We start from the raw sequence: 72,089 nt of genomic DNA, 5'->3' as shown, positions 1-72,089 counted from the left end.
TAGACTCACAGATATAGAAAACAAACTAGTGGTTACCAGTGGATAGAGGGAAGGAGATGGGGCAAGATAAGAGTATGGGATTAAGAGATATAAACTACTATGTATAAAATACATGAGCAACAATGTTATATTGTACAGTACAAGGAAATAAAGTCACTATTTTATAAAAACTTTAAATTGAGTATAATTATAAAAATAGTGAATCAATATATTGTACACCTGAAACTAATATAATATTGTAAATCAACTATACTTCAATAAAAAAAGCATAGAATACCTAATGCATGTGATAAATTCCATCTCAATTAGCAATTTATCAATCTATTACTTCTTGGAAAGAGAAAAATGTAACAAAGATTTACTGTATATTTTCTCAAGTGTGATTTGATTTAAGTGCATTTTTCTTCTTATTAAAGTTCACAGTGTGAAGGAAAATGTGAAATCTTATATATGTCAAAAAGGAATGGAGTTGGAATTGTATGATTCCAACAATATGACATACTGGAAAAGGCAACATTATGGAGACAGTAAAAAGATCAATGGCTGCCAGCCAGCTGGATAGAGAGAGAATGAATGGGCAAAGCAGGGAGAAATTTAAGGGCAGTTAAAATACTCTGTATGATATTGTAATGGTGGATATACTTCACTACACATTTGTCTAAAATCATAGAATGTACAAGACCAAGAGTAAACCCTAATGTAAATTATGAACTTTAGGCAATAATGATGTGTCAGTGTTGGTTCATCAATTGTAACAAATGTGTTACTTTTGTGTGATAAGGTAGGAGCTATTTGCATGTGTTGGGGAAGGGGTTTTATGGGAACTAAGTCTATGCTTTAGCCAGTAGAATAAGGTGGAAGTAATGCTGTGTCAGCTCTGACCCTAGACCTCAAAAGGCCTTATATATTTTTCCTTTCCTTCTTGTGCTTCTGACATTGTCACGGAAAAAAACAAAAAATGTCTAAGCTTGCCCACTAGTTCTAGAAGAAGGGTGAGAGCTACTTGGAGCAGAAAAAAATCACCCAAGTCAAAGCCAGCCTAGATCAGCAAACCATCATCCAACCACAGATCCATGAGAATAAATGTTTATTGTTTTAAGTTAAAAAATAACAAATCCTAGTAAAAAAAAAATAAGAAAGGAAGAGCATGAGCTAAGAGATGACTGTTTCAGTGTGAAATAAAGAATATGCTATTTTTAATTAACAGGCCTCTACAGAGATTTGCACACAAAGACCACACAGTAAAACTTGGTGCTAAGACCCCAGAAAAGTATGTCTCTACATCAGGGCAAATCCAGAAGTTTCAGAGTACAGCAGGCTCAGAGATAAATTTAAAAATCTCTATCCTAGTGTAAGTCGCTCATGGAGAAGCTTATTTTAGAGTGGAACTATTGGCTAACCAGTTTTATATTCAACAAACAGAATTCAGTTGGGCTATTTTAAGACACTGCATGTAAATCACCTTCTAGAACAACAAGAAGGAGAAGGAGAAAATAGAAGGGAACAAATATTAAAGAGTAAATGATTTATAGAAAATTCTTCAAGTAGAGTAGGTGTGAGGAAAAGAAGAAACCATGTGAGAATTGAATGAATTTTTAATGAATTTCAATTAAATTGAAATTGAGGCCACATACCCATGAAAGGATCTGATGACAGAATGGAGAATTTAGGGAGGATATCAACAAACATTTCCTACCTCACATATATTATTTTCCTGGTACCACCTTGGGCTGGTTAATTTTATGGTCAACTTGGCTGGGCTAAAAGATGTCCAGATAGCTGGTAGAACATTATTTCTCAGTGTATCTGTGAAGGTGTTTCTAGAAGAGATTATCATTTGAATCTGTAGACTCAGTAAAGAAGATCTCCGTCACTGACATGGGTGGGCATATCATCCAATCCCTTGAGGGCCTGATTATAACAAAAAAGTGGAGGAAGCGCAAACTTGCTCTGTGTGCTTGAGATGAGACATTCATCTTCTACCCTGGGACATGGGTGTTCCTGGTTCTTGGACATTTGGACTCAAACTGAATTACACCATGGGATTTCCAGGGTCTCCAGATTAAAGACATCAGATTACAGAACTTTTCAGCCTCCATGCTCCTGTGAGCATATAAATATTCATATTTATATCATTGGTCTGTTTCTCTGGAGAACCCTGACTAATACATTTATGTTAGTCACAAACATAATTCAATTACCATATAAAAGATAAGCTTTGAGAATAGGAAATTATGTTTTGCCCTAAATAATTTTAGGTAAATAAAACAGTCTTATCTGTTGAGAAAAAAATATTCTTCTTTTTTTTTCCTTTGGGACAGCAAATAGAACCCAATTTCAGTAGGTATTTCATGGGCTCCAAAATGTAATTCCTTAAATATAGTTATTAGTCCAATTGACAATTTTATACTTATGGTTGCTCGATTTAGATGTAAGAAAAGATAATTGCACTTTTAATTTTCTCATTTTCTACAAAATAAAATGTTGCTGACAATAATTTTTCTTCCTTTGAAATAAAATTACTATGATAGAAATCCCACTTTGAATATCATGAAATTTTAAGTAGAGTTTTAATATGTAAAACACAGATTATTTAATTATTGTAGTTGTTATTTCTAAACTTATGTGAAAACTGATTTGATAGCTTACAGAATAAAGAAAAAATGAAAATGGTTTAACTTAAATTAATTTAATGCTCTCATTTTCTATACATATAATGTAATTTTGGTTTTAGTTTCTGTGTTCCTCAGACACCTGTGACTGCACAAAATGAACAGTTCACATTAAAATCGCTCTTTTAGGTAAAGAGAATAATTTTTTTTCTCATCATTGTATGAATATCATTTTCTCAACACACACCTTCAAAGCAGAGCTTATAAATTCCTCTGAAGCTTGGTTGTTGATTGTCATGAATTACTTCTCCCAACAAATAACCACAAATCAGATCAGAGATTAATAAATAGCAGCCTGAAATGATGCTACCTTCCCATTTCCTTCTCTTAACCACCTTCAGAGGACTCATTGCAAAGGGGAGGCACGATGCATTGTTTATATGTATGTATCCCCACAGTGCCAAAATAACTGATTTAAAGTACAATTTTAATGTACTAAACTATTTTTTTCTGTCTGTAAGAAAACAGGTATTCAGTGTGTGTATCTGTGATGCACTTTCTCAACTGCATTTACTGTTTTTTGTTTATTTTTTATTATTCAGTTGCCTTTTTTTTTTTTTTTTTTTGTGGTACGCGGGCCTCTCACTGTTGTGGCCTCTCCCATTGCGGAACACAGGCTCTGGATGCGCAGGCTCAGCGGCCATGGCTCACGGGTCTAGCCGCTCCGCGGCATGTGGGATCTTCCCGGACCGGGGTACGAACCCGTGCCCCCTGCATCAGCAGGCGGGCTCTCCACCACTGCACCACCAGGGAAGCCCCCAGTTGCCTTTTTTAAATTAATTTTTATTGGAGTATAATTGCTTTACAATGTTGTGTTAGTTTCTACTGTACGGCAAGATGAATCAGCTATACATATGTATATACCCCTTCTTTTTTGGATTTAGTTCCACAGTACAGAGATATGAAATCCAAGCAGGGCATATGGCCTTGCTGAGCTAAAGATCAAGATAAGAGATTAAGACTAAAAATGTAGACGTAATTTGTGAAGTAGGGTGCATCAGGGGAAAAAGCTCAGCAGAAATGTGGCTTCAGAAGGGTTTCCTGCAAATTCCTAGGTAAGAGTAAGCTGAACAAGTGCAAGAAAAACTTCATGCCTCAGCAGAGAGCAGTTTCTGTGGGATGAGAGGTAAAAGAAGATAAAGGTTGTGTAGTACTAGGAGATTTTAAAGTTCTAGTGTAGCAAGAAAGGAAAGAACTCATTGAGTATCCATAGCATTCAGTCCATACTCCAGAAATGAAATGAATTGTCCTAAGAATGGAGCACACATTAGGACTAAAAATCAAAACTGAACAATATACTTCCTAACAAAACATAATACCAAGAATGAGAGAATCAGAAGGTTTTATAAGTGATATAATTGTTTGTCAAGACAAAATAAAATGAAAAGATAAAACTATAAAATATATCACCTTCATCGTCTATCATTCAATCAAAGATACTAGATTTGAGAAGCCAGAAAAAGCTATATATAGTCAATAAAATTGTAGTAGATATAGAGTCCAAGATGACAAAGATATTGGTATAATCAGTTTAGAACTTCAAAACATCTATTACAAATATTTTATTAGACTTGTCAAAATAGACATGAGTAATAAGTTGGGGAATTTCAGCACAGAAATATAAACCACAAACAAAACTAAATGAAAATTCTGTAACTGAAAAAATATATGTATGAAATTTTTTAAATTCCAAATATCAGTATATTGGACAGTACAGAAAAATTATAAATAAACTTCAACATGCATCAGTAAAAATGTCCAATCTGATGAATATAATACAAAGTTAGGGGAAAAAATACAAAGTCATAGTAACTTATAGGACAATACATATCACATTAACTTACATATAATAATCTACAAGTTATTTACGTATAATAAGCTACAAGTCCCAGAAGTACAGAAGAGAGAGGATGAGGCAAAATTATAATAATAATAATAATATGTTGGAAGGAATAACAAGTGAAATTTTTCCAATGTTTTTTGCAAACGTTGTATAGAACCAAAATTTTGGCAAACTCCAACAGGATAAATAAAAGGAAAATCAAACCAAGACATATCATTGTCAAGCTATGAAAAGCAATTATAAAGAAAAAATCTAAAAAATAAAGTACAAATAAAATAAACAGGACAAATTACATACAGGGCAACAGTGATACCAAGGACATTAATAAACATTTTTAAATGCTGAAAATAAGAAACCATCAGGTAGAATTTTGTACTCAGAAAGAAAATAGCATTTAGTAATGATTGTGAAGTAAAGATATTATCAGATAAATACTAAAGAAAATTACAGTCAGAAGAGCTATGTTACAAAATAGTGAAACAAGGTAATTAGAGTGAAGGAAAATAATATGAAATGTAAATTTAGATCTATAGGAAGCAATAAAGCATCCCCAGGAATTGTAAATATGTGTGTATATATTGATATTTTTCTCTTGATTTCTTTAAAAGACAACTATTTTTAAGGCAAAAACACTGTACTACAGTGTCTATAACATGTAGAAGTGAAATATGTGAGAATTATGCAATAGATGGTGTAGGGTAAATGTAAGTATACTTTTATAAGTTTCTTATATTTTACATTGAGTGGTACAATAAGATTAGGTAAATTGTAGTCATTTAAGTATATATATATATATATATATATATATATATATATATCCATTTCTAATGCAATCACTAAAAAATTACAAAAATGTTACAATAATAAAGCAGGTAGAGAAAATAAAATAGAATGCCAAAATGTTTGTTAAACCCAAATGAACGCATACAGGAAACAGGAACAAGAGAATAAGTGCTATTAATTCAGTCCATGTGCCATTAGAAAATATTCTCTCATAATTCTTAGATTTATCTCATAAGTACTTACCACATTTGGGAGTTACAATCAGGTGTAGAATTATGAGCAAAGGCTTTGGTATTAGAGAACAGTTCAAATACTAGATCTTTCTTTAATAGCTATACTACTAAAAACATATCTTTGATATATTAATCAGTATAGGCTAATTTATGTTGGGTCAGGAAACACTCCCCAGTCGTAAAATAAAAAATTTTTATTTTTTTACTCATGCTACATTTCCATTGAGATCTATCTAGGGAAATCAAATGTTAATTGAAACTCTGCTCATTCCAGTCACTCACTCATGTAAAAAGCAGGGTGTCAGCCAGAACTGAATATTCTCTGTAACTTTTGCAGAAGCCAAAGAGAGCTTTGGAAGATTATAAACTGGCAATTAACTTCTTGATCTTCAATGAGAACTCATTGACCACACTTAGTCACATGGTTCCAATAAGAATGATGGAGCCAGGAAGTCCCCCTAACTTGTGCTCAGGTGGAAGTGTTTCAAATATTTGAAGAAAAATTCTATTGACTACTATGTTTATATATCCTAGCACCTTAAAGAAAAGATAATCATAATCCCCAGACCATAGAGCTACTTCAAGGAGTTAATTAGATATTGAATGTCAAATTCTTATCACAATAGGATACACAATGTAAACTACTAAACTTAGCAATATTTTACAATAATAATTTTTATTTTTAATGATCTGGTAAGAAAAAAGAATGGCTTGCCATTTTTAGAACTGTCCTCTTTATCATTTTTCTTTAAAAACACAGAAACCAATAGTAATTTATTTTTTCCTATTGTGAAAAAAATTAAATATTCTCTTTTAGCAGGTTCATGATAACACATGTATTTCTTGCTTTTCTACACCCTTTATACCATATTCAAACAAATAACACAAATTTTAAAAATAAAATTCCAAATTAAGTTATTATCATATATTGGAAAATAATTGTATTGCAGGATTTCTAATCTTTTATTTCCAATTTTTTCAATGCAAGTTAAGTATTATTAACTTCAGTTTACAGATGAGAAATTTAGGTTCATAAATGGAAAGACATTGGCAGAATGCCACATAGGCAGAGTGAGGATATGAAGATAAGTCTGTCAGACCCAAAACTAAACTTTTAAAAGTTACAACATTTCCCTATTGTAACCAATTGCTTAGTGCCTTATGGTTTACAATTAATTTTTGTATATTTGTTTAATCTTTACAGTTACCATGTTAGGTAGGTATCATTTGCATGATACTAATTTTGAAGATAACCACATTGAAGTTCAAAGATATTTAAGTTACTGGCCAAGAATCAAAGTAATAGCTTTTGAGATAGTTGTGTTTTTGTTTGTTTGTTTGTTTGTTTAATCAATGTACTCTGACCCAAGAACTTGGGACTTTATTTTGTGAGAGTTTTGTGAGGTGTCAATAATTTTATGAAAAATAATGTGCAGAAGGCTCATGATCAAATAAGTTTGAGAAAGTCTTAATGCATGTTTTATTTTGGTTGTTTTTTGTTTTGTTTGTTTTTACTATAAGACTCCTCAGAGCTTCTAAATGTGCAATATGACCCTCAAAATGTGTGCATTTCCCCATTAAAAATGTCTTACAAGCAGCCATCAAGTATTTGATTAGATTTATCTATTCTCTGCATCCAATTAGAGTAATCCTTATTTCCTAAGGTCCTTCAGACTAGAGAGTTGAGTTGGTAGAGCTGTTTCTATTTTCTTTTTTAAGAGACAATAGAGGCACTATTCTGATTAAAAAGATCAAGATCTCAAATTACATACTTATGAAATTTTATTTTAATGTAATGGATGGAAAAATATGTTTTTTTCCAGAATAACAAAAAAATTTAATTAAAAGAAAACCATTTGAAGATTCTGACTTGATAAAAATAACAATTATGATTATTATACAGACTCCTATATTTTATTTCTAAACTACCATTTCAATTAGAGTCTGCTCCTTAGAAAACTGTTTATGGGTGTAAACACAATACTAATTTAACTCAGAACTAAAGGTATAAATTATATAGTCTATATTTCTCCTGAAGTCTCCAAAGATATTCATATTATTTGCAAACCATTTCTGGGACATTCTTAAGAAAGTTTTCCAGGAATAAGTTTACACCAAGTATTAATGTACATTAGTCACATAATATTTGAATACAGAGAAGTGAACTTTATTTCCCTTGTGATTTAAAACTAAAATTAGGGCAAATTGTAGAAGACCAGGAGGGGTAATCAGATAGCAATGTCACATCTTGATAGAAACTGAAGAAGTAATGGGAAAGAAAAGGAAAGGAAAGGTAGGGCTGTGTAAAGAAATGGACAAAGAAATTGAGAGACTGTAACAAAAATGTTTACATTTTACATTCAATAATGACAAGAATTGGAATTAAAAGTAACACATTTTGGAGCTCAATATATACTGATGAAATAAAGAAAGAGAATATTAAGCATACAGTGCAAGAGCCAAATGTCTGCAAATGGAGGAATTGCAACAGAACTCAGTATCTGTGTCTGCAAACTGGCATAAAGGGTCCTTGCTCTCTGTAAGCATGCATCCTAAGAAGGGTACTCTGGCTGCTACAATGAACCTGGCTGTAAATTACAAGGAAAGCACCTCTACTACCTAAATTGTATTACCTCATTTGTTTTTCTGCTCATAATTTGTACCCTTAGACCCTTAGACTAGAAAAATATTTTATAAATGAATAGAGGGCTCCAAGTGGGATGATTTGAATAATTTATTTTGGTGCAAATATCTCTAAGGCTAGGTGATCTTCTGTCGTGATTTTTCATTCAGCATGACAAGAATATTTACATAAATCATGTGGTCTCATTTATGTCATTACCAGTTTTGAAGCTAGTTAAACAATAAAAAGATATCTTACATCAAAAAACACGTTTGCATTCAATTTACATCAGCAATAACTGGCCTAAAAACACAAGTGAAAAAAAGCACAAGTTAGGATCTTTTATTTCTTTCAAGTTGATTTTATTCATTTAGCTTATTTTTTCATTTATATATTTAGCTTACTTACCTTTTGCTCTGAATAGGACAATCTGAAGAAAAGGTTTTCTGACTTCTTTAGAATCATGAAAGAACTTTATTTTGGAATTACCTGACAGATAAACAGAAAATATCTTCAACTCACCCAAATCCTTTATTAAACAACATTATAAGTGAAAATCTGTTTCCCCTGCTATTATCTGTGTACTTTGCTTAAAGAAAAAGATAAACACCCTGACAGTAGACTGACAGGAAATATGTTTTTGTTTCCTTTTTTATTCCAGCTTCATTATTTGCCATGGAGATGGGTCCTTGAAGTGACAGTTTGTGTTCATTTCAGTTCAGCTGTTCATTGACTTGTGCAACATCAAAATCCTTTCCAAAAATGAAGAAAAATAAGTAAATAAAAAGGATAACTACATATGATCCAGCACCAAGCAATTTACATGCTGGGCAAAAACCCTTGGTGTTTGAAGATAAAGGCATTTTGAAAGTCCACTGCAGAATCTCTAAAATTTTCATAATTCTGGTTTGGTGATATATCCTAGTAATCTGCCACCACTTATTAATGGCAGTCACAATTTGGAGTCCTCAAAGACAGGCAGCCTGTATCTCATTAAGGCATATCTTCCCATTCTTACTGCAAACATGACATTTAGAAGACCATTATATGACTTACATAGATAATTGCTACAAAGTTCTAAGCTGCCTTGATCCTGCTCTGGCTTAGAGCTTGTCAACCTACTGCCAGCATATTCAAGTAGAGCTCTTATTAGTTAAATATTTTTGACAGGACCTCACAAATAGTATGTTTTCCAAATTTGAAAAGCTTAAACAGCTTGACATTTTAAAGGTTATCACTTTCTTTCCCAGAATAACTATTGCCAGTGTCAATAATGTATTTTTTTTAATCTGTGTATTGGCAATAGAAATGTTAGGAGTTCATCTACAGATTTATTTGCGTCATTTTAAGAAATAATGTGCAATGTTATAAACAGTATGTGATTATGAGTCTGGCCTTAATTTGGATAATTTTTCTTCTGTTTATTCTTCTGAAACCATGTAATGCAAAACAAAGCTTAGGTAAAATAGTTTAAAGGTCTGAAAGTTGAGATAAAAACTAAATTCATGGCAAAATTTCAAGTCTTCATTTTTTTTTTTTAATGTTTGAACAGCCTAATTTAAGCCTTAAAGTTATGTTCAGAGTGAAGGTAAATCAGGTTGGGAAAACTCCTTGGGTTCCCACCCACCTTTGCATCCAGGCCTATTATTAGAAGACTAATAACATTTTTAAAAATCTCTTTAGTAAGTATAACAGAAGCATGGAAACAAATGCAAGGGACAATGCAGAAAGCATACATTTTGCTAAATGTGATTTTCAAACAAAAAAATGAGTCCAGGTAATAATTATCCAAACGGACTTTAATAATTTCTTAATCATATATATTGCAAAATTGAGCTAAAAGCCTTGCAGTAGACCTGCATATGGCAATATTTATTTCTCAAAGTATAAACAATGGACATTCAACTTGTTCTTGAACACTTATAATAAGGAGAGTGCCTTAAGGCAAACGAAATCCCAGTGTTGGGCAGAATTTTTTCATTGACAGTTCTTCTTATTGAACCAAAAGCTGTTTTTCTGAAACTCGTATTTGTAGTTGTGGCAGCAAAATGATCCTGCAAAAGTACCTACATTCTAAATCTTGGAACCTCTGAATATGCTGTGTCACATGCCAAAAAGGACTTTGCAGATGTGAATAAAGGCGAAGATATTGATATGGGTAGGTTACTGTGAATTATTAGGGTGGACCCACTCTATTAACCTGAGATTTTAAAAGCAGAGAATTGTCTCCAGTTGGAGGCAAGAGACATATGGCAGAAGTAAAGGTTAGAGAGACTTGAAGGACTCAGGCTGCCACTGTTGGCTTTGCAGATATAGAGGCCACAGGTGCAGGAGCCCTCTAGAAGCTGAGAAGAACACGCAGTTGAAAACTAGTAAGGAAACAAGGACTTCAGTCCTAAAATGTATGGGAGTGAATTCTGACAACAAACTGAAGAAGCCTGGAAGTGGATGGTCTTCCAGAGACTCCAGGTAAGAGTCCACCTATGCCTCGTGAGACCTAAAGCAATGAAAACAACCTTGCCTATCTTGATTTCTGAAATACAGAACAGTGATAAATTTATGCTAATAAACTTATAATAAATAATAATAACAACAATATAAAATAATGCTATATTCATTAGTTCTGTTCTCTGGCCCTGCATAGAAAACCTATAATTATCACTCCAATTCCCTGGAATTGTTTCAAGTTTTCAAATGTAATTTGATGTCTTCTATTAGTCTTCTCTTTTCCAAGCTATAACCATCAATTCTTTGAACAATTCTTGCCCTCCTCAAAGGCATTAATCAATCTCTCTGCACATGCCCTGTTTTGTCAATGTCAACCATAAGACATCATGTTCCGTGTTAAATACAGTGATTCAGAAGTGAACTGACTGAAAAAAGCATGGAATTATCTGGTCCTTTAGGTGGAAAGTTATAAAAATGCAAGGCTTTTTTTGGACAAAATTTTTATACTGTTGGCTACTAAGTTGTGACCAATATATATCTTTGGATATTTTTCAGGTAAACTGCCCTAAACAAATTGTGTCTCATTCTAAAAATGATCAGTCGATTTTTAAAAGCCACATCTGTACAAACACCCCTATACACAAACACCTACACCACATACACACATACAATTGATAGCATATCTGGAAATTCTCTTCTTGTTGATTTTTGTTCCCAAACCAATAAGTCAAGATTATTTAAAGTATCATATTTCCTGATTCAAGGAAATGATCAATATATTTTAATAACAGAAAATGGTGAAAAAATAAATCTGATTGAATTAACTGTACACATCCATCAGAAGACATATTTAAATTTAGAAATACTAAGATGTGAAATAAATTTTTATTGGGAAAGTTTTATATATATATATATATATATATATATATATATATACACACACTAAGTATGTGTGCATACATATAGCTATATACATATATATTTATTTATATATATATTTCCAAAAAATCATATACATTTGCAAGCATTATCTGATGTAGTGAATGTGACCTTATTTGGAAATAGGATCTTTGTAGATATAATTAAGTTAAGGATTTCAAGATGAAATCAACCTGGATGTAAGGTGGGCTCTAAATCCAATGACAAGTGTTCTTATAAGAGAAAAGAGAACATTTGAGGCAAAGAGGCACACAGAAGGAGACAGAGATTTGAGTGATGCTTGTACAAGCCAAGGCACACCAAGGATGGGAGAGGCATAAAATGGATTTTTGCCTTAAAGCCTTCAGGAAGAACCAACCCTGCCAACAATTTCAATTGTCTATTGAAATTAGACAATATAGAGAGGCTAGAGGAGTTTTGAGGAATGTAATAGAAAAAGTTTAGATTTCTTTGAAGACACTATTGGTGGAAATAAGGATCTTAAGAGTGATTTTGGTAAGGTCTGAGTATGAAATTTACCTATCCACAAATGGAAAGGAATTTTGCTCCAGGATGAAATACACCCAGAATCTCAAATCCCTGATTTAGATGATGGCATTTGGGAATTCTTGAGTTGAAGATATTCAGATAAAATTTTGAAATTCAGGTTGATGCTGGAATGGAAAAGACTCATAGGGATGTTGGGTTGGGTGAATTTATTTTACATATAGGATGAACATTAATTATTGTGAGACAGAGGGTAGATTGTAGTTGGATGATTAGTGTTACCCGAAAAGATATATATGTCCAATTCCTAATCCCTAGTACTTATAAATGTGACCTTATTTAGACATAAAATCTTTGCATATATAATTAAGTTAAGGATCTTGAGATAAGATCACCTTGGATTTAAGGTGCACCATAAGTCCAATTCCCTAACCATATAAGAGAAAAGGGAGGGTAATTTGAGATATAGAGGCATGCAAGACAGTCATATAAAGATGGAGGCAGGTATTGGAGTGATAGAGTGTACAAGCCAAGGAATGCCAATGATTGCTGGCAGCCACCAGAAACGAGGAGAGAGGCATGGAACATGTTCTTTCTTAGAACCTCTAGAAAACTATTCCTACTGACACCTTGATTTTGGACTTCTGGCCCCAAGAACTGTGAAAGGATAAATTTCTGTTGTCTTAAGCCACCCAGTTTATAGTAACTTGTTATAACAGCTCTAGAAAACTAACACATATGACAACACTATAATTAAGTACTTATAAATTACTTTTGGATCACTTCCTTTATCTTTCATTTATCTCTAATTCATTAAAAATATTTATTAAGCATCTTTTCTGTGCCAGAAAACATAGTCCATTCTAGAGATACCCAATTTTGAGCAAAAACAATCATGTATCCTAATATAATGAAATGTATGGTATTAATGAAACATCACAAAAACAAATGTGAAACTGCAGCAGTGATAAATACTTTAAGAGAAACTATATCTCTGAAAGTATAAAAGAGGGGTCTTTAATTAACTCAGGAGATCTTTGCTTTGAGTTAGTGATGACTGAGATTGGCTCTGAAGGGTCAATTAAGTTATCTGAATATAGAATAGGAAGGTAAGGTACCCAGAGAATGGAGATTTTAAATTGTAAAGTGTGGCAATAAGGGACATAGAATGTGAAAGGGACTAGGAGATATTGACAGAGGGTGGAAAGGAGAAATCATTGTTGTATAATTAGAGGAAGAGGAGGATAATTCACTGGGGACTTTTCAATTTTTCTTGTCAAACAATCTCAACACTCTCCCAAAGTTCAAATTTTCATATACTCACTTCTCCTATTCTCTGAAAGCTAGAGTACAAGTAGGTTAGGCTATACCAGTCCGTGTTCATCGCTGGTAGTTAGAAACAAGCCAGAGCAGGAAAAATTAGTAACCTCACAGACTCCTTTCCAATTGAAAAGTGGTGGGAACAGCAGCAACTATATTCAGTTTTCAGGGGCAGTTTGGGAACCAGTGTCTCATGATCAGTGTCAATGATACCCTTTGTCAAGAGGCAAGGTCTTTATGCTCAGTATCAGCAGCAAAATTATCTTCACAGAACCCATTCTGTGGTGTGATTTTGGTCACCGTTGCTGGTTGTATAGCATCTTAATAGTTCTCTGTCTTTCCAGAAAATTGTGAGTTATCCAAGATATTTTAATACTTTCTTTTGTCTAGAGTGTTTTCTGTTTCTTAGAAATAAGAGGCCAGACTATCCTGGGTTGCACAGACTACTTTAAAGTAGAACAACTTTATTCTATTGTTATTCATTAAAAATATTGACACTGAGATGTGAAATGGTTACATCTGAATTTTTAAAGGTCACTCTGGCTTGAGTGCTAAAAGTAATGTGACCAGCCCAACTGGAAGTTGATTTCAATTGTCAAGGCAAGAGACAAAGATAGTTTGTTAAGAACAGTGGTGTTGGACATGGAAAGAATTATTTACAATTGAAGCATATTTGATGGAAAATAACTGATCTTATAAATGAAAAACAAACTGGGTGATAAGCAAGATACATCATCACTGATGACTTTACACTTTTTTGATTGTAGAGCTGATGTTTATTTAAACAGTACATATTGGAAAATGATCCATTTTAGGGGATAAGAAGATAGGATATCTCTGAATTTAGTTTGGGCAGGTTAGATTTGCCTTTGAGACACTCAAACTGAAATTCTCAAATAGAAAATTGAATCAACAGATCACAAAGTCAAAGGAGATAGTTGGGCTGAAACTGTTAAGTATTGGAGTCATCTGCATATAGATAGCAATTGAAGCCATTGATGTGAAAAAAATGCCCAAGAAGAATATATAAAGAGAAGAACCTAAGGAATAGATTTGAATCTTGAGGAGTCTATAAAGGAACAGCCAGAGACACAGATGGAAGAAACCAAAAGAAGGAAGTGATCCAAAATGAGGTTTTTTTAATTGATTTTCAGTTGACGTCTAGGCATATAATTTTCCTTTCTTTTCCATTTTTTTCTCTCCCCTTTCCTTCCTCCCTTCCTCCCTTCTTCCCTTGCTTCCTTCCCTCCTTCCTTCTTTCCTCCTCCCTCACTCCATATCTCCCTTCTTCCTTTCTTCCTTCCTTCTTTCTTTTCTTACTTCTTCTCTCCTGTCACCTTTTTTTTTTCCTTTTTTTTATCTAATCATTTTTTTTACAGAAAGGAATGAGCTCTTTCAAACAGATATTGAACTGAACTTACATTACTCCAAACTAAAATATCTAGAAGAAAAGTTAGAGCAAATCAATTAGTCTACTCCTGTCTGATAGATTTGTTTCTGTCTTTTAGAAGCATAAATAGAATGTTTTTAATATAGATGTGTTCTTCTTCAAGTTATATAGTGAAATAGATTGGAGTGCTTCTTAATATATAAATCAGATTAGAATAATTACTTCACTGTATACTTAATAATAGCTGATAGTAAATGAACACCACTTTGAACACTTTACATGAATTATCTTATTTAATGCTCAAAATATACCTATTTGTAGTGAATTATTATTTAAATTTTATAAAGGAAAGAACTAAGGCACAGGAATTGTTCCTTGAATCCAGTTCTAACTGATTTCAAAACTCATACTCTTACGTGCTAAACTATTCTGTCTCACAATTAACCACTTTTGCAACAATTATAAACTATCCCTGTGTACAGGGTAAATTAGGACCAAAATATTTAAAATATTAAATGTAAATAATCTTAAGTTCTCAGTCCCTTGAAGACAATATTACTAGAGACCTTGATTATCTGACAGTTACTTGAGAGCACATGCTAAAGAAATGAGGATAGGGCTTCCCTGGTGGCGCAGTGGTTGAGAATCTGCCTGCCGATGAAGGGGACACGGGTTCGTGCCCGGTCCGGGAAGATCCCACATGCCCCCGAGTGACTGGGCCCGTGAGCCATGCCCGCTGGGCCTGCGCGTCCAGAGCCTGCGCGTCCGGAGCCTGTGCTCCGCAATGGGAGAGGCCACAACAGTGAGAGGCCCGCGTACAGCAAAAAAAAAAAAAAAAAAATTGTCTCCTGGACACTACATCTACCCTTGCTGTTACTACTTCAATTTAATCAGTTACCAAATTTATGTTATTGAGGATTATTTTAACCTTAAAATATGGTCATAAAATGAGGCCAAACTCCAAAATGAAAGGCAAGAGTTTTCTTTGCTAAAATGAACATACAGACACAAATATTTTAATGATTGTAGCAAAATCATTGTGGATCATACTTTGAATTATTGAGTGAAAAGAGTAACCAAAGAAATAATGTCCAAGACTAAGAGTCAGACAGAAGAGGGAACCTTTATTATAATCTCTTAAGTAAATGTTGTACAAGAGCAGCAATTTGAAGAATTTTGAAGTGATTTTAGAAAACCAGACAGGAGTGAGTGAAAATTAAAAGCAACCATAACAACTTTTGTTTTGTTGTTTGAAGAAAGAACCAGAAGTGACAGTTTTCTGAAAATATTACACTCAGATAAGGACTTAATTTAGTTTCAGAAAACATAGGTAGGTACAAAGGAGAATAGTCATTGCTATGGCAATTTAGTGTTATCTAAAGAGGCATGATAATATTTTTCCTTCCTGAAATATGTTTTCTCTTAAGGTTAGGTTACATGTAGATTAAGTGGAGAGATTAACTTTGTTCAAGAAGTGAAGATGCTAATAATAATGAAATGAAGTGGCTTCTGTCACACTCATTCTAGATTTTGGACAGTTGCCTATCTATGCCTGAAGGCAATGGAAGCTTTAAGTGGGGTGTACATATAATAGTTTGAAGAGAAAAATAGCTTACAAGTGTAGTGAATGGAATACCTACTTTATTTTTCTTTATTACCTGTAGAATAAAATATATGTATAATTAACTCCAGTTTAATTATATTAAAGGTGACCTGTGAGAATATCATAAATTTCAATTGACTCAGCTATGTGCTTCAGCAGTTAAATAGCTCTTCTAGCAAAGCCAAGAAAAGTCAGCAAATAAGCTGATAAATAGTGACCCTTCAAAGCACTTTTTAAAGTCTTCAAAGTCAAACTCTGCCATGTTTTAGTTTTGCCAATAATGTCAGGGTTTACGTGTCAGGGAATATGAGAGCAAATAGTTAGAAAGTTGGGAGATCTATAGAACCTTATCCAGTTGACTGCGTTCATTCAGGAAAAAATGGGTTGATAGATTGTCTCAGTCCTTTCCAGACCTAATATACAATTTTTCCTAGCCATAGGTTCTAGGAAAAGACAATCAGACAATAGTGACTATGATATGTGTTTTAATATGAAATGTAACTACAGTATTTAAAAAATTAAAACTTATGAAGTTACTAAAGTTCTAGTGTGGAGCCTACCATTTCCTCTTTTTCCCTCATATATCAGTCAGGATTCCACAGATAAATAGAACCCATAGTATGTATGTATGTGTGTATATGTATATATATACACACATATACATGAAGGAAGAGAGAGTGAGAGATTAAAATTGACCATCACAACATCCCACATTAGATATTCAGACTCTCCAAGAAAGCTGTAACTTAACAAAAACCGATACTCTTATATCCTGGTATAAACGCTGCTCTGAACTCACTAGGAGAAAATAGTGGAATGGACAGTTTCTCTTTATCAGACAAGATCACCTCTACTTTACTCCGTAACAGAATGTCTGATTTGCTTCTTTGGAATCTATATATGAAAATTATTTTTAAAATTTCCATGTTACCTGGGGTTAATAGCAGTCATCACTGTTATTGTGTACAGAAGGCAGACACTTTGCAAACAAGAACCCTGAGAAATTGAAATTATTTCTGCTTTTCACATAGCAACACTAAAGACTAAGTTCAAATAACTTTTCCAAGGACAGATTTATTGTAAATTCTGAAACTGAAATCTAACAAAATAGGCCCTATTTTAGAGGTCCTGCTTTTTCTTTGCTTCTATTTGTATTCTTTTTTGTGTAGTCACGATTCTACTTCCTCCGACCCAGTTATTCCTTCAACTTCTCGAATTTATTAGCTGTCGCCTGCCTCCCCAGCCCTGCTTAGGTGAATCATAACTATAGTCTAAGAAACCTCTGTTGCTTTGCAATGTGCAAGGCCCTCCGTAGAGCTGCCCACATGTAAAGCACCTCAGGAAAAAATCAACATCTGCAGTTCTAGTGAATCCTCTTGTTATTTGATTTGGAGCTCATTTTTGAAACAACTGTGTGTTTTCCCTCCCAAGGTGGTTCAAAACACATCTCTGGATCTGTAATTACATAGCTTCTCCCTGTATTTCAGGATGATCAGGAATATGACCGCATTTCACTGTGAAATGTGCCAAAGTATATCTAATATGAATATTCTCTACACCACATAGCTGATATTTAAACATAAACAATTACTAAAATATCCTCCAAAAATTTCATTTAAATACTTACATCCACTTTGCTTCGTGTGATAACATGGATAGAAACTAAACTTATTTATATAGTCTTACATAATTTTGTAATACAGTATTTATTGTGTTTTACTTGTTTTATATGTGAATATCTTGACTCAACATATTGAACAAACTCATACTTCATTTTGTGTATAGATGTTCAACAAATATTAGCTCATTTATTGAATGAATGGGCGACTACAGCACAAAAAGCTAAGTTAATAAGATGATAATCTAAAAATGAAGAGTAAATATGTAAAATGATAAATTTCTACAGATGTTAAATAAAGATCAATTACTATTCCTTTAAGCACTTTTCATTGTGCAGTATTTAGAATCAATTGATTCCAAAGTTTAGACTACGTTAGACTTAATTATTAAGACTGCATGCCTTTGCACATTTTGTGAGAATCTTCTGAAAAAACTGATCCTATTTCAAGAAAAATATTCAATATCAAATGTTAGAGGTAAAAAAATGAGAAAATAAAAAATGAATTTACAACTGGAAGGATTTATGATAGAGCAGTAGTCTTTATTTCTGAGGGAAAGACTTTCTGTGAGTCAGTAGCCCAGTTTCCACAGAATTCTTTTACTAGGCTAATCCTCCCTCTTATGGGTTTACATGGATTTGGAAAAAGGTTTTCCCTGCTAAGCTACAAAGGTGTATACTGTTTCATAATTGTGTGTTCAAGTCTTCCACTACTGAAGGTAGCATTGCCATTCTTTTTTTTTTGTTTGACAAGTTCCATTTTCAAACGGATGAAGATTAAGATGGTGGAGGAAAGGTTTCAATTTGTGTCACCTCTTTGTGGATGGTTGTAGACTTTACCACTTCCTAAATGTTTTCTTAATTTAATATAGCACGTTTATTTTTTTAATGAGAAATATATATAAAAAGATAAAGAATACAATTTTAAAATGTCTATAGTACCTTAACAGAGAAATAATAACTCGTAATATTTTGATATATATTCTCCAGTCATATCTCCATTTCCTATGTGAACTAGGTTGACCTCCCATCATAAGACTTAGGTGCGACTATGTCAAATAGTGATTCCCTATCCTATGATACATCCAGTATCTTCTCCAAGAGCTTAGTGAATTCTCAGGGAGCCTTTTACATATCTATCTAGATACATGACATATTTTACAACAGTGAGAGGCCCGTGTACCGAAAAAAAAAATCTACTATTATGAAGCATTCTGGCTATTTCAGTTATTATTATTATTATTCCTAAAAATAATATGAATGCAACAGCACATACTCTGGAACAAGAATTGCTCGGGACAATCTCTAATCTGCACACATTACTGTGGATTCTGGATAAGTTATTTAAAACCTCTGGTCCTTAGTTTTCTCATAAGTAAAGTAGGGATAATAATAGCATAAATTTAGGATTTTTGTGAGTTAATTAATATATGGAAAGCTTTAAGAAAAGGACTTGATAGATGACAGTTGTTTATAAAATGTTACCTACCATCATTATTATTATTAGAATCATAATTACATTTTGGACAAATATTTGTGTGAACATTTCTGATTATTTCATTAGGGTTAGAAGTGAATGTATTAGGTAAAACCAATGTAAATATAATTGATTTAATATCATGGTCTTTATAAAAGACTGGTAATATATATTTTTTAAATATTTGATAAATTGATAGACAATAATGATACCACTTTATAATATGTATTTATTTTATGTTACTAGTTGCTATAAGTGTTTTTCATACCTTTATTGGGCAGTTGTATTTCTTCTACCAATCATTATCTGTTTATATCTCTATCCACTTTTATGAAAGTTTCTTAGTTCTTTTAAAAAAATATATTCCTAATCAGTTTGATATATTAGAAATATATGTTAATAATATATTTTAAAATATATTTCTAATTAAATAAATTTAAAAGAGCCTCTGCAGAAGGTGAGATCAAGATGGCAGAGTAGGAAGACCCTGAACTCACCTCCTTCCATGGACACATTGAAACTACAACTACATACAGAACAGCTCTCTCTAAGAATGATCTGAAGACTAGCAAAACAATTCTTTTACAATTAAGTATGTAAAGGAAAAGAAACACACTAAGATAGGTAGGAAATGATCTAGTCAGGAGCAGTACCCCCAGGGGATGACCCAAAAGAGGAAGGGATATCATGAACTCAGTGGTCTTCACCAAGGAGAGAAGGGTTTGAGCCCTACTTTGACAACCCAGCCCTGGGAACCAGCATACAGAAGATGAGACCACTCCCTTAACTGTTTTTTTTCTGGTTTTTTTTTTTTAGCATCTTTATTGGAGTATAATTGCTCTACAGTGGAGTGTTAATTTCTGCTTTATAACAACGTGAATCAGCCATACATATACATATAACCCCATATCTCCTCCCTCTTGGGTTTCCCTCCCAGTGGGGTTTATAAATGGGAGAGCTGTAGAAAACAAAACTCCTCTCTTAAAGGGCTCACACATGCACTTACTAGCTCCAACTCTCAGTGCAGAGCAGTAGCTTGAAAAGCGCCTGGCACTAGAATCAGCCTGGCAAGGCCACCCCTCATGCACACTAGTTCATACCCAGCTATGGTTCCAGCCTGTCCCAACAAGGCAACAGCGCCCAGCAGCCCCAGAAGAAGACCTGGCCCATGCCAGACTCCAGCTCTAGCCCCTCCAGCTCCAGCCTGCCTCATGCCCCACACTACCAAGGCAGCAACTTCTGGTGGGTAACATAAAAAGCCCTGACCTGTACTTGCATCAGCTCCAGCCTTCCCACCAAAGCCACTGGGCACTTGCAGTCCAAATAAAGACACACCTACACAAGGACATGCCTTCATGACCAAGAGAAGTAACTGTTTCACTGAATTCATACAAACATAGGATATCAGTCAAACAAAATGAGAAGACAAAGGAATAAATTCTAAAAACGGAACAAGATAAAACCCTCAGAAAAAAATCTCTGATGAATCAGAGATAAGTAATTTACCTGATAAAGAGTTCAAAGCATAAAAATGATCACTGACCTTGGGGGAAGAATAGAGAAACACAATGAGAACTTCATCAAAGATGAAATAAGCTACAGAGATGTAATGTATAACACAAGGAATATAATTAATAATATTTAAATATCTTATGGTGTATAGTCTATAAAATATTGATTTTCTATGTTTTATCCCTGAAAGTAATATAATATTGTAAATCAACTATATACTTCAATTGAAAAAAAAGAAAAAGAGAATAAAAGAAAGAGTCTCTGTAAACCTTTGATTTTAACTATTTGACACATAAATCTTTCCAAAACTATGGAAATCAAACTGTTTAAATACCAGCATCAACAGAACTAGAATATTCCTTTACCAATCTATTCTGATTTTAGACATCTTTAATAATATATGACATTTTTTTAAAAAAAATGAAGGGATATCTTTACAAAGTTCCATTAAAACTTGATTTCTGAGTCTAGGTTGGTAGAAAAAATTCTAATAAAAAGGTTATATTTTAGAAATTAGAATAATCCAAATCTGAATGTGTACATGATAAGAGTAAGATTCTCCTGGCACTTACTTTGAAACTTCAATTTATGAAAATCCCAGCATCGTTCTGTTTAAATTACAGGCTTTACAGTGGCCACATTGAGTTCTGATAGTTACCATTATAAGATCAGTCAGTCAGCTGATTGTTATAGATTATTGCCTCAGCAGCTGTGGATTTGTATCAGGGCACTGTGGGAAGCTTAAAATTTAAAGCATATTTAGTTGCACCCTTGTGTGATGTAAATTACTATGTTAATATTGAAAATCTCCTCTGTTGGGGTAGAAAACATATATCTCTGTGTACCTCGGGCAAACAGAAGACATACGTTCTGTGCTTTTAATTTTTCACATCTATTCATTGAAGTACTCTCTTACAATAATAAGCTTTCTCTGGTTTTCCTTTTATCTTTTGGGACTCTGTACTCATGTTGAATAAAGGCTTAGTGGAAAACATTAATAACCTCTTGGTAGGTTGAGCATTATTTTTGCTTTTGGAAGGAATGCAAATTTGTGTATCAGAAGAGTTTCCAGGGTTCAAGTTTCTACCATTTCTAATTATTATCTTAGGGGCACAGGTGAGACAAGTTAGGGATATCGAGATTTGGTTTTCAGTTAGATTTCAATATTTTATTCAAACTGTGAGTATAAAAGAAAAATGAAAACAACCAGAAGCAGTTAAGGTTTTCACCCAGACATTTTCCTAGTGAGAGGAGAACAAATTGAATTGTTGGGGTTAAGCATTTTCCAGAAATGATATCCCAAAATATTCTAAGTATTGGGAGAACTATTTTGCAACTTGTTGGCTCTTGCTGGGTGATAATAATTATTTTATCAGAGTTCCCAGCTATCTTTACTTGATGTTAAGACATACTTCTAGTTTCTTATATTAATGTAAACACATAATTCTATTTCATTATTAAAAGGCATGTGGCCATCCAAAATAACATCAAACTAATCAAACTACTAGATAACATAATTATCTATGCAGTTTTATAATAATTAAAAAACAAATCTGATTTGTTTCCTTATTACAGTCACTGTAAACTCTTCAAAAGAATTTAACAACATCTAAATATACCCACGCCTATGAGTCTACCCCACTATTTTGGAGAAAATCACCCACATAGAAATGATTAATGTAAATCCATGTTATTTTTCTTTTTTTTCTTTTTTTTTTTTTGGTGCTGCTCACTAATCAAGTATATACAGGAGTGTTTCCTAGAGCAAATGTAAAGTCTCTGTTTATACACAGAAATGTGGTTTAATACTACCCCAAGGGAAAAGAAAAGCATCAACAATGTCTGCTCAATTACAGAATAGTTCAATAATAAATTATAATGTATCCCAGTGCTAGAGTCTGAAGTATTTACCTCTGGAGGAAGATAGCCTTTATGACTATTCACTACAGAGATAAGCAAAGCAAAAATTTTCAGCCAATTCTCTGATGCTATTTCATTAAATTATTAATGAATAATTTGTTCACCATGTTATTATATTCCTGATGGTCCTAAGTAACCCTGAAATATCAAATATCTTGCTTAGGACTTCTTAAACATATGTTAGAAAAGTTTCCTTTGGACCAAGGCCAGGCTTTATTGATCTTTACACTCACTCACAAGACTGCTCTGAATCAGTCAATGGCCTATTCCTTTCTAGTTATCTTCTTTCATGGGCAAGGTGTTCTGTGTTATGGAAGGAAATAAACGTATTGTTTTGTAATATCTGTGTTTTTTTCTTTTATTTGAATTAATTGCCCCCTGCTTATTTTCAGGTACTATTTATATCTACTTCTTATTTCAAAACAGTTAATAACTATGTCAGCAAACAGTTTGAATAAGGCTATATAGATTGACCTCCATATCTAAGGAAACTCAACTTCTTTCACTATTCCATTGTCCTAAAGTGGTTCCTTAAATTGAGGCATAAATATTAATATTGTTTCTTACTTAGAAGGACACAAAACAGCAGAAAGTTAAAACCCAAATTAAAAAGTCTATTTAAAAATTGCAGGAAAGCAGAAAACATATTAGGGAAAGAACTCTTGGAAAACCACCTTACTGTGAGCTTACATAAAATGTTGAAGCCACTGGATATAACCTTGATAGATGTCTAGACAAATTAGGACGATAGAATTTGTAATTCAGGTTCATTGTAATGAGGCAGCAGGAGTTAGGAAGAATTGAATTTAGGAAAGTATAGAGTGTTGAAGAAGAAATATTTTTACGGAGGTGGGAGTTTAAAAGGATATGTGAACCAGACGAGCCATCGTTGGTGCTACCCCATATGTTTGTGCATGTGTGTGTGTGTCTGTGTGTAACTAGGAAAGATGCCTTTCTATCAGATGAGGGTAATCATGGCTGAAGGTAGCAGCTCTGGGATGCATTTCAGACTTCACTTGTGACTTCAGCTCAGCATCCATCAGCACAATCTGCTCAACCAGATATGACTGCCCAAGGTAGGGCTCTGGGGAAGGATGAACTGTTGATGATAGGATGAATGGTCAGAGAAAATGGGAACATGATACCTAGTAGCCAATTTTCAGTCACTCTTTGGCCTGTATTATGAAATAGTTCATCCATTTTTACATTCGTTTAAATAACGAGTGAAGTAATAAAAATTTAACAAGAAATACTGTGTGATTGTCAACATGAGAAAGTAAGTCTCCCAGGAAGCCCCAGAAATCGGCATATGGTTACCTGATATAGTTATTAATAAAAGAGGATTTCCCCAGTCATGAAGATTTGGAAACATCTAGTTGACATACATGTAGATTGTTAAATCTTAGACTTTTACATTTTAAGGGAATTTAGTTATCATTCACAATTAAATGGTGAAAGTAAAGGTAGTGATTTTGAGGAATAAAACAAGGCAGATGTCATTATCTCTTTTTTAGAAAATTAGTTTTGATAGTTTTTTAGCACTCTGATGAATCATCTCCCAAAATGTAAGACTTTATTTATTTATTAATTTTTAAAAGAATGTATGACATCTATGGGAAGACAGAGATGATTTCCCATGAGTAATAGAAATATTGCAATTTTCCATTCTTCAAACACACTCAATATTACTGTGGAACTCTAAAATCTGACACATTCCAATTTCAATGAAGAAAATTAAGGCCAACTTATACTTTCTCTTTAAATTCTTAATAAATTAATTCATTTTCTATTTCTTTCCTCTTAGTTTTACTATGAGGCTAAAGATCATTTACTTTGACTTATGCTTTGTCATTTCCTATGTGTTATACTTGGCTTATTTCTTCTCTCTTTTATATTTAGTATATTTGGGGGTGGGGGGAGAGTGGCATCAACTTTTCTTTTCAAGATTTTATTCTCCTTGGCCTAAATATTTTCAATTCCCTATGGTGGTAAAACATAAACAAGCTTAGAAGAAAATCAGCAACTCTCCCTAAATCAATCAAAAGCTTTCAAGGCCCTGCTCCTTTTTCCCTTTTCTTGCACTATTTTGTTAAAGGAAAGACATTCCAAATGTTATCTCAGTTGTCATTTATTCCTTAAATACTTGCATTCTGAATTAAACCTGCCCATATATGGGGCTAAAAGTTCTGTGCTTTCTTATACATTTATTTTAGTTTCATTCATTAAACACATGACATTGGGTTCCCTTATTATTTTTTTACTTCCAAGCATTTGATATTATTGATCTTCTCTTCCTTGAATCTCTCTTGAAGTCACTGTTAACATGTGTCTACCAATACTCCAATTACTCTGATATTTGTCAATCTTCTGTGCATCTTCTTTATATATTTTGATTTACATAGTTAAGTTCATTCTTTTATCACTCAGTCTATTTCTGGACTTTTCTTTTCTCACAGATTTTCTTGTATCACCTAAATATATGTGACTTTGTCCACATGGACTGCTCTGAAATTTCCAAATGCCTACTGACACTTTTTCATGAAAATATTGATCCTTTGACTCAAAATTGTTAAAATAAATTTGTTATCTTATTCTCTACACATCTTCCTCCTCCTTGGTCTTGAATTCATGGTTCACTCATGCCTCTATGTGAATTTTAGGAACTTTCCTTTCATCTGCCAACTAGTTCTTTGGTTTTTCTAGTTTCCCTTGTTATCACTGAAAGACTTTTCCAATAAAACCAACAAAGCAAAGGTTGACTGCCTATCATATGAATAATCCAGTAATAAGTATGGACTATAATCATGGCCTTAGTCTCATGGCAAATTTATTGCAAGTTTACATTACTTAGCTTTGTCCTTCCTGTTTTATAATAATACTGTTTTAATTTCATATTCCCTGTATAAGCAAAAGATATCATTAAGAGTGGACATATCATTAGACATATATACTCCTTTCTCTTCCCTAACACTTTTGTTAAATGAATGATTATTTTTCACAAGAAGTATTCTTGGAAAAAAAATTACCATAACCAGGTTCAGCACCTGAGATATGTGAAGAGTATACATTTTTTATTGTCAGATAAAAGAAGTTAATTTTCTTGCTTTTGGACAATTTAGGCCTTTTGTGTTTGTTGAATTCAAGAGTACTTAAATTTTAAAAATTAAAATTTTCTCATTAATTCTTTATAAGATGCACTGTGAGTAACTTTTAAATGTATGTACATGCTACTCCAATTTGTATATTAAAAGATGGAATTATCTTTTTCAAGATTATGACATTTCATAGAAATTGAATATATATGATACTATAGAGGCTATAACTGACTTATGTGCAGCATGACTCTCCAAATGGACTATATATTATTTAGTACTTCTTTAACCTATCAGAATATTGACCCTATTTTCCAAGAAACATTTAGTAGACCACGAGTTGGAAAACAAAGTGGGAAATACTGACCCAAAGTAGAGAGAGAACCATGGATTTATATGTAAACTTGTCATTATTTTTTTCTAGTTTAAGAGAATATTTATCATTACATTAATTTAATTTAAAAGTATAAAATACCTAATTAAAAAAACTAAGAAAATATGCTTTCAATAGAATTACTCTCATAAATTACTGTCTTATTAAATTATTTTTACAAAGGACTATGATACTCATGATTAACTAGAAAAAACATTTTACCTCTGTGACACCAACTACTTTGCTTGTATCTGGATTAGTCTACAAAGATGTCTTGTCATCCCCAGTTTGTATGATTATAGTAGAAAATTCCTATTTTCCCAGTTCTACAAAGTTTTATATTTGGAGAACGCATCCCTATTGGAAAATAATAAAACTAACAGCTATCAATATAAAGGCAAATTAATGTTTATATAATTATATTAAACATGTGTGTAAGATGTTTGTGCATGTATTTGTGTGTAGAGATGTAGACAGACATAATTTTGTAGACATAGATATATGTATATATGTGTATATATGTTTATGTGTGTATAAGATACAACTAATGCAAATTAAATTCATGTTTTCATAAAAACCAAGTAAAAGTATTTTAACAATAATTTATTTAAAAAATTGTTTATTCCAAAAGAAACTCACTTTGATGACTTTTATAATAATAAACAAATCCAGAAAATAATATTTTCTAAGTTTCATAGAGCAAGAGTAACAGAAACATGATGAATAGGGGAAAAAGTGTATATCCATATGTCATTGTTTCACCAACGTAAAGGAATCTATACCATCTAAAACATCCTCCTCCTCCAACCTTATCTCTGAGGTAGGAAAGTATATGACTAAACAGTCTTTCCACTGGAACATTATCAGTACAGGCATTTTTACTATTAAAAATAAACTAAGTAAGTGGGATCCTATTTCAGTGTTCTTAGCCATGTATAACTTAGTCAGAATAGGCTTATGAGCTCTTCATCTGCACTCATACACATACACACAAACACATGAAGAGAAAATGTTTTAACATCTTTATTGTAGTATAATTGCTTTACAATGGTGTGTTAGTTTCTACTTTATAACAAAGTGAATCAGCTATACATATACATATATCCCCATATCCCCTCCCTCTTGCGTCTCCCTCCCACCCTCCCTATCCCACCCCTCTAGGTGGTCACAAAGCACCAAGCTGATCTCCCTGTGCTATGCAGCTACTTCCCACTAGCTATCTATTTTACATTTGGTAGTGTATATATGTCCATGCCACTCTCTCACTTCATCTAAGCTTACCCTTCACATGGTAAAGACAGATGTTGAGGTAAAATGATCTGGATCACATCTGGGCTGGTGATGCTCTCTGGTTGAGAGGAATTACTTTTCAGTTTTCATAATTGGAGCAATGATGCTACATGATATCCTTGGACTCCATAGGCTTCATATTTCTCAGATCTTTTGGTTCCCAGAGGTAGACACTGGCATGCTCTGCCTTGTATGTAGAGTCAGCTATTGGTAAAATCTTCCTTTTAAGTATTCACAGAAAGTATATTTGTTCACAAGCTCATATTACACTTATATACTCACATTCCAATTAACTTACTCTACTGTGATGAAAGGAGAAGCACCTTTTCCCTCCTTGTCCCCTTGTCCAGGTAAGTAAATTGATCCTAATTTCTATCCTTTTTACTCACAGCTTTGCACTGTATGATATAAGGGGTTAAAACTTTAAAATATAGTATACTACAGCTCATAAGTACCTTAGAGCTAGTACATCTATAGTGAGAAGATACAGTAAAGTGGGAATAGTGTTTTCTATGGAAGAATGAAACCTAATGTGACCTGAGTTCATCATTAAAGCAGTGTGGCTTCAGATATAAAGTATATGTGTGTTACTGGGGCCAGATGAAATCTTAGATACCTCCTTGCATCAGAAGCCTGAGCTTAGCAAGTAAGAATCAGTGTAAAAGGTACTCTATATTAAACACTTAGGTAAGGGGGATTTTTAGGATTGTTAAAGACAATGGTGCATGTGTAGTGATCACTAATCTCCCCAAAATTCCTTCTCAAATGAGATGTCATAACTTCATGACTATGAAAATTCTATACAAAAATACACACTCAGCATTATTTGAGAACAATGAATGACAAAACTGCAAAATAACTGTGAGTAAAAGAGAAAAAAAAAAGAAACTCAACATTTTGATCCAACAAGTGTAAGCTCCCCATTGGCCTCTCATTGGCTTTCAGCTAAGCAAAGGCCAGTTGAGAAAAAATGCAAAGAAGACAAAGAAGCGATTCTAGCAAAGGTCCTATGGGATAGTTGGAGCAACCTCCAGAAAGATTAAATCTATCCTAAAGTTTAAAATACTAAAATGGTAACCAGGCAGATCAGAGCACAGACCATAGGGAAGGGATTTCAAAGTAGCTGCTATTAAAAAAAAAAAAAAAAAAAAAAAAAAAAAAAAAAAAGCCAAAGCCAGGACCAGGTATAAAATTTAAAGGGATAGATTTAAAGGGGTGAATGAGATATAAAGGGACAGGATTCTAAATATTTAACTTCTATGAAATTAAAAAGGCAAATAAGAAAGAAGATGTGTCATTTGGCAATGAGGTGGTGGAGTGAGAAAGAAGAAAAAGGGAGAGATTTAGAGTCTTACAAAGTAAACAGGGAAAACATACACATACTCAAGATTGAAAGAGCCACAATCAACCCAGCCTACCAAAACAAACATACAAGAAAACAAACAGACAAGCAATTAACTCTGCTAATGCACCCAATTTTTCCTAGTCTAGTAGGAAATGACACCATTAAAATGGAAATCTAGTAGAACTCCCTAATATCTTAAATGAACAAAAGTAATGTAAAATTAAGAGGAAAATATTTTCAAATTTCAAGAAATAAAACTTCACACAAATCAACTGAATAAACCTATTTTGAAAATAACAAGGAATCAGGAAAAGGAAATATAAGCCTACATTTCAGAGAGAATTAAACATACTCAAGCAAGTATCGGAGGATGTGAAAAATTATCTTCAATAAGAAATAAAGTACCAAGATGGAAAAAATTAAAAAGTTGATTTAAATCAGAAAAAATGTGCCAAAAGTAAACAAATTACCTCAAAAACAACAAAAAAAATAATTTTAAGATGCCCCAAGGAGAATGGATTAAAATTAAACTTAAAAATATATTAAATAAATGTAGGAAAAAAACATCATAATGAAAATAGCATAATGGAGCAAAAGCATTAGAAAGGAGTGAAACTGGAACATAGACAAAGAAAGAAAAATATTTATATAATTGGAGTCCCTGAAAAAGAAAAAAACAAAACAATTAAATTTTTATAACTATATGCAAATAAATTTTTCAGAGATAGAAAAAAATGTGAATCTACACATTGAAAAGGCTTACCAAACACTTGAGAAAATTAATCCAAAGCAATCAATGTCTAGACTTTTTCCAGTAAAACTATTATTTTTCCTAGTAAAACTATTACATTTCAAAGATAAAATCCTCATGGTGCCCAGACAAAAAAGATCTAATAATGCACAAGGGCAAAAGAATTAGACAAGCATCAGACTTTGCAAAATCAATGTAAAATCAAGAAGCTAATAGAGTAGTATTTTTTAAAACTTAGTTTATGTCTAGACAATATGTCTTTCAAATATCAAACATATTAGAAAAAAAGTTTTTAATATTCAAAAACTTAGGGAATTCTGCACTTTTCAGTCTTTCTTACACATTCTGCCAGAGGTTGATGTCATCCAAATAATGACTGAGGAAACTTTTGGCAGAAGCCTGATGGTGGGCATTTTAAAATATATAAATGTACTTACACAATTAGACAAAGATGGGGATTAAGATAGACAGTGTTATATTGTATGAATAAGTAGAAATAAGGCAGGTGAAATAATGGTTGAGGAGAAAGAAGAAAACAGAAAAATAAAGGTTATTGTTATAAAAGCAATAAATGATTTAAAAGATCTTAAAGGGTAAAATAAAAAAAACATAACACAAAAGTCAAGAAGGAAGCTATAAGTTCAGTGGTAAACACTAGAACAAATGCATATACCTTCTTAAATACCAAAAAGAGTTTGAGAGAGAGAGAGAGAGGAAGGAGAGAGAGCAAAGAATATGTACGTAGTTCCAGAAAATTGATTCTAAAATTAGTGGTGAAAATTTGAGGAAAATCAGGACTTGCATATATTCAAAGTATCTCTCTCAAGATAGTTATTAATTACAAGGATAAAGATAGTAACTTTACATTGCAGAAACTCAGCAGACATTCCCTTATTCAAGTGGCCAAGGAAAACATTGCCAGTGTTAAGTCATAGTGATGTCATAACTCCTAGATATGATTCCCTGAAGACATGACATCATTTCTCTGCTATGCTTGCAAAACTATGCTTATTCCAACTATGAGAGAATGTCAGGCAAACCCACGTTGAGCGATATTACAACATAATTGATCAGTACTCTTCAACCAAAGTGTGTTGAAAATGCCAGAGTCATGAAAAACAAGGAAAGATTGAACAGCTGCTACCGGTTCAAGGAAACTAGAGACAAAACATAATGCAATGTGAGCTAGCTGATAGGATCTGGAAGAGATAAAGGAAAAATGGGTGAAATTTGAGTAAGCCTGTATTTTAGTCAATAGCATTACATCAATATTAGTTTACTGATTTGATAGAATTTGGGGATGAGTATATTTTTGCAAGTCTAAAATTATTACAAAATTAAAATTTTAAGAAAAGCTCATTGGAAAAAATGAACACAAATTAGGTTAGAATCTCTTTAAGAACAAAGAGAAAATGAGTGATCTGAACAAGGTATCATTTCCATAACAAAAAGGAAAATCCAATAAATATGTTTCATTCCTAATTTTAATCTGAGTCAGCAAGACACTTTGCTAATCAGACCATCAAGTAAATGTTAATTTATGAGCCCGCCAAACTTAAGATTAGAGACAAAATCCAATACTTTATTTAAACTAACCACAGGAAAATCCACATTTATTTGTTAACTTTCAAAAACAAAGGCCATCAGTGATACCTATGCAGGGCACCCCAAGTCTGGATAGAGACCTGTATGGAGCTGGTCCCTGTTTCTCTCCTTTAATATTCTCTCCAACCCTCCACCTGCCCTCTGCCATCACAATCACCATCACCATTGGTTGGCACTATTTTCTTCATAAATTCACCCAGACTATAAGATTGGGATATCAGAATTTTGTTCTGATTTGGGGTAATTTTTACCCATGTTGGATTTGGGCTGGGTTCAGGACTCTGGGTTACCACTGCCTACTCTCGGCCTAGAGCCACTTGTATGGACCCATGAAAAAGGCTCTTTCAGCTCCCTGTTCCAACCATTGTCCCACCCTTGGTCTAGAAGACTCCAGAGAGGCATAAGTCAGGAGGCAGGAGACAGCACCTAATAGATACTGGGCTTGCTATATCTGACTAAATGGCCCATGCATATTGAGAGATGTTTGTGTTATTATTTCCCATCCAAAGCCAAAGTGAACGTGCCTGTTGTTACCAGTGATAAATGTATGCCTTTGTCACAAACATTTTAGAAATATAATTTATTGTGTTACCTAGGAATAACATTGGAACCTAAAAATTACAGGTTGCATATTCTCCAGGTTTAACATTTGAATTCATTCTTTACTATGGAAACTTCTTGTTCAGTACCTTGAAAGGGACAAAGAAGTACCTTTCCCCTTCAATGTTCCTGATAAAATGTTGACATTTATGCATGAACATAAGCCACTTTTCAAAGAATAATGTAACTGAATTCATCTTTTTCTTTTGTCCTTTAAATGACTTTTCAGCTTACTTCACTTATCTATCTTACTTATCTATCTTATCTTATGGTTTTGCCATACTCTCTCATCTTCTGAGATCATTGAGTCAGGGCTTCAAGGTGATCCTTTTCAAAGAAACATGCCTTGGTATTAGGCCTTGTCTGTTTTGGATCAAAGCTTCAGAGCCTACTCCTGCAGAAAATTTTATGTAATACATCAGTTGCTAATTTTTAAAAAGTGTTATTTGAGGAAATATGCTGTTTGGGTAGAGTTTTATCTCACATTAAAATGACAGTGAAAGAAACCTTGAGGGGAAATATGGAATAATTTAGCATAAATGTATAGACAACCTCAGATAGGGAATTTTTTTCCAAAAAGATTATAAAAGTCAATTCAAGGTACATAAGTGACTAAGTAAAGTTTTCATGAAAGCCTATTTTGCTTTAAAAAAGCTTTCCATTATACATTAGGTTCATTGAAATTTAAGCTTTCAATAGGATTGAAAAACATTAATGCCAGCTTACAGAGAGTCAGGTATTTTTCTTGATGCTGAGACAATGAAGACTAATGGCTCCTTATTTGGAGGGGAACACAGTCTAATAGAGGAGACTTTCATTTATGTGACTGAGTAAATTGCAATATACTAAGTGTCAGGAGATCCCAGAAGAAGCGGTGATTTAAATTGTCTGTGGAGCGTGAATATTCATTTTCAAAGGAACTAATATTGAATCGAGCTATGTGAGACATGCTTTGCTTTTTACCTATGAATTCTGTATTATCTCAACAAATCCTTCTCCAAACCTGTGATTTTATAATTCTTGAATTTCACTTTGCTCCCATGCTTTCACAATTTTGTAGCCAGAATATATATGAAGCCATAGTGTGTGACCCCACAAACCCCTTTCCTCACCCAGTCTTTATAAACCTTTCCCTGGGAGTTTGGGTCTTTTAAGCACTAGCTTCCCTGGACTTCTTGCTTGACACCCTGCGATAAAGCTATTTCTTTCTACTTCACCCGAAACTCTGTCACTTAGATTTAATCCAGCACCTGTGTACAGAGGCCAGATTTCGGCAATACTAGTGACATCACGTTTTTGCCACTTGTTGATAAAAATAATTATTATTTAATATTCCATCCACTAATTTCTTTATCTATGAAACAATAACAAGTATTAACATACTTGAAATATTTTACATAACTTTTTCAAGTTCTTTACATATAATTATGGATAATCTATATTTTCACACTTATGTAGGCTTTCATGAAAACTTTACTTAGCCACTTAGGTACCTTGAATAGACTTTTATAATTTTTTGGGAAAAAAATCCCTATCTGAGGTTGTCTATATATTTATGCTAAATTATTCCATTTTTCCCCTCAAGGTTTCTTTCACTGTCTCTTTTTTTTTTTTTTTTTTTGGCTGTACGCGGGCCTCTAACTGTTGTGGCCTCTCCCGTTGCGGAGCACAGGCTCCGGATGCTCAGGCTCAGCGGCCATGGCTCACGGGCCCAGCCGCTCCGCAGCATGTGGGATCTTCCCGGACCGGGGCACGAACCTTCGTCCCTGCATCAGCAGGTGAACTCTCAACCACTGCACCACCAGGGAAGCCCTCTTTCACTGTCATTTTAATGTGAGATAAAACTCTACACAAAGAGCATATTTCTTCAAATAACACTTTTTAAAAATTAGCAAATATTCTTCTGTCCCTGAGGTTTATTCTGTTATGATTTTAAAATACGGTCCTAAAAAGTAAAGCAGTTATTTAAGGGCAGCCCAACTTCTTCTAAACCTCCTAACTTTCTCTTTATACTACTTGAGGCATATTGTTACAGAATTAGTGTTTCACTAACCTATCTTTCTAAATATTAAACATAAATAAGTGCATACATTTTAAAAGCAGATTATTTTAATTACATTGGATTAAGAATGAGGAGACTGTATATTCTAACAACATTTGCAAGTTCTTTCTTAAATCCTTCTTTAATAAACATTTTCTTTAATCCTTATCTTTCTCTATTTAATCTCATGTGTTCTCTTGTATTTTAGGACAGTTTAACTCATTCTTTTGCATTATTAGTATTTAAAATCCATTAAGGAACAAAGAAATGTAAATTGGTTTTCAAACAATTTTTAAATAAAGAAGGAAAAAAATGGAAAATTCATAATTTAATAAATACATTTAGTAAAATAAGTATGAAAGCCCTATATGTCAGTCTCTAAGCTAGCTATTCTCCCACATATTATCTTCCTGAATACTTTCAATAACTTCATGAGCCATGTATTCTTAATCATGATTCACAGAAGAGAAACTTCAGACTCAGAAAAGTGAAATGTCAGAGCCAATACCACACAGCTTGTGTTTTGGAGGCCCTAGTCTTGGTCTATGCTTCTGCTTAGTTTTATTAAATGGAAGGTCTAGAATTTGAGTCATGTTTTTCTCTGATTCTACAGGCGGTGCTCTATTTCCCACTATTTGGTTCTTTGTGGTACCCATGGAGTTGAGCAGATTATCATTCTGGTCATAAAAATGAAATTTCTGACTCAAGTAAGTATCACTCACCTACCCACAGGGGTTCTAAATGCAATACACAGCATAACAGACAACTCTTGTTACATATAAAGTAGCAACATTTTAAAATATGGTTTTCCAAATTTTTAAAACTATTTAAATCTTTACCCACTATGTTTCCAAATTTCCCTTTCATATTTGAATTTTCACCTTTTAAAATCTAAAGCATCTTTATATATAGAAGATACAGAACAACTGAGAATGAAAATATAATTCTGAAATACTCTGAATAGGCACAGGACTAAACTTACACAAAAGTCAGTTAAATGCCTTTCACAGCATCCTACAGACCAAAGGAATCATGCTCCATCAGTTCATAAATAAGTAGGAAATTCCAGATCAGTAGTGTTCCCCCGAAATACCTTGCCCTGGGCTAAGGGGATCATTTTCCATCCTCTCACTCTCAGCGGAAACAATTTTGTTGTCCTCAGCTGACTCAGGGGAATTGTAGGTAGAGAAGCATCCACAAGCTAGTTCTCATTAATTTGTTTTCCAGTGTTTGTTATGATACATGCATGCTTTTGCTCTTTATAATAAATCAAGGTAACTATTCTTTTCTTTGCTTCATCAAGTTTAAGAGTAGAGAGGCAGAAAGGTACTGAAGCAAGAGCACTGAGCAGGTACTTGGGTCTAAGATCTATTCTTGGTCATGACACTGATTGTGTAAAGCTTGGAAAGCCAGAAAATTTCTCTGCACCTCTGCTTGCTTGAAAGCTAAAATTCTTAGATCATTTCTAGTCACTCTAAGAGATCTATGTTTTAAGTATACGGTAACACTGAAAAGTGAACACAGACCTGGATTTCAGTGTTTGCTCTGCATATCTAAGACATATCTGAGCACAAAATAGGGAAAGCCTTACCAGAAAATATTATGTATAATAGTTACTCTGAGAAATGTCATTTGATGTTTGCAAAACTATAATCAAATATAAACATTGGGTATTTAAATAATTATATGAGCTGAATCAATGTGTAAGACAGAATGTCCCCTGCCCCACACATATGCATAAAATCTAAAATATTACCAAGTTGTATTCGTAATGAGTATAGAATGTCTCGGGTTCAAGCTTTGTTTGGAACTAAGGATTAATGCATGCAAGAGGATGAAGTTAACAATAATAATGCTTATAATGAATAATTCTGTCAGGCTTAATTATCGTTATATTCTCTGGACTTTCAAGACAAGTCCAAGAGACATTGCACGATAAAATTGTTTAATAATCCTATAACTTCAGTAACACAATATGTCTGTGTAATTGCCACTTTTAGACTTTTCAAATGTCAGTAAAAGGAATTATTTTTCCTTTTAATTCAATGACGTCAATAGAATACTTAATCACTTTTTATTACCCTACAACATGGAGTATATATTTCCTCAACCATAATTAATCAGAAATAAATGTGAATTCTATACCATTTTACTAAAATTATGATTATTATAATATTTAAGCAGGATAGTAAATTTTTATTGAGAAAAAATACAAAATCAGTTATCACATTTTCTACTTACTGATTCTTTCTTGTTACATATTTCATGTACATATAAACAACCTTAACATTTTTTTCTGAAAATTACACTAGGTTCCTGGAAATATTCACAAATATAACTTGGAAAAGAGCCACCTGGTTAGTAAAAAGAATGAGACCAATCATCATTTAGAAAATAACTTTAAATAGAAAAACTGGGAAAATTTTTATCTCACAGATATCCCATAATCTCCTTCAAGTGTAATTAATCAGTTACTAACTCAGGGATGCCTTTTGAATTCAACCTAAAGAAGAAGACACTTTTTCAAGACTCAGTCAACCATAAGACAACTCTTCTCTGGGCTTCTCCATGTCAGTAGTTCTCAGATTGTGGTCTAAGGACCAGAAGCATCACCTGGAAACTTTTTGAAATGCGAATTATTGTTTCTCATCTAAACCAGCTGAATGAGAGAGTCTAGGGGTGGGCCCAACAATCTATATTTTAACTAGCCTTCCCTGTGATTCTGATATACAGTAAAGGCTGAGCACCACTTTTCAATGTATATGTGTCTTTTTAATAGACTTTTTAAAGAGCAGTTTTAGCTTCACAGCAAAATTGAGCAGAAAGTATAGACAGTTCCCCTATGTCCCCTGCGCCACACATATGCATAGCCCCCCCAACCAACAATAGTTATTACAACTGATGAAATTTTATATGTAATTTTTTTTTTTTTTTTTTTTTTTTTGCGGTATGCGGGCCTCTCACTGTTGTGGCCTCTCCCGTTGCGGGGCACAGGCTCCGGACGCGCAGGCCCAGCGGCCATGGCTCACGGGCCCAGCCGCTCCGCGGCATGTGGGATCTTCCCGGTCCGGGGCACGAACCCGCGTCCCCTGCATCGGCAGGCGGACTCTCAACCACTGCGCCACCAGGGAAGCCCTATATGTAATTTAAGAATGATAAAAACTGTCTTCCTCTGGAAATCAAATTTTTGTACCTTTAGTCATTTTTTAAAGATTAGTTTAAAAATAACTTAAAGGCATCATTTGCTTGTTCATTTCATTTGCTAGTTAGAATTCATGTAGTGATGAAACTGAAGTTTTAATGATCGCTTAATAGCATATAGGACAGTAATAATATTGTGAAAGGGTTCACTGGGGATCCTGAGAATTCCTGACATCCCCCAAGATCCTTTTTACCTCATAGTATCACACAGCAATCAAAAGGCAAGAAAAAGCAATTGTCAAATATCTGTCATGAACTAAGCTGTTAAACATCCTTATAAAGTTTTAGAGTAATCCTTTTAGTCAAAATCTTGCTAATTTATCACATAATAGCTTGTAGTTGTGGGCCTTTATTACTTGTGGGTAGCTGTGATATATGTATGTTATTGTGGTATTTGATAATTTTTTAACTTATCAGTCGTTCAAACATTAGAATTTCTGGTAGGCAATGAGAAACACAGTTCCAGAGGAACTTCTCAAGAGTCTGTCTCCCCATATGGAAAGGAATATCATTCTATTTAATGATTTGCTGCCTGAGTGTATATCTTACATTCCAGAGTCTCAGAGGCAGAGAGCTGAACCTTTAAGATGATACTTTTGAAAGTGAAAGAGATGCTATGATTACTCAGAGACAACAGGTTTAATTGGTAAGCTGAGATAGCCCCCCCTACTTTAAATTTTTCTAACAGTGCAGACTTTTGACTTTCTTTTTTTATATTTAACTTTCTTGTGATTCAGGATTTTTTTGATTCATAGTTATGCTACAAAAATGGCCATTAGTCAGACAACATTAATCTATTTTATATAACTTCTAGTAGTGTTTTCACCTTATCAAATGGAAAACTAACACAAGTAATGTGGAAAATACTTGTTTCCCTGAAAACCTTTTGTGTTTGTTTTTGTTTGTCTTTCCCCCCAATATATTATGTATTCCTTTACTGACAAGAGTGATCCTAGCTCAGCCAGATGGTATCTTCTATATTGTTATGTGCTTGTTTGATGTAAAGATCAAACTAACCAAACTCAGTTCATGTTTTAGACACCTGGAGTCAACGTAATCTTGCCCAGTCTTAGAGAGCTCTTTCATGAGTGGATGCCACTATGCTTAGATATATCACAGGAGTGTAAAAGAAGAAAAAGAGTTTTTCTAAAGTTTGTAAAATATTTATATTTAGAATCATGTTCTAGAAAAATATATTCTCATATACATAGCATGTAAATTCTCTATTTATGGAATAATAATTAAACCTCAAAAGGAGAAGAGAAAGAGAAGGTTATAGGAATAGTGATTGAATCAAATATAACCTTTTTAAAAATATTTATTTATTTATTTTTAATTTTATCTATTTTTTTTTTGCTGTGCCAGGTCTTAGCTACAGCATGCATGATCTTCAGTTGCGGCATGCAGGCTTCTTAGTTGCAGCATGCATGCCGGATCTAGTTCCCTGACCAGGGATTGAAATCGGGCCCCTGCGTGCCTCATGTAATGGTTAAAATAATGAGTATAGTATTGTGTTCATATAGAGGTATTTTTATTTAATATTCACAACTTAAATCTTTTTATAGCATTGCTTATTTATTTTATTGGTATGGTTCTATATTAAAAATATATGAGATAGAGCAAGGAAAAATATGGTAAAGATAATATTTGGGGATTTTTTTTGTTGTTTTTGTTTAAAATTTTGCTTTCCCTATAAAGGACCTTTAGTGAAAGTCTGTTTATCACATTCTTGTTTTACTGCTTATCTCTGACACACAGAGGTTTTCTTCGGAAATATTGTAGAAGAGGATCCTGGGCAGAGGATTTAAGCAAAACTTTGTGAAAACACTTCTCTCTTTCAAAGTTACCTTCCCTTTGTTGAAAAGGGGGTGAGTGGAGATTCCATTTTACAATCTCAGTTAATTGCGTATTTTGTTTCTGGGTTAGGGGCAGAACCACCACTAGTTTCTAAGGATTTCAGGGCAAAGTACAATGTAATTAAATGGCAAGGTATCACCATCAATGCAGGGCCATCAGAAATTCTTGTGGGCCATGTTCAGAATTTAAAGTGCCGAGCATAATTTTTTTTTTTTGGTTTCCCTTGATAGAACATGAATGCTTATTTTGTTAAAGGACATCTTTATGTACTCTACCTGTTTGACCACTCCAGCAGAGTTGCTCATATTAATTCCATGCTATCCTGTGTTCCTCTAGTCCAGGGATCAGAAAACTTTTTACTGTAAAGGGCCAGAGAGTAAATATTTTAAGCTTTGCCTGCCCTATGATTTCGATTGCCACCACTCAACTCAACTGGTCATAGCACTAAAACAGCCATAGACGATACAATGATAAACTTTCAATAGATAAAAATGGGCGCTTCCCTGGTGGCGCAGGGAATCTGCCTGCTAATGCAGGGAACACGGGTTCGAGCCCTGGTCTGGGAGGATCCCACATGCCGCGAAGCAACTAGGCCCATGAGCTACAACTACTGAGCCTGCGCGTCTGGAGCCTGTGCTCCGCAACAAGAGAGACTGCGGTAGTGAGAGGCCCGTGCACCGCGATGAAGAGTGGTCCACTGCAACTAGAGAAAGCCCTAGCACAGAAACGAAGACCCAACACAGAAAAAATAAATTAATTAATTAATAAACTCCTACCCCCAACATCTTCTTTAAAAAAAAAAAGATAAAAATATATTTATTAAGAGTGACATTTGAATTTCACATACTTTTCATGCATTATGTAATACCACTTTTCTTTTTCAATATTTTTCAACTATTTAAAAATGTAAAAATCATTTTAATCTTTTGGGTCATACAGAAACACCGTGGGCTGGATTTAACTTGTGTTTTCTGATCCCTGTGCTTGTCAAACTCATATCACACTCCGATTTAATTGAACGTTATCCCACTCTCCTATAAGCTTTCATAAATTTTACCTTTTATCTGAATTTCTTTTTGGTTCTTTATTATTCAATGAATAAATGAGTGACTGCATCCATTGAGGTAAAAGATAACCATAATTGTGTGAATAATTAACACATCCAATGAAGAATTCTGCAGTCATAAAGTATGTTTGTGCTATCAGATTAGAATGCTGTTACCCCACAAGAGTTTTCAACTACTGCTTTGTAGAGGAAAATTACTGAATTTATGTTTATTCTCTGTGTTTATATGCAAGCTATATTTTATTAATAAAACAGCATTCTCCCAGTGGAGAGTGCTGAGAAAACTGTGGCAAAGGAAAAAGAAGAGTTCAGTTCAAAACAAAGTGGTCACAGGATTTGAAATGATGCACTGCATTGATTTGTCTCTTAAGTTCTTAGAACCTATCAATTTAATTCTTCCAACCTAGCAAACTGCTCTTTTGCATTATTTTTTCAGTCTTTCCACAGGAAAAAGCATAGCAAGTGTGAAAGAAAAAGAAAGGGAGATTAAACTTTAATAGGCTATGTGTCTTGTTAATTCTTTAATTTTTCTAATATAAAGGAGAACAATGGTGTATTTCTGATGCTTTATCTGTGTTGATTAATGCTATTATATTCTTAGTTTCTGTTTATCTCAAGTCATTTCTGTTTGATAAGATAGTTTTTTTCTTTCTTTTAATGAATGGAATACGTGTTAAAGATATTTTCTCTTATTCTTCAATAAATATTAAAAATATGCTGAGACAGAGAAACATTAACTTTTTAGCAATATCTTATCCTTGGGTACACTTACGATATTATAACATCAATTTATGAAAGTGATCTAGTTTTTTATGAATGCTTTTCATGAACCTAGAGTGCTCTCAGAAATGTGGCTGTGTTCAAAACATCTGGGAGTATTTCTTTGCTACATAGATTTGGATAAGTAAAAAACACAATAAACGTCCATGTTTCAAATACCCAGCACAGAAAGTATCACTGTATCCTCCAATCTTATACACTATAGACAGACTGAAAATGTTCTCAAAACCTCATTCTAAATGCCTTGTGCCCAGATGGTTGCTTCTAAAAGACAAACATTTTAGTCAAATTTTTTAAAAAAGCCAGGAAAAAAATTGTACCTTTCTTTCCAAAATGCCTATAAAATTGTGTTAATCTCAGTGACATACTTATATTTATCTCCATGTGATGAATTGTCAAAGAGATTAAAATTGTCATTGTGCCTGATGTATGTCTAAAATAAAGATGAGGTCACTAAAAGGGTTTAAATAAGACCCAAGTACAAATGCCTAGAATGATTTCCAGACCTGATGATGCCTCACACCTTCATGGAGCACCTTAAGAAAGCAGTGTAAAGGCAGGATTCATAAGCATCCTCTCCTCTGAATATGTCATCCCCAAAATAGCAACACCCCACATCATTTAAAGGAATGCCTCATCTTAAGACTCTCAAGGGAGAGTGGTGATGTACATTTGACCTTTGAGCAACACAGGTTTGAACTGTGTGTATTCACTTATATGCAAAGTTTTTTCCATAGTAAATACTACTGTACTGCACCATCTAAGGTTAGTTGAATCCATGGATGCAGAACTGCAAATATGGAGGAAGTGTGGATACTCAGAGTTGACTGTTAGTTTTATGCAGATTTTCAATTGCTCAGAAGGTCTGTAACCCTAACCACCACTCCGCCACCCCTATCCCCACTGAGTTGTTCAAGGGTCAATTGTATTCCCTTTTATTCTTACTGCCTGAGCTATTCCAGCTCACCTTTTATCTTCTTGTACCTTTCTATCTCTCCCCTGAGTTTTTATCATTATGCTTTCGATCTTGCTTCAATTGCTTCATTAAATGTGTTTTAAAAATGTTCCAAAAATAATTGGACGCAATTTTTATCTTCTCCTTGGCAACATATATTTCTTCTATTTGATAGTCATCTGTCATGTTTATCTTTTACTTTCCTTCTCTTTTTTTGGTAACATTCAGGTTCTGTATTGATTTCTTTGGGATTACTCATAGCTGAAGGACTGGTGATTTAGAGATTCATGTCAAGAACAGTGTTCCAAGCTAACAAGCACTCCCCTCATGGCCAAAGATTTTTTGCCTGTGGGTTCATTAATTTTTAATCTCCCTGGATAACAGAGATGGGAAGATTGCTATTGTTCACAATGAACTTTCTCTTCTCCCCAGTGCCAGAGGGATAGATTAATATTATTCCTTGGTTTGCATCCCCCTACACTGTTTCTCACAGCTAAACCTAGTCCAAGTAAGCTCCTACCATCCAATGGATGGGCTTAGTTCCCTTACTGTAAACAAGGGGTTTACAATTTGCTTTTCCTGGTGAGCCTCTCTCCTCTGAGCAGTGTGTATCATTAAGCATTTTCTATCACAAAGAGCTTCAAGAATTTCTTTGGGCTTCCTCCTGTGGGAAACTCCAGGTGAATCTCCTTTTGCCAAACCTTCCTAATTTATGGTTTAGTGTCTTAGGTGTCTTCTGAACTATATTTTGTTTTTTTTTTTCCTTTTAAATAATTTCCTCTAAGAGCAGACTTGCCAAGTTAACAGCATCTGAGTCTTCCTCTCAGCTCTTTAAACATAAATGTTCATATTATTTTTGTTAAAATTTACAGTAGCTTATTTTAAATATTATTTGACTTCATATCTTTCAAAAGAACAATACTTTTGAAAGTCCAGAATCTGTCACTAAGATTATAAGACAAAAAATACATATTAAAATGTGTCACAGATATCTATGCTCTTTTTATTTGTAGGATTTTCTAAACTTTATTGAAGAATAATTGAAAGAAATAGTTGTATATATTTAAAGTGCACAACCTGATAATTTGATACACATATACATTGTGGAATAATTACCAAGATCAAGATACTTAAAACATCCAGCATCTCACATAATTAACTTTATTTTGCGGTAAGAATGCTTAAGATCTACTCTCAGCAACTTCAAAGAATACTATACCATATTATTAACTATAGTCACCATGCTGTAAATAGATCCTCAGAACTTATTTTTCTTATAACTGAAAGTTTTCACCCTTTGACCTATATCATCCCATTTCTCCCTTCCCCCAGTCCTGGCAACCACCTTTTTATTTTCTCTTTCTATAAAATAAACATTTGAAAACTTTTTTTTCTTTTAGATTCCACATATAAGTAGTATGATACAATATTTGTTTTTCTCAGCCTGGATTATTTCACTTAGTGTAATGCCCTCCAGGTTTGTCCATTTGTTGAAAATGGCAGGATTTCCTTCTTTTTATGGCTGAATAATATGTAATAATAGACTAGTACTACTCCATCCCATATATATATATAGACATAGGCCTATATATATATATATGGGATGGAATATTACTATTTATATTTACCACTATTTATGTATTTATATGGTCTTTATCCATTCATCCACTAATGGACACTTAGGTTGTTTCCATGCCTTGGCTGTTGTGAATAATGCTGCAATAAACATGGGAGTGCAGCACACTCTTCAAGATACCCAGTTTGTTTTCTTTGTTTATATGAGCAGAAGTGGAATTGCTGGATCATATAGTCGTTCAATTTTTAATTTTTTGAGGAACCTCCATACTTTTTTCTATAATAGCTGCACCAATTTAAATCCCTACCTTATGTTAGATATACATTATCATTTTCTAGGGTTTTCTAATGAGGTAAACTTCACATAACATACAATTAACCATTTTAACGTGAACAATCCATTGTCATTTAGTACATTCAATTTTCAACCAACACCACTAGCTAGATCCAAAACATTTTCATCACCCCCTCAAACAAACAAACAAACAAACAAACAAACCCTGTACTCATTAAACAGTCACTCTCCATTTCCCCTTTCCCCTCCAGCCCCTGGCACCATGAATCTACTTTCTGTGTCTATAGGTTTACATATTTTAGATATGTATACATATTTTATGTAAATGAAGCTGTATAATCATACAGTTTGAAAACATATTTTGAAAATGATTTAATGAAAACAGGTATCAATCTGGATATCAGGATCTCTGGATTTAACTCTTGATTCTTGCATTGATTAGCTGCATGAATTTATACAAAAGATGACTTCTTTAAAATTTAATTTCTTTTCAGTTTTAAAACTGTGTGTTCCCATTAATGAATAAGAATTATTTGTAGATAACCTGTGTACCTGAGCTCTCTATTGGTAAAAATATAATATTAAACAAGTTGCTTAAACATATACATATTTTCACCATAAAATGTTGTCATTTATTCCTTTATTAGGTTAAAAGAGTAAATTTTTAAATGGTGATCATAATGACTATACACAATTGTTGCAACTCATATCTTATTTTCTCTATTAAACTAAATTCTCTGGAACTGGGGTCAAGTCTAATTCATTTTCATATAACTCACATCACCTCCTATGGAGTTTGGCACATTATAGTCACTTGGAATATGCCAGTTGATTTTCATGTTTGTGCCCTACTGAATTCAAACTGTTCAATAAACCAGTTACCAAATTTTATTTGGAATCTGCCAAGTAAAAGAGTTATTTTTAAATTATGGTTATAGATAAACAAATTTATAGTGGTGTCACAAGAGTTAAAAAGTGCGTACATGCTGTTAAGAATAGTTCAACTCTGTAATTAACATTCCAAGTTTCCAAAAGCATCCTGATTATTGGCACCAAGGCATTTATTTGATCCCCACGGTTCTTGATTTCAAGGCTAAGTAATACTGGCCTTGACTGGCAGTAACTTAGGAGAAATGAAAGCCTTCTTACTCCTATGAATCAGCAGGACTTTACCATGAATGTCTTGCAGTGAAACCTGTGTCCTTGGCCTTATCCTTTATGGATGGGCTTGCAGTGACTTCCACAAATCAGAGTCATGAACACATATTAAATCAATTTCCTCAAAAATGTTTTACAAGTCAGATTTCAGTCAGAGATTTTAGTCTGTCCTTCTCTAGTTTTAGTTGTTGCCATTAACAAAAAAAATAAATAAATAAAAATTTTAAAAAAGTGAGGGATTGGTTGATGAAAATACCACAAGTCAACATTGAAAAAGATGGATATAAATAATTTCAATCTATAAAAAACACTTTCTCGGGAGTTCCCTGGTGTCTTAGTGGTTAGGATTCTGGGCTTTCACTGCCATGGCCTCGGGGTTCAATCTGTGTTTGGAGAACTGAGATCCCTCAAGTGGAAGCCAAAAAAAAAAAAAAAACAACTTTCTTCAGAACTCAGAAAGAAGCTGATGACCTTTAATGCCATAAGACACTGGGGGTGTGAGAGTCTGATAGTGTGTAGCATATCACAATCTAGTTTATATTATAATTGTTGCAAACCATGTCTTATTTCCTCTATTAGGCTAAGTTTGTTAAGCCTAGTGCCACAACTTTATAGAGTCCAAATATTTTGTTTTGGGTACTGGTTCAACCTAGCTTTGTTGAACTATTCTCCAAATCTCCTTCCCTGGATGGTCCCATGTTAGGCGAGAGTTGGAAGGCAGAGTGAGACAGTACCATTTTTCTCTGAAGTTCAATGTAAGGCATCAGAGACTATTGAAATTCACTCTGTCGACCTTGATCTGCTGTCTCACCTTGGGGCATTGTGAAGCAGCTGGGTGAAATTCCTCCAGATTCCATTGGATTGCCTGTCTTCAACCTGGGACAGGTTGAGAAGTATTGACATGTACCACTGAGGCAAAGTCTACAGATGGTGCATCACTGAGGTTGGAAGTGATGGGTGAAAGATACAGCTTCCATTTTATCTTCAAGAACTCTACTTTATCCTCACTCTCCCTTGTTTCGCTCAGGGCTTTCCTTATTGACTACCAGCCTGCTGTTCTACAGCAACTTCAGGACCTCCACCAGAAACAGATGCAATAATCTCTCATAGTATTTTTTAATTGACTTCAAAATTCTATACCCTCTGATAAATTCCATAGTCCATATAATTCATAGAAGGTCTACTGCCTTGTCAAATCCAAATTGATACAAGAACAAATTCTAATACCCAAATTGGTTTTCTGTTTAATATATATGATAGTTTTCACAGACTTTTGAAAAATGCCTACTACTTCACTTAAAGCAAATCTATGAAAAAAATATTTTCTTAAAAAGAAAACACTAATAACTAACAATCTAGTTTGTATAGCAAGTGAAATTTCAGATGACACAGAAGTTTTAATTGAGAAATGGCTTGATGTGTATGTCATTCATTTTGTCATTGTGATTCTTTACATGTATCTCCCCTTTCCTGGTATCCTAAATTCTTACTATCATTTGTCAGGTGTGAGTCTCTACTCCTCATCTTCCTTCCCATTTGATGGGTTCCTCGAATTATAAGCGCTTGTCTTTAGAATAGTTTCTGATTTTACCAATTTAATCATTATTTCTCTCTTTTTTTAAACTCTTTTCTCTATTTATAAAGGGTGTTATTTGGATGTTTCATGCCTCGAATTAAACTTTTAAGTATTTTATCTTTCCTTTCATACTTCCCATGACTGTTGGCTCTTATTCTAGAAGATTTCCTCAATACTTCTTCTAACTTTTTTTTAAATTCTAAAGAGCATTTCAAGATTTTTTTGTCTGTTACTTTTTATGAAATTACATTTATGGATAGTGAGGATCTTTTCTAATCTCACTCAGGACACTAATCATTTTTTTAAGGTTATATTTTGCTCCATTAGATAGTCTTATTTCCCTCAGAATCAGAATTTCTCTTTTTGTTTTGTTTGTTTGTTTTTAATCTTATGCATTGGGTTTTCTTCAGAAATTTGTAGTCTTCAAGTTTCATGTACTATGGACTGAATATTTGTGTCCCTCCAAAATTCATAATTCATATATTGAAATCCTAACCCTTAATGTGATGGTATTAGGAAGTGCAGCCTTTGGAATGTAATTAGGTGATGAAGGTGGACCCCTTATGAATGGGATTAGTGCTATTATGAAAAAAGATAAAAAAAGCATTATCTCTCTTTCTACCCTCTGCCATGTGAGGATACATCATGAAGATGACCATCTGCAAACTAAGATGTGTATTCTCAGTAGACACTGGATCTACTGGCACCTTGAATTTGGACTTCTCAAACCTCAAAATTGTGAGATATAAATGTTTGTTGTTTAAGCCACCCAGTCTGTAATAATCTATTAAAGCTGCCCACATTGTCTAAGACATTATTTATATTTGAGAGTATAAGAAAAGGAAATCCACCTAGATGTTATATGTCTGTAAGTAAAGCTCATTGAAAACAGACACATTTTACCTTAGAGTGATTGATAGGAAGTTGACCATCATTATTCATAAAGTACCCAAAATGACATTAGAAGAGAAGAAAGCTTTAACCTGATGATACCAACACTAGCATGAGTGGCCCTAGTTTCCCAAGATATACTATTTTAATACTTCCTTGCAGAAAAACTCTTGCTTTATTGTTTTGTCTTCACTAAAATATAGTTTCAACACTATGTGCCAACTTGACTACAGCAGTTTCAGCCATTATATCTGCATCCCAACCAGGCAGGAGAAGAGAGAAGAAAGAAAACTCCTCCCACAAATATACACCTCAGAAACTGTATATACCACCTTTATTTTCTGCATCTCTTTGACCACGGGTAGTCACATGGCCACAGCTAGTTAAAAGAGGGCTAGCAGTTTAGTCTTTATTCTGGACATTTTCTTGGTCAGCTAAATTTCAGGGATGCCATTGCTGAAGAAGAAAGGAAGTGGCTGTTAGACAGTAACTTTTCATTTCTATCACATCTGAGGATTATGGGCCATCAGGAAGTATAGAAAAAAGGAAGCTAAGATTTTTAAAATATCCAGCACAATTAAATGCATACCCGTGTCCAATATTGTCCTATAAAATTACATATATGGCATCCCACTTGATCTTTACAGCGACTCAGCATCAGATATTATCATCCCCTATGTCAGTAATTGTTACCTGGATTTGAGTTAGAAAGTCTGATTACTAAGCTTATGTCTGTAGAGATCTAGTGAATTTTCATTCCATTTCCAGCAGGTAAACAGTTTTTAATATTAGAAAAAAAAGGGGGCAAAATATTTGTTATTACCTCAATTGATTCTATATTGTAGTTCTACTATGATACTATGACAATGCCTTAAACCATATTCCCATCACCTAAAACTCTTATACTCATATTTACATATTTTAAAATTCATGAACACATAAGAATGCAAAATAATATTGACTATGCACAAATTAGATGTATATTTTATTCCAATTATATCTATAAACATCCATTTTCTTAATGATAAATTAATATAGCCATGACAAAATTTGCTGTACATTAAAATTCAAATAAACATGATTTCTGGAAAAACTATATATAAATATATACATATATATATATATACATATATGAAACATTTTGCTGAGAAAATATGAAAAATGATAATTATTTTGAAATGGTTACATGTATTTCAATATCTTTATTTAATTTCCAAAGACTTTTTAAAATTGAATAATTTATTTGAAATGTTTTCAATTTATCCAAAATGTCAAAGAATATAGATTTTTGGATAGTAACTTACTAAGCACATAGCTTTAGATCTCTTTAAAAATATATTAAAAAATAAATTTTCTTAAAAAAAATAGCCTTGAGTCATATAAGATGAAAACCTATGTGGTAGATTTTTTCTTTTGTTTTTTTCTTTTGCAATTTTACCATGCATGTTGCTTTGTTATGAGGGCTTCTTGTTTTACCACAGGAGTTTCAGCATGAATAAAACACAATTAAACTGGAAAAAGTATAAAACTTTAGATGTTTATTTAAGAAATTATAGATTATATAATAATTGAGTGTGTGTAGCTCAGAACAGCATGATAAAGTGCTATTTTCAAGTATTCAAGGAGAATATTTATGTAGAAGATCAAAGGAAGAAATGAGGCTTATATGAGTGAAGGTAAGAGTTATACAGAAATTGTACATATTCCATCACTGCTAATGATGTTGCCATTTTTGTAGCACTTTTGGAAAAATAATAATACAGCACGTAATGAAACATAGTCTTGACCTGACTTAGGCATGTCATTGAAACAGGTCATCTCTCAAGGTCTTAAAATTAAAATAATCTAAAACTTTGACTTTTATATCAAACAGTTGAAATTATTCTTATTTTAGTCAACTTTCTTACTGACCTTTAGAATAGTCCATATATCTCTAAATGTAGGTGCAGTACTAATTCTCCCTTGGTGAGTAAAAGGAAAGATATAGGTTGACATCAGCAACAACAGCAACTATAGAGGGTAAATTTCAGAGATCTAAATTTTCTTGGAATTTTATGTGAATTAGCTGAAAAACTGAAAAGTAAAAGAAAAAGATATATGACTATCTACAGATTGTCATTCTTTTATCTCAATGCTGAGATGTGGCTCTTAAATCTAATCACTCACTAATCAGCACCTTTCTGTGGATCTTCAACTCTAACAAAAATTTTGTATTCAATGAACTTACTGAAATTAAACAAAGCCACTGATTTATAGCATTAATTATTCTGTTAACAAATGATTTACTTTTAATACCCAAATTTATTATAATATTGTATTATTGGCTTACTTTGGAAATGCTGTGTATTATTATTGGTCATAAATATTATGCTAAAATAATTTTTTAATGTTTTTTTATGTTTTTTACTTTTTATTTTTTATTGAAATATAGTTGATTTACAATGCTGTGTTAATATCTGCTGTACAGCAAAGTGACTCAGTTACACATATATACATTCTTTCTTATATTCTTCTATCCTGATATTATACTATAAGAGGGGTTGATAGCTATACTTCTCATAAGAAACTGCTTTTTGTTCTTCTGTTTTAAGAATATGACACTTTAAAATACATGTAATAAATTTGAAAACAAAACTGATTATTTTTACATTATGACTTGCTTGTTCGAGCCTTAAGGACAAGGTTTGGGTTAATAAAATGTCTTTCCTCTAAGCACTCAAAATACTTTTTACAAGTACTCTCATTAAATATTATATTATCCTTGTGTGGAAGATGATAGATATTATAGTGACATATCTTTTAAGGTGAAGAAATTCAGTCAAGGGGACTCCAAATGATGTGTCCTTCTCCAGACTGCAAATCAAAGTCAGAAGATAAATCTCATTGACTACAAGTTTGTTTGTTTGTTTGCTGAGACCACATACTCTTGACACTTTTCTACCAATAGATAATTTTGATTATTGATCCATAATTTTCTGGTACAATTATTTTTAGTAATTTTTATCTCCCTAACTGATATTTAAAAAATAAAATAAAGCTACATAAAAACTTTATTTTTATGTATTACAAGTGAAATTTTTACTCTTTGTGAATACAAATTTTAAAAATGGATTATATTTACTACAAAACTTTAATCATAGTCGACTTAAGTATAATTTTATTTCAGAAAATATGTCCAAGTTACCATTCTAACATCACAATGAGGTAATAATTGAAATCAGCAGCATTGGCCATGGAAACTATAGTTTATTCAGTAGCTATGAATAAGGAGGAGGATTTTTAATTTGTATATTATATGAAATGAAGATGGAATCAGTTTAAAATGGCATTGGCTTCAGGCTTTATTGGGGCACAGTTAGTTATACAATATTTCACAGCTATAAAAGGGTTAAACAGAGGTACAAATAATACTGCTGTTGACTAAGGGCAGTGGATACTCACAAAACATTCAATCCTATAGTTTTTTAGGTTGAAATAATGACAAGTGTAGTGTAAGTACACTTTTTGAGTCATTTATCAGTCCAAGACTGTGCAACACTATAAAGTCCTTGACATAAAATACTATCAAGGAACTGGTATAGATATACCTATATGACAGGTAAAAAATAAATCATCAGCTTTTGTATATATTTCTTGATCTGGCTCCTGAAGGTTGAGATTAATGTACTGTATACACTGATGCTGCTGAACAAAGGAGTAAAAACCAACTTTGTGGCTGTTAAAAAATAATAAAAAACAGAAAAAAACAAACAAAACTTTTATCTTTACTTTTATAATAGCCATAAAAAATATAGATATTAACTCTGAATTTTTAATGTGACCTCAGGCCACTTAAATTTTTACTGGGGGCCAGCTGCCACCCCAGCTAGTGTCCTGAGCCAAGCTGCCATGTCCTTCACCATCTGTGTGGCTATAGCCTTTAAACTGCTGGTTCATCGGCTGATGGTAGAGGCACTGAGCTTCCTACTGGGAGCCATGTGGCTGACAGGGTCTTGGTGCTATGGCCTGGTGTCAGGCCTGAGCCTCTTAGATGGGAGAGCCATGTTCAGGAAATTGCAAAACCAGAGACCTCCCAGCCCCATATAATATCAAACAGTGAAAGCTCTCCCAGAGATCTCCATCTCAATGCAAAGACCCAGCTCTACTCAACGACCAGCAAGTGACAGGGCTGGACACCCCATAACAAAAAACTAGCAAGACAGAAACACAGCTCCACCCATTGGCAGAGAAGCTGTCTAAAATCATAATAAGTTAACAGACACCCAAAAACATACCACCGGATGCAGTCCTGCTCACCAGAAAGACAAGATCCAGCCTCATTCACCAAAAAACAGGCACAAGTACCCTCCACCAAGAAGTGTACACAACTCACTGGACCAACCTTAGCCAGTGGAGCAGATGCCAAAAAAAAACGGGAACTATGAACCTGCAGTCTGCAAAAAGGAAACCCCAAGCAGAGTAAGTTAAGCAAAATGAGAAGACAGAGAAATACACAGCAGATGAAGGAGCAAAGTAAAAATCCACCAGACCTAACAAATGAAGAAGAAATAAGCAGTCTACCTGAAAAAGAAATCAGAGTAATTATAGTAAAGATGAGGTAAAATCTTGGAAATAAAATGGAGAATATACAAGAAACATTTAACAAGGACTTAGAAGAACTAAAGAGCAAACAAACAATGATGAAAAACACAATAAATGAAATTAAAAATTCTCTAGGCAGAATCAACAGCAGAATAACTGAGGCAGAAGAATGGATAAGTGACCTGGAAGATAAAATAGTGGAAATAAATACTGTACAGCAGAAAAAAGAAAAAGGAATGAAAAAAATTGAGGACACTCTCAGAAACCTCTGGGACAACATTAAACTAACCAACATTTGAATTATAGGGGTCTCAGAAGAAGAAGAGAAATAGAAAGGGACTGAGAAAATATTTGAAGAGATTATAGTTGAAAAATTCCCTAATATGGGAAAGGAAGTACTCAGTCAAGTTCAGGAAGTGCAGAGAGTCCCTTACAGGATAAATTCAAGGAGAAAAAAGACAAGACACATGTTAATCAAACTATCAGAAATTAAATACAAAGAAAAAATATTAAAAACAGCAAAGGAAAAACAACAAATAAAATACAAGGGAATCCCAAAAAGGTTAACAGCTGATTTTTCAGCAGAAACTCTGCAAGCAAGAAGAGTGTGGCAGGACATTTTTAAAGTGATGAAAGGGAAAATCCTACAACCAAGATTACTGTACCAAGCAAGGATCTCATTCAGAATTGATGGAGAAATTAAAACATTTACAGACAAGCAAAAGCTAAGAGAATTCAGCATCACCAAACAGCTTTACAACAAATGCTAAAGGAACTTATCTAGGCAGCAAATACAAGAGAAGGAAAAGACCTACAATAACAAACCCAAAACACTTAAGAAAATGGTAACAGAAACATATATATTGATAACTACCTTATATGTAAATTGATTAACTGCTCCAACCAAAAGACATAGACGGGCTGAATGTACACAAAAACAAGACCCATATATATGATGTCTACAAGAGACCCACTTCAGACCTAGGGACACATACAGATTGAAAGTGAGAGGATGGAAAAAGATATTCCATGCAAATGGAAATCAAAAGAAAGCTGGAGTAGCAATTCTCATGTCAGACAAAAGAGACTTTAAAATAGAGACTATTACAAGAGACAAACTACATAATGATCAAGGGATCAATCCAAGAAGAAGGTATAACAATTGTAAATATTTATGCACCTAACCTAGGAGCACCTCAATATATAAGGCAAATGTTAACAGCCATAAAAGGGGAAATCGACAGTAACACAATTATATAGGGGACATTAACACCCTACCTTCACCAATGGACATATCATCCAAAATGAAAACAAATAAGGAAACACAAGTTTTGAATGATACAGTAAACAAGATGGACTTAATTGATATTTATAGGACATTTCATCCAAAAACAACAGAATACACTTTCTTCTCAAGCGCTCATGGAACATTCTCCAGGATAGATCGTATCTTGGGTCAAAAACCAAGCCTTAATTTCAGAGAATTGAAATTGTATCAAGTATATTTTCTGACCACAACACTATCAGACTAGATATCAATTACAGGAAAATATCTGTAAAAAACACAAACACATGGAGGCTAAACAATATGATACTAAAAAATCAAAAGATCACTGAAGAAACCAAAGAGGAAATCAAAAAGTACCTAGAAACAAATGACAATGAAAACACGACCAACCAAAATCCATGGGATGCAGCAAAAGCAATTCTAAGAGGGAAGTTTATAGTAATATATTCCTACCTCAAGGAACAAGAAACATCTGAAATAAACAACATAACTTTACACCTAAAGCAATTAGACAAAGAACAAAAAAGTTACCATAAGGAAAGAAATCATAAATATCAGATAAGAAAGAAAAAGAAATGAAGGAAACAATAGCAAAGATCAATAAAATTAAAAGTTGTTTCTTTGAGAAGATAAACAAAATTGATAAACCATTAGCCAGACACATCAAGAAAAAAAAGGGAGAAGACTCAAATCAACAGAATTAGAAATGAAAAAGGAGAAGTAACAACTGACACTGCAGAAATGGAAAGGATCATGAGAGATTACTACAAGGAGCTATATGCCAACAAAATGGACAACCTGGAAGAAATGGAGAAATTCTTAGAAAAGCACAACCTTCTGTGCCTGAACCAGGAAGAAATAGAAAATATAAACAGGCCAATCACATGCACTGAAATTGAAACTAAGATTAAAAATCTTCCAACAAACAAAAGCCCAGGACCAGATGGCTTCACAGGCAAATGCTTTCAAACAATTAGAGAAGAGCTAACACCTACTCTTTTCAAAACTTCCAAAATATAGCAGAGGGAGGAACACACTCAAACTCATTCTATGAGGCCACAATCACCCTGATACCAAATCCAAATCCAGATAAAGATGTCACAAACAAAGAAAACTACACGCCAGTATCACTGATGAACATAGATGCAAAAATCCTCAACAAAATACTAGCAAACAGAATCCAACAGCACATTAAAAGTATCATACACCATGATCAAGTGGGGTTTATCTCAGTAATGCAAGGACTCTTCAATATACACAAATCAATCAATGTGAAAAAACATATTAACAAATTGAAGGAAAAAAACATGTGATCAATGGAGGCAGAAAAATTTAACACCCATTCATGATGAAAACCCTGCAGAAAGTAGGCACAGAGAGAACTTTCCTCAACATAATAAAGGCCATATATGACAAACACACAGCCAACATCATTCTCAATGGTGAAAAACTGAAACCATTTCCACTAAAATCAGGAACAAGACAAGATTGCCCACTCTTACCACTATTATTCAACAAAATTTTGAAAGTTTTAGCCACAGCAATCAGAGAAGAAAAAGAAATAAAAGGAATCCAAATTGGAAAAGAAGAGGTAAAACCGTCACTCTTTGTAGATGACATGATATTATACATAGAGAATCCTAAAGATGCTACTAGAAAACTGCTACAGCTAATCAATGAAATTGATAAAGTAGCAGGATACAAAATTAATGCACAGAAATATCTTGTATTCTTATACACTAATGATGAAAAATCTGAAAGAGAAATTAAGTAAACACTCCCATTTACCATTGCAACAAAAAGAATAAAATACCTAGGAATAAATCTACCCAAGGAGACAAAAAACTGTATGCAGAAAACTATAAGACACTGATGAAAGAAATCAGACATGACACAAACAGTTGGAGAGATGTATCATGTTCTTGGATTGGAAGAATCAACATTGTGAAAATGACTCTACTACCCAAAGCAATCTACAGATTCAAGGCAATCCCTACCTAACTACCACTAGCATTTTTCACAGAATTAGATCAAAACATTTCACAATTTGTATAGAAACACAAAAGTCCCTGGATAGCCAAAAAGAATCTTGAGAAAAAAAAAAAAATGGAGCTGGAGGAATCAGGCTCCCTGACTTCAAACAATATTACAAAGCTACACTAATCAATACAGTATGGTGTTGGCACAAAAACTGAAATATAGATCAATGGAACAGGATAGAAAGCCCAGAGATAAACCTACGCATATATGGTCACCTTATATTTGATAAAGGAGTCAAGAATATACAATGGAGAAAAGACACCCTTTTCAATAAGTTGTGCTGGAAAATGTAAAAGCATGAAATTAGAACGCTCCCTAACACCATACACAAAAATAAACTCAAAATGGATTAAAGACTTAAATGTAAGACCAGACACTATATAACTCTTAGCAGAAAACATAGGCAGAACACTCTATGACATAAATCAGAGCAAAATCCTTTTTGACCCACCTCCTAGAGAAATGGAAATAAAAAGAAAAATAAACAAATGGGACCTAATGAAACTTAAAAGCTTTTGCACAACAAAGGAAGCCCTAAACAAGATGAAAGAACAACCCACAGAAGGGAGAAAATATCTGCAAATGATGCAACTGACAAAGGATTAATCTCCAAAATATACAAGTAGCTCATGCAGCTCAATATCCAGAAAACAAACAACCAATCCAAAAATTAGCTGAAGACCTAAATAGACATTTCTCCAAAGATATACAGATTGCCAATAAACACATGACAGTGTGCTCAACATCACTAATCGTTACAGAAATATAAATCAAAACTACAATGAGATATCACCTCACACCGGTCAGAATGGCCATCATCAAAAAATCTACAAACAACAAATTCTGGAGAAGGTGTGGAGAAAAGGGAACCCTCTTGCACTGTTGGTGGGAATGTAAATTGATACAGCCACTATGGAGAACAGTATGGAGGTTTGTTAAAAAACTAAAACTAGAACCATACAACCCAGCAATCCTACTACTGGGCATATACCCTGAGAAAACCATAATTCAAAAAGAGTCATGTACCACAATGTTCATTGCATCTCTATTTACAATAGCCAGGACATGAAAGCAACCTAAGTGTCCATTGACAGATGAATGGTTAAAGATGTGGCACATATATACAATGGAATATTACACAACCATGGAAAGCAATGAAATCGAGTTATTTGTAGTGGGATGGATGGGCCTAGAGACTGTCATACAGAGTGAAGTCAGAAAGAGAAAAACAAATACCATATGCTAACACATATATATGGAATCTAAAAAAAAATGGTTTTGATTTTTAGGAGCAGGACAGGAATAAATATGCAGACATAGAGAATGGACTTGAGGACACAGAGAGGGGATGGGTAAGCTGGGACGAAGTGAGAGTGTGGCATGGACACATATACACTACAAATGTAAACTAGATAGCTAGTGGGAAGCAGCCACATAGCACAGGGAGATCAGCTTCGTGCTTTGTGTCTACCTAGAAGGGTGGGATAGGGAGGGTGGGAGGGAGACACAAGAGGGAGGAGATATGATGATATATGGACCTGCCTCTCTGCATTGTGATTTCACTAAAATGGGGAACAATAGAGCTTCCCTTTAACAGAGGTTTTAATGTTACTTTATCAATTGCTATTAACAAGTCCCTGAATGATTGTTGTGATCATTGGAATTATATATTAATAGTTTAAAATCCTAGTTTCTAGGAAGATTATATGTTTCCTGGTGGACCACTTACATTAAATATTCAGATGGTATGTTTATTTCAGAAATTATTTTTCTTTTTTTTCTCAAATTCATCATTATTATTTGTCTCCAACTTGTCCCAGAGAATAGAATCAATGAATTCTGACCTTACCTCTTAAACTTCAGATCTGCAATACTTATGTAACACAAATTTAAGATATCAGCAATAATGATTACATATATATATATATATATTCTCCCTAAGTTAATTTCCATTGGAAAGTAACAGTTGACCATTGCTATCTTATTAAATATATATATATATATATATATATATATGTAAATAGCAACACTCTAGCACTTAATTAAGTTTAAGAAATTCCATTTTCTTGACAGCTACTGAATTTGAGTACCATTTAATACATATTTTCTGCAAAAATAAATATATTGACCTTTAGTATATTGGCCTTTATCTTTTTTATCAAAACGTAAGTTTTCTCATATATTACAATTGTCAGTTCTTTGCCTCTTGCCTTACAACTATTTCCATCTCCATCTCTAACATATTCCTATGTTTATGACATCTTGTGCCATACACAACATTCATCCATTTGCAATTTTAATTCCTAGTGTATAGGACCACTAATTGTTCTCCCTTGCTGTGAATTACAGTCCCAGAATCAGCTTCCCCAAAGAGTTGCTGATAAAGCAGTATTTCTCAAAATAGGCCCTTAACTCCTCTCCCTCACTCCGATATATTTCCCTTGCTGAAAACACGGTAATATTTTTAATGCAAGTCTGAGTATGATGATTCATTTTATAATCCCTCGCTGACTTTTCATTGTTATTAAGGTAAAGGACCAAATCCACAATTATTATTCACAAGCCTGGACTCAATCTGGTACTCACAAAACACTTTAGCTTCTCCTCATGGAAGTCTTTCCTTTCCTCTCTGGTCTACTCACTCCCCTCCCCTCAGATCCTCTTTTCTTCCAACTCCCTTTCTAGCTCCCAACTTAAATACCACTTTCACAAAGAAATCTTCTCAGACCTGGTTAGGTACTTCGCTCAGCTCTCTCAGGGCACTTCCTTCTAAGCCTTTGAATCCCTGATCCTAATTGGGATTGTTTACTAATCCATGTATTTAATTATTGTTTAGAGATTTTTTTTTTCTTCTAAGCTATCAGTATCCTGAGAGCAGGAACCTCATCTGTCTTGTGCATCCTTGAATCTCCTTTGCTAGCATGAAGCTTGATACATGGTCAACATTCAGTGGAATACATAAAGGGAATTTCAATATTATGCAACAGTAGGTCAAATCAAATTCAGAGCTTTCTATACTTCCAGAATATTTAGAGACTTAATATGCAAACTTGCATTTTGGATTTCAAAGGGAACGGATGTAGTACAAGTCCACATTCCCTTAACTACAATTCCAAAAGCCAAAACACTGAAGTCAAAATTGCTTTGACATAACTGTTCTGGCAGTAAGATGTGGCTTAAACTGATGGTGAAGTTATCTATAATCTTTATTTGTTTTGCCTTTAGTGTGAATTTGCATATACAGTGTATAAGAATTGTCTCATATGTCACATAAGAACTGCATTCCCTCTCAAAAATCAAAGAACAAAACTTAATTCCAGCTTACACATATCATTCCCAAAAGTTTTAGTTAAGGTACTTGGGACCTGCACAATGAGTTATGTAACCTTATTTCACTGAGTCATTTTTTTCCAACCACTCATCTTATTACCTTCAAGAAGTGCTCCAGGAAATCAACTTTTGGAAAAACTGAAAAGTCTGATAGGGAGTATGTGGAGGTAGGGGGAGGAAAGGTGGACAGGGTTGAAACAAAACTAGAGTCTTTCAACTGCAACTTCTGAATCAGGGAGGTAGGTAGAATTAGCCTTCAATCTGGGTGGACTGCCATTCTGCTTCAGTGCTGTTATTAATGGAGATTCTTTCTTTTTTATGCTTTGTGATTTCTAGCAGGTTTTTCATCAATAACAGTATTTTCATGTATTATATTTCATTTGCTTTCTTTGAAATATTTTCATAAGTGCTTCAGTGGGAAAATATGGAATATGAATCATTAACAGCTAGGTTTCACTATCTATATTCAGAATAGATTTAAAATAGTAGTCTCATTTTCTCACCTGACCTAAGCTTTTGATAGTCATTACTAATTCTAATATAATATAAATAACAGAAATACTTTATTGGGAATGTTATCTTTTTAAAATTAAGTTCTTCTCTGTACAAAATTTTGATAAATGCTTTATATTCTAGATTTTCTTAATTTCTTCAAGCAAATATATATGGTAGATATTGTCTCTGTATTTATAGATAAGGAAATTTAGAGACAGGAAAATTGATCAACTTTCCTAAGTTCTCACACACACGGAGCTTCAATTAGAACACAGGATATTCTGACTTCAAAGTCTATCTTACGTAAAAACACAATGTTTTTTTTTTTTCTCAGATATTGAGAAGTAAAGAGGGGAAAATAACTTAGATATTAGAAAATGCAGGTGAATCGAGTTTTAAGATCTGTTAACAACCAATGGAAACATTTACCTGTATCAAATTGTTTCATTAAAAAAATATTTAAGTCAGCTAATATGCACTAAATTACATAGTTGATCCCATAGCAGATTAAGAGCTCTATGACAAGTTATCTAATTTAATTTAAGTTTCAATAGTATAAAATGAAATCACTGGCATTGCTGTCGGGTAGGTTCTCTAGAGTCAAACAGACTACATAGAATTGAATCTGCATCTGCTACTTACCACCTTGTAAATTGGTCAAGTTATTTTAATTTTCTACTTCCTTATCTGCAAACTGGGTGGTGAATTTGGCTAACCTCTTAAGATATATACAAAATAAATGGAGTATCCATGTCCATTTATTAAAGCAATACCATTAAACCTAATATGTGTCCTTCCAATGTAAATTCAAATCTAGTAAGATCGTGGAGATTTATCTACAAGTATTTGCTCTAATTATTACTGTATACTCTGAATATTTTAGTCAATAAAACATACTTACAACACTTAAAATGACCACTAACCAAGGATTACTATTAATATGGACACACAAGGAAGAATATACCTATATGTAAAAAATATTCACTTAAGAGTGAAAATATTCCTTAAGAGTGAAAATATTCCTCTAAGAGTTTGATAGTTTCTGGCCTTACATTTAGGTCTTTAAACTATTTTGAGCTTATTTTTGTGCATCATGTTAAGGAGTGTTCTAATCTCATAATTTTTACATGTACCTGTCCAGTTTTCCCAGCACCACTTATTGAAGAAGCTGTCCTTTCCCACTGTACATTCCTGACTCCTTTATCAAAGATAAGGTGACCATATGTGTGTAGGCTTTCTATCCTGTTTCATTGATATATATTTCTGTTTTTGTGCCAGTACCATACTGTCTTGATTACTGCAGCTTTGTAGTATAGGCTGAAGTCATGGAGCCTGATTCCTCCAGCTCTGTTTTTCATTCTCAAGATTGCTTTTGTTATTTGTGGTCTTTTGTGTTTCCATACAAATTGGTGACATTTTTTGTTCTAGTTCTGTGAAAAATGTCAGTGGTAGTTTAATAGGGATTGCATTGAATTTGTAGATTGCTTTGGAGAGCAGAGTCATTTTCACAATGTTGATTCTTCCAATCCAAGAACACGGTATATCTCTCCATCTATTGGTATCATCTTTAATTTCTTTCATCAGTGTCTTATAATATTTTTCATACAGGTCTTTTGTCTCCTTAGGTAGGTTTATTCCTAGATTTTTTATTTTTTTGTTGTTGCAGTGGTAAATGGGAGTGTTTTCTTGATTTCACTTTCAGATTTTTCATCATTAGTATATTGGAATGTCAGAGATTTCTGTGCATTAATTTTGTATCCTGCTACTTTACCAAATTCATTGATTAGCTCTAGTAGTTTTCTGGTAGCATCTTTAGGATTCTGTATGTATAGTATCATGTCATCTGCAAACAGTGACAGCTTTACTTTTCTGATTTGGATTCCTTTTATTTCCTTTTCTTCTCTGATTGCTGTGTCTAAAACTTCCAGAACTATGTTGAATAAGAGTGGTGAGAGTAGGCAACCTTGCCTTGTTCCCGATCTTAGTGGAAATGCTTTCAGTTTCTCACCATTGAGGATGATGTTGGCTGTGTGTTTGTCATATATGACCTTTATTATGTTGAGGAAAGTTCCCTCTCTGCCTACTTTCTGCAGGGTTTTTATCATAAATGGGTGTTGAATTTTGTCAGAAGCTTTCTCTGCATCTATTGAGATGACTGTATGGTTTGTCTCCTTCAATTTTTTAATATGGTGTATCACATTGATTGATTTGCGTATATTGAAGAATCCTTGCATTCCTGGAATAAACTACACTTGATCATGGTGTATGATCCTCTTAATGTGCTCTTGGATTCTGTATGCTAGTATTTTGTTGAGGATTTTTGCATCTATGTTCATCAGTAATATTGGCCTGTAGTTTTCTTTCTTTGTGACATCCTTGTCTGGTTTTGGTATCAAGGTGATGGTGGCCTCATAGAATGAGTTTGGGTGTGTTCCTCCCTCTGCTATATTTTGGAAGATTTTGAGAAGGATAGGTCTTAACTCTTCTCTAAATGTTTGATAGAATTTGCCTGTGAAGCCATCTGGTCCTGGACTTTTGTTTGTTGGAAAATTTTTAATCACAGTTTCAATTTCAGTGCTTGTGATTGGTCTGTTCATATTTTCTATTTCTTCCTGATTCAGTCCTGGCAGGTTGTGCATTTCTAAGAATTTGTCTGTTTCTTCCAGGTTGTCCATTTTATTGGCATAGAGTTGCCTGTAATAATCTCTCATGATCTTTTGTATTTCTGCAGTGTCAGTTGTTACTTCTCCTTTTTCATTTCTAATTCTATTGATTTTAGTCTTCTCCCGTTTTTTCTTGATGAGTCTGGCTAATGGTTTATCAATTTTGTTTATCTTCTCAAAGAAGCATCTTTTAGTTTTATTGATTTTTGCTATTGTTTACTTCATTTCTTTTTCATTTATTTGATCTGATCTTTATGATTTCTTTCCTTCTCCTAACTTTGGGGTTTTTTGTTCTTTCTCTAATTGCTTTAGGTGCAAGGTTAGGTTGTTTATTAGAGATGCATCCTGTTTCTTAAGGTAGGATTGTAATGCTATAAACTTCCCTCTTAGAACTGCTTTTACTGTATCTCATAGGTTTTGGTTGGTCGTGTTTTTATTGTAATTTTTTCTAGGCATTTTTTGATTTTTCTCTTTGATTTTTTCAGTGACCACTTCATTATTAAGTAGTGTGTTGTTTAGCCTCCATGTGTTTATAATTTTTACAGATCTTTTCCTGTAATTGATATCTAGTCTCATAGCATTGTGTTCAGAAATGATAATTGATACAATTTCAATTTTCTTAAATTTACCAATACTTGATTTGTGACCCAAGATATGATCTATCCTGGAGAATGTTCCTCCACCCATTATTGAAAGCAGTGTATTAAAGTTCTCAAACTCATATTGCAGAACTATTTCTCCCTTTATTTCTGTTAATGTTTGTTCTATATATTTTGGGATTCTGTTGTTCATGCACATATGTTTATAATCATTTTACTGTTTGATAAATTGACCCTTTTATCAATATAATATATCCTTTTTTTCCCTTTTATCAGTTTCTGACTTAAAGTCTATTTTGCCAGATAGTATAGTCACCCCAACTCTGTTACTATTTGCACAAAATATCTTTTTCCATTCTTTCATTTTTAATCTGTTTCTTTAGGTCTAAAATAAGTATTTGTAGATAACATAGTTAACTCATGTTGTGTTGTCCATTCTACAAATCTTCATCTTTCATTTGGAGAATTTAATCCACTTATATTTAAAATTTCTCATTTCTTCCATTATTGCCTTGTTTTGTGTTTAGTTTATTTTTTTTGTATGAATCACTTTAATCTACTTCTTATTTCACATATATTATATATATGATTTTGTGTGATTTTGATTATATTTAACATCCTAAACTTGTACCAATCAATTTCAAATTAATAACAAATTCAACTTCAATAGCATGTAAAAACCCTGATACTATACATCTCTACCTTACCCCATATTATGTTGGGGTTTTTTTTGTTATGACTATTTGATTTTTTTCCCCATATTATGTTTTTGTTGTCACAACTACATCTCTATACATTTTGTGGCCAACAGTGTAGATTTTTTATTATCTGTATTTATTTGTCTTTTAAACCCTATAGGAAATATAAAGTAGAGTTACAAACCCAAAATACAATAACTTGGAGCTTATATTTGCCCATGTATTTACCTTTACCAGTAATCTTTGAGTTACTAACTAGTGCTTAATATCCTATCATTTCAAATTGAAGGGCTCCCTTTCGCATTTTGTATACAACAGATCTAGTGATAATTAACTTCCTCAGCTTTTATTGAGCTAGGAAAGTCTTAATTTCCCCTTCATTTGAAGAACCAGTTCTGTAAGCTAGATAATTCTTGGTTAACAGTTTTGGGGGGTTTATTTTTATTCAGCACTTTCAATATGGCATGCTCTATCTTCTGGCTTCCATAGTTGATGAGAAATTGACTATTTATCTTTCTGAGGATCTGCTATACATGAGTCATTTCTCTCTTGCTTTCATGATTGAAGGCTATAGTAGTCAGTTTATTTCAAGATTTTCCAAAATTAATTTTTGCAATGTCTATATTCCTTACTCTGTGTGGACACTAAAGTCTCTGTTCCTAACGTCTTCAACTACTATTTGGACAGAGATCTCTTTGGACACCAGGAGGAAAAATAACAAAGCAAACAAACAAACAGAAAACACCTCACACAGTCTTTTCAGATTGACTGAGTACCTGGGCACTCCTTCAACATTTAGACGGGATTTCTTCGAGATTTTGAAATCAGACTGAGGTGAAAGATTTGAGTTTTCTCAGATTCTTTTTGAGAATGTCTCTTGCTGTGATCAAGAGCATAGACCTGTAAATTTCCCCATATAAGTGGTGCTTTTGAATGTTCCAGTTCCCCAAAGGAATTCTCCCCAGCTTTTGCTTCTAGGCTTAAGGCATTCAAAACATATTATAGTCTTTTGTCCCAGTCACCTATGAATTGTAGTACCATCTGCAATGTTTTCAAGCAATTCCCTCCACTTTTCTGGCCTGAGTTCTAAGTTATATGAACAGAGACAAGTGCCTTGTGTTGGGCAGTTTATAGGCAGGTTAGAACAAACATATACAATAATTTGTGGAAAAGGTATGCTTATCTCCTTCTGGACCCAGGGAAGTGGGTCCCACGTTGGGAAAGCAGGCTTCCCTCTTCAAGACTGGAGTGAGTGGAGCATAGGTGATCTCAGAGAGGCAGCAGTGAGCAATGGCCTGAAGTGAGATCTTAATTCCCTGCCCAGGAATTGAACCTGGGTAGCCTGAATGAAAACCAGGAATCCTAGCCACCAGACCAGCAAGGGCTAGAGACTAGAAGCTATTTTTCCCTCTCTCTTGCCCCCAGTGAAAAATCAATTTCTCATGGAGGCAAAAACTGTAAAACAACTACTAAGTTTATTAGTAGAGATATAGCACAACAACAAGTAGGAGAGCACACAGATAAACTGTTTAGTTACGATAGAAGCAAGGCAGGGATACACACCCGAAGAGAAATGGTGTGGGTGTCCACCCTAATGAGGGGGAGTGCAGTAAAGAGATGGTTAAATCATTTATATAGGTCAGTTCTTCCAGGTCTTTGTTTACCTTTGGCCAATTATCTGGTTTATTTTTCCACACCTCCCCTGCCCTAGGATCCTACCCAACATGCAAGCGCAACTTTTTTCCAAGATGGATTCCTGCTCAGAGGCCTATGGGTTGGCCTTAGCATCAAATGTTGTGGGGTGGTGACCCCTGTTTTTGACCCCCAAGGTGCTTTCTTCACATGTGTAGTATCTCCCTTGCCCCAAGCATGGGAAACGTATGACCTCTAACAGGATTTAGTCTTTCTCTGTTCCTGCCATAAAATTGTCCAATGTTCGGTTATCCACCCTATTCCTGTTGTTGTTTCTCATATCAAATTGCAGATCTCAGAATGTAGACAGGAAGATCATAAATATGTAGCCTGGAGCCCATTTGTCTCTTGCCTCAGGAAATGCAAATAAGGGGCTGGTAATGAATGTCTGGCCTGGAGCCCACTTTTTTTTGTTCCATGAAATGTAAACAGGAGGCCAGTTATAAATGCCTAGCCTAGGATCCATCTAGTTCCTGCCTCAAAGGTAGGTAAAAATATCACAAAGCTTTTCTACTATTTTGAAGGTGCCTTTTTCTTAATTCATTATTAACTTGGTTGCTCCACACCTTTAACTGTTTTCCAGAGTTCTGACAAAGTTGACCCCAACGGTTTTTGCTTGTTTTTCAATGTTTCTGTGAAGGGAAATGAGAGCTTAGAGCTACCTACTCTACCTTTTTGCTGACATCATACATTATTTTATAAAGAAAACTGAGCAGGAAGAGAACATTGGAAAGGACACAATCAGAAAGCAGTCCCAGGCAGAAGACATGGTGACAATGGAGCACAAATGAATTTTTCGAATGTGTCCTTAAGAACTAATTGGAATTCTATGTATTTCCGTGTCCCAGCAAGAGCCAAATTTTACTACAAAGAAATTAGCAATAAAGTCCATCCCACCTAGAGTCTTAGAAAGTAAAATGACCAAATTATGGATATATTGCATTTTAAGAAAATATAGTGTATTTTAGAGGAGAATTAGTTAATGTTGCTTCTTTCTTGTTCTGATTGTTCACTACTCTGAGTAAATTAGCCTGGTGTAAATTATGTCCTAATGATAAAATATTTAATTTATTTGGTCTTTCAGTGGGCCAAAAACTATCTGTGAATTATTTGACCCAGTAATTTGACTGTTTCTTGACATCTGTTGTGTTCGATATCTTCTGTTTGCCTCTCAGATCCACCCTGCACTTGAGTCTCTGAAGATTAACTTATATAAACCACATTAAAAGACACCCATCTGCTCAGACTTCTGGTTGGATTTAGTCAATAGGATAATTTTTGCGAAGATCCATGGAAGAACACAGTAGGATATTTATTTTCTTGCTCCCTTATTTTGGGGTTGCCTATGTCCCTCAACCAAATGAAACTTCTCTTTCCAAGGCAGTTCTCTCTCAGTAAGAAATTTCCTTTAGAGGCTCCAGAAATGCTTTCTCACCATGCTCATTAAAAAGGGCTAAGGCTAATAACAACCACTCTTACTAGCCTGGGAGTCCTGACTGTTTCATGCAGTTCCCTTGTGTCTTGCCTACTTTATATCTGGTCCCTTTATAAAACCCTCCTTCAATTATCCCAATTTTAACTTGCTGTCTATTTCCAGCTGGGACTCTCACTGATAAACACACTAAGTACAAGTCTTTGAAACTTAATATTTTAATTATCCATAAAGATAGCTCTAGGAATAAAGACATCAAAAAGATAAATACCCAGCCTTCTTTTTTTTTTTTTTTTTTTTTTTTTTTTTTTTTTTTTTTATGCGTTACGCGGGCCTCTCACTGCTGTGGCCTCTCCCGTTGCGGAGGACAGGCTCCGGACGCGCAGGCTCAGCGGCCATGGCTCACGGGCCCAGCCGCTCCGCGGCATGTGGGATCCTCCCAGACCGGGGCACGAACCCGTGTCCCCTGCACCGGCAGGCGGACTCTCAACCACTGCGCCACCAGGGAAGCCCCAGCCTTCTTTTTAGGAGAGCCATATAAACTTGTTTAGTAACAAAATGATAAAACACATTCCAAACCTCACCATGACCATACATCTTCTCTTTCTAAATGCAAATATGTCTAATTAAACACTTATATTTATAGATACAATGTAATTATATTATCCATAATTGTATTTGCTGATTTAACAAGATATACTCTACACTGCCAGCATATTAAAAACAAAATCAACTTAATGAAATAATTGCATTTTTTGGTTGAATAGCATATAGAAATATCTGTAGAAATACAATTGCTATAAGTGATGTTATGATACTTTGAGCAATAATGAAAATCTATTAGACAAATATAAATTCAGACATGTTGAATATTGTTTCTAAATTAAAATAAAAAGAAAGGAACATAATGTCTTCCTGCATTGGGGTTTTTAATGTCACATATGTTTATCTCACTTTAATTAGTATTTGAGATCCAATTTCAGGGTACATTTGGCAGTTTTAAAATTATATTTGAAGAAATGATAAAATAAATATTTGAGAAATATCTTGAGATAATCATGTTAAAACTGTATAAAATAAGATACAAGATTAAGTTATTGACAATTGTATAAGTAATGCTATTTTATTTTAAAAGAACCAAGGAAAAGTTGTTAGAAATAAGTTGCTAGTTCTAAAGTTAAATAAAAGTGACAGAGAGAAGGAGGGAATACTGTGGGAAAGTAGTCTCTAAAAGTAAATTATAAGCATCATATATAATTATTGAGCTTCTTAATCATATAGAAGAATTATCTACTATAAAACTTGAGAAGTTACATGTCCAGTGGAGTTCAGGAAACTAATCACCACTTCATATGTTCCAATTTCCCTTGATGCTGCTTATATTTTAATTCATAGATTGTAGATTTCTGGACCAGGCAATATATCATAAATTTCACTGATAAAAATAAGGATTGGTTGAAAAGTACCAAGATATTCAAGGTTCAATTCACATCTGAGTTATCACTAATCATTTTTCTCTGGCATCCTTCACAATGGATTCCCACTTCTTTTTTGGCAGTATCTATGCTAGACCTGTAATTACAGCTATTCAGAAAGTATGTGTGACTCTCTTCTAATGTGGAAGGTTCCTTATGGGAAACACCTAACTCAATTATCTTTGCTTGACCCAATATTGAACACATGCTTTGCACAGAGAAGGCACTCCAGAAATTATTAAATTGAAACATTATGTTGCTGAAAGAGTAAACATAATCATGGAATAATGATATCAATTATATTATGTTTGGAATATTTTCCTATTCAGTTAATATGACCTCACTTGCCAGAAATAGAACTCGCCTACTGGTATGTGAAAGAGAAAAGTGAGTTTTAAATAAGATGACACTGATGATTATCTCAACTCAACCAGTATAAAATTCTGAAAATGTAGATAAATCACAGTGTTTGATTTGCTAAGATGAGGTTTCTTTACTTTAAAATTAAGGATTCCAAACTTAAAATGGGACTGAATATTTGTAAAATGTTTGCTTGATAATATAAAGCTAATATATTTTAATGAATGCAAATAAATTAATAACATTTTAATTCAAATATATGCATTTGGAGGTAATATAGGTTTGTGGTAATTTTATGAATTACATATTTACATGTTTAGCATATATTATATGATACTGTTGGCTTTTGCTGAAGTTAAAATCTTGATAAAAAATGGTAAGTACATGAATCTGATTAAACTGCCTGAAAGGAGTATGTGTATTCAAATGTCATATGTATACATCAGAATTAAAAATAAATTGTATATGGCTAACTCTTTTTAATGTAACTCATTTTTAATTGATAATTTAGAAGCACTTCCAGTACTGATTCCTGATCTCAAGGTTAGTGCCTTTACCTACAGAATTTACACATATTAAAAATATTGAGAAGTTGATTTTGAATATTCTTCACAAAGATGTTGTTTTTAAAATGACTATTAAAAACCAAGACTAAAAAAAAAACAACTAAAATGCTCTATATTTAAAATCTAGTTTCATTTTATTCATCACTATTTCAAATATTAACACACATTCCTTTCAATAGTACCACTTAGTAATATCCTAGATTAAAAAGAAAGACAAGGAATTATTACATATTCTATATGTTATCTATATCTTCTTCTCTCAGTTTTTGCCTTCTAGGACAGATGAGAGCAATGACTGTACTTCAGAATTTATAGTCTAATGTCATCAGCTGTCACTCTAATTGTCTTTACCACTAGAAAGTAAGTTTTTCTCTGTCTGAGAAGTCTCTGAGGAAAGTAATAACAGAATGGCTTTTGGGGGATGTTCAAGTGTAGGTTTTATTTGCAGTTCACCAAGTATACTCTATGTTTAGAGAAACAAATAATGAACACTGTTTTTACCCTCTTCATACCTTTTGCATCATATTAGAAAAAGAGGAATCTCAGAATATTATGGAAAAGCTGTAAAACAATGATTTCCTCAATATCCTTGAGGAAAATAAAGTCTATTAAATTCTAAGTCTATTAATAATATATTTGTCTTAGTTTATTGAGGTTGCTATAACAAAAATATCACAGACTGGATGGCTTTATAAACAATAGAAAGTTATTTCTCACAGCTCTGGAGGATGAGAAGCTCAAGATCAGGGCCCTGGCAGATTTAGTATCTGGTGAGAGCCCACTTCCACGTTCATAGATAGCTATATTTTGTCTTTGTTTGGTGGAAGATTCAAAAGAGCTCTCTGAAGTCTCTTTTATAAAGACATCAATTCCATTCATAAAGGTTCCACCCTGATGACCTAATAACCTCCCAAATGTTCCACCCCCCGAATACTATCACACTGGGAGTTAGGATTTAATATATTAATTTTGAGGGGACAAAAACATTCAGTCTATAGGAATATTTTAATTTAAAAACACAGCACATTTTGGAGGAAAAGTTTCTTGATTAAGCAATATAAATTATTTTCTTAGAAAACATCGAATGGACTCAAAAAGTGATCATTTACTTCTACAATGAGCACTGTATTTCCTGCCTAAGAACTCCTTGCCTTCCTCCATGTGCATGTTATTTTATTTTATTTTTTTAATTTATTTTTAATTGAAGTATAGTTGATTTATAATGTTGTATTAGTTTCACGTGTACAGCAATTTTAAATGAGATAAAATCTAGTTCATGTAACAGTACTGCACTGCGTTCAAAGACGTATCAAGGACGGGTGAAATGAAGTCCCAGTATCCAGTAAGAGGATGGGATATTGAGTTAGCCGGGGAACTGCAGCGAAAGAGTTAATTGCTTGGGCACTGGCAGGATTGATCGTGGATTACTTCAGAGTCTATAGAATACAGGAAGGACACAAAGAACAGAACCAAGTTCACTTGTTAGGAAAATAATCATTTTATGGTCTGGGCAATTTAAACTCTTCTGTAATGGGAATTCTTTTTTTTAATATAGGTATTGTAAAATACTTTCAGATGTTCACTGGCATCTTCAGAACTCTTTTAAAACCATTTTAGGTTCACTAGATATGAAGTAGATGAATCAGTACATAGAGTACATGGGTCAAAACACATTTCTTGAACCATAAAAATGGGATTTTAACCAAAAGTATTAAACATCAAAGACCATTATTCTACATTCACAGAGTGATTCCACAGATATATAGCTATATTATATGATATCTTTGGAGAACTAGTGAGATGATGTTTTATTCTCACATATCTAAAATAGAGTCACGGCTAATTTATATAAGCTTTCTTATAAATATGGATAAATTTATCAGAGCATGAAATATTTTTAATCATTATGCTGTATTCCATAGCTGTATAAAATAGATATTTATTTTTTCTTCACTGCTAATACATATCATCATTCATATGGAGTCCTCTGGGTTATTTTCAAGTGGTTATGTTTAAAGCCATCTTCAATTTTTAAAAATATTATGTTTGAAAATAATCCAGCAATGAAAGGGCCTAAAACTCATTCGAATACCAAAAGTTTTACACAGTTTTCCTCAACACGTTGAAATTGTTAATTTAATTTCATTAAACCATTGCTCTGCATAATTTTCTCTTACTAAAATGACAGGTAGCTTTAGTTGAACTCATCAAATACCCAAAAAAATTAATCCCAAATCATAGCTTATAAAATTATCTATTATGCATAGATTTTTCAGGAAAAACAATTAAATGCATGTAAATGTTTTAGGACATAGGAAGATTGCTTCCTGTTAAGAGGTTAATAGGGGTCCTATAGGATTTGAGCCCACAATAGAGCACAGCACAGGTAAATAAAGATATTCAGCACTTTGAGATGTCATCTAGATAAATTTGCTATGTATCTAAATGAATGTTATAAGTCCTGTACTCTTCATAAGCTTCAACAGGGCCTGACTCACTCCACACACAACCAGAAGAGGACTTCCCTGGACGCTCAGGACTTCTAGTCCTCTTTCACTCAATAGGCTCCAAATTCCAGGCTTCTCTAGTGGAAGCCATTCCTTTTCAGGTATTTTATCTTAAAAGTACCCTTTATCTTAAAGCCATTCAAAAATTACTTATAACAATTTATAGCACTTAAAATAAGCTACTACTATTTGTTTATCATTGGGACTTTACATCTTTCTAATGGCCATATCTATTGAACTGGTCTCCAGACTATTTTTCAGTTTTCTAATTTTCCTCTTCAGAGGTCTTCTTTATTTCTTTCTGGGTTTTTTTTTTTTTTTGAATTTTCGAATTTTATTTTAATTTTTTACACAACAGGTTCTTATTAATTATCCATTTTATACATATTAGTGTATATATGTCAATACCAATCTCCCAAATCATCACATCACCCTGCCCCACCACTTTACCCCCTTGGTGTCCATACATTTGTTCTCTACATCTGTGTCTCTATTTCTGCCCTGCAAAACAGTTCATATGTACCATTTTTCTAGGTTCCGCATATATATGTTAATATATGATATTTGTTTTTCTCTTTCTGACTTACTTCACTGTGTATGACAGTCTCTAGATCCATCCACGTCTCTACAAATGACCCAATTTTGTCTCATTTTATGGCGGAGTAATATTCCATCATATATATGTACCACATCTTCTTTATCCATTCATCTGTCAATGGGCATTTAGGTTGCTTCCATGACATGGCTATTGTAAACAGTGCTGCAATACACACTGGAGTGCATGTGTCTTTTTGAATTATGGTTTTCCCAAGTCATATGCCCAGTAGTGGAGTTGCTGGGTTGTACGGTAGTTCTATTTTTGTTTTTTTAAGGAACCTCCATACTGTTCTACATAGTGGTTGTATCAATTTACATTCCCACCAACAGTGCAAGAGGGTTCCCTTTTCTCCACACCCTCTCCAGCAATTGTTTGTAGATTTTCTGATGATGCCCATTCTAACTGGTGTGAGGTGATACCTCATCATAGTTTTGATTTGCATTTCTC

This window comes from Phocoena phocoena, chromosome 17, assembly GCF_963924675.1.
Source record: "Phocoena phocoena chromosome 17, mPhoPho1.1, whole genome shotgun sequence".
In the NCBI taxonomy this organism is placed as follows: Eukaryota; Metazoa; Chordata; class Mammalia; order Artiodactyla; family Phocoenidae; genus Phocoena; species Phocoena phocoena.
Note: the sequence above shows the minus strand (reverse complement) of the source record.